Source organism: Telopea speciosissima, chromosome 10 (genome assembly GCF_018873765.1).
Source record: "Telopea speciosissima isolate NSW1024214 ecotype Mountain lineage chromosome 10, Tspe_v1, whole genome shotgun sequence".
Taxonomy (NCBI): domain Eukaryota; kingdom Viridiplantae; phylum Streptophyta; class Magnoliopsida; order Proteales; family Proteaceae; genus Telopea; species Telopea speciosissima.
This window is the reverse complement of record NC_057925.1, coordinates 5,642,096-5,713,611: the sequence shown is the minus strand read 5'-3', so window position 1 is coordinate 5,713,611 and position 71,516 is coordinate 5,642,096. Positions and strand designations below refer to the sequence as shown.

Genomic DNA, 71,516 nt, shown 5'->3' with positions numbered 1-71,516 from the left:
ACATTTAAATGTCTTGGTTTTTTGATAGGATTGTCGGAAATCAATAAACTTACATTAGGCGGTCACTTAAGCTATCAAAATTTTAGACTTTCACATTTTGGTTTGGTCTATCCATTGGGTCAAAACATCATTGTACAATTTCCAGTCATTCTTTGTTTCTTTCTTATCCTACCTCTCAAGTGTGGTGGCGGATCGAGATGAGCTGTTGGAGGGATCTGGCTCTCCTTCAGCCGTGGTGGGAGCTGGAGAGTCCAACGCTCAAAAATCACCCCAAAAACAAAGGAGGGTTGGTCATTTTGAAAAAAGGTTGTGCTACTCACTCATGGATCAAGGTATCCGTATCGTATCATCTACATCGTATCAATATTCATATCGGCAATGACTGACGTGGTCACCGATATCGATACCTAAAACCCTGATTCTATTCTATTGGAGGATGTAATTGATATATATATATATATATATATATATATATATATATATATATATATATATATATATATATATATATATATATAAAAAAAAAAAAAAAAAATTTGCTTTCTCATGTGATATGATCAGGTTACTTAACTAGATCTATATCCCTCCCTCCTAGGTGACACAATCACTTTCCTAAACATCATTATGACAACAACGTAAGATGTATTTTTGCTACTCATATCTTTGGATAAGGCTTTGGACTTTAGAGGGGTACTTAATATTCATTTTATTAGCTCTCCATCCTTTAAGATATGACAAAGCCGCAATTCGAACAGGAAAAATATCTAATAAATATTTAGATAAGACCATGACATTACCAATCCATTGGGTCGCCGGAGACGCTACTCATGGATGGTTTGACGTGGCCAATTTTTTTTTTTTTCTTTCTTTTTGACTTAAGAAAGAAACAACTCCCGACGAAGATAGCATTTTTTAAAGAAAAATTAGAGAAATTTGGTAATGGTTGCTAATTAATGATGTAATAGTATCATTATTTAATCAATGAATTACTTATTTATTTATTTATTTTTGATGTACCTATCTTAGAGATGCATATATACGGAACTATAACTATTAGAGAGGAGGAAAATAAAAGAGAAGAGAGGAGAGTAGAGGAGAGGGGGAGGTGAAGACAAGAGAGTCAAACCCATAACCTCATGGGACACTCCTTTCTCGAGTTCTATTATTTGGTAATTAAGTCTACGTTCTGTTGCTTTTTGTTTTATTTAAATTGCTTTATGTGTGTTTAGAGAAAATTGTTTATTATAGAAGACATGTTGTTGCTGTGCTTCGTAGGATAGTAACAACATAATAAAAATTCGTGGGGTTTAACATATGTTTTCGATATCCTTCATTGTCTTTCATTCCTTTTCTTTTTTTTTTCAGAATTTTTTGATATCTTTTTTTTTTCCCTATTTGATATTTAATTTTTCTGATGCTATATTCTTCCCGTTAGGGTTTTATTTTGTTAATTTCTTTTATACATTCTACTCGAAGGGTATCAACCAACTACATTAGTAGTTGTCTTCATGTGTTGCTTACTTTGGATGTCAATTGCTTGTGTGCTTTTGTTTACATTCTCACTACATAGAGCCCCAATGGAACTCTCGATTATATTGATATGGATTCCTTTGAATAAGAGTTTTTTCTGTTCTAAAAATTTGATTTTTTTTTTTTTGTTTTCAAGTGCAAATTATATTTTTTTCTCACATAGATATGGAAAAAGTTTCTTTAAACCATCATAAAGGCTATGCTGAAACATCGGGTTCTTCTCCAATGAGGAATCCGCCCAATGAATGTCCAACGAGACATCCGATGGTTGGGCTGGCTGGCACACGTTTGGGATGTGCGCCAGCCAGCCCAGCTATCGAATTCCTCATTAGGCAGTCCTAGGGAGGTGGGCTCATTGGAGAGGAGAGGGATCCCTATGGTAGCACCTACTCTAGCTATCTATCTTCTTCTCATCTGAAATGACCTCAATTCCTTCTTATGTTGACATCTATGTTTGACATCGGCTTATCTCACCTCATTGGTGCACTCCTCTATGTCGTTTGCTTAACTGAAAGGCAAGATCAAATATTAAAAGCACATCCAACCAATCTGTTTCTCTTGTTTCCTCATGGTTTGGAAATTATCAAAACTATTCAATACTATTATCTACATTTTATTTTTGTTTGACATCTTTAATTAATCTCAAAAAGCTACCGCAAGCTTGGCGTGATTAAACCATAAGATGGGTGAGCTCAAGATTTGACAATCCGAATCCACCTGATCCATGGGAATTAGTCGAACTGAACTAATCTAGATGCATCCGTTGGATTCAGGCCTTGGATCCAGGCCGAGTGTGATCCTGATTCCATCTTATTTCTACAATCCTATTAGAAATTGCTCATTATTCATATTTGATCTTTAATATTTACCATATTTTCTCCTTTTAGTCAGTAAAAATAACAGAAAATCAATGAAACTTACCTTTGATAAATGGAAATATACACATATAAATTGGGGCACCAACTCATGTCTTATTAATTAAATATTAATGTTCTTTTGTGAATCATAAACTTATATAATATTAAATTATTTTTTAGAAATCAAATTTTAAAATATCAATTTTTTCTATAAAAAAACAACAAAAGTGTTTAATACTTTTGCTGTATTTTTTGACTTCTTTATCCGTATTATTGAAATCAATTAAAAAATGACAAATGAAAGAGACCACTCTATACTTGAAAGATGTTATGGGACGACGAATTATATGCAAAAGGGCATTCTACTATATAGTCAACTTTGGTATATATTAATGAAAGAGATTTTTATATTGACACCCCTCAAGTTGTTAAATAATTTGAAACCTTACTTTTAGGCCCTTTTAGTATGATACATAATTTTTTTAATTAGGATCATGATAATGACACCTTTTATTAATTAATAACATAATGATATGTCACTCAAATTATTTTTAAAAACCTTTTTATATTCCTATCTTAAAGAACTTCTAGAAATAAGACAATGGACAATTAAAAGAATGTGTCAAGATCTAAATAAACCTATAAAGTGTCATTCAACACTCCCATAATGAAAAAACCAAAACTTTTAAAAATATATTAAAGAAAAGGGAAAATTACATTGCCACCCCCTGAGGGTTGTATAAAATACAACGCGACCCCCTGTGTTTCAAAATTATACAGCTACACCCCCTCAGTTTTGGTTATTTGTTACAGTCAGCCCCGTTCCGTTATATCAGTCCCATTATGTTGAACGGAGATGGTAATTCATGACCTAAAATGACTAATTTACCCATAATAGTCATTTGAGCTTCCCACACCCTTGCCCTGCCCGGTTACTCGAACTAAGGAGCTTCCCACCCCCTTCTGGTTCCCTGCAATTCTTCAGAAGATGGCGACCTTCTGAGGAAGTGTTCATCGCCATCCCATCCTTGCTACACGAACCAAGAAGTGTGACCACTGTAGTGACGATATCTACTGAATCCATCTCTGAGAACTGCTACGTTGGAAAGCCATCACCGAGATCTGCAGGCAGCGACGACAACCTGCGACGATAAGGAGGTAACTTCACATTTCCTTGGACATACATGGATTATGTCCTGATCGTCTCTAAGAAGCATCCCTACTGGAATCGAAGCAAGGGAGCTGACCATTTCATGCTTTCTTACCACGATTGGGTAAAGAAAAAATGAAAAATAAAATCCCACTCATCTTCTTCAACTTCAACTGCAAACAACAAACTGGAACCTTCGATTCTGATTCTTTTGATTTTTGTTTTCATGCATGTGAAGGGCCACGAAAAACATGGTATGTTTGTTGGCTTTACTTCAATTTGATTAAGGCTCTCAGCAATACAAACACCTTGGAATGATCAACCCTAGAAAGGATGCATTGTTTCCTGAAATCAATTTGAAGACTGGGGAGATTGAAAGTCTCATTGGAGGCAGCCATCATATATGCCCTTCCAGTTTGGGCATATTCCTTGCGGGCCATCTCCATGGGTGTATAAGGCTGGCACTGCTGCAGCAATGGAAAGAAAAAGATAAAGATGTGAGAGTCTTTAGGATTAATAGCAAATGACTGAGAGAAAGGAAAAAAAATCCGAGAGAACAAGCATAGAGGAAGAATAGATGAAGGAGAGAAATAGATGTATACCTGTACGATGGAGTTGCAGTTCACCGATGGAGTTGCAGGTCAGCGATGGAGGCAACTTCACATTTGGGGAAGAAAACAGTAAAAAGGGTTTGGTTTATAATTTTACATGAGGGCAAAGTTGGAATTTCCACTAAGTTTAAACAGGATGTTAGAGGAGGGCAAAGTTGGTATTTAAAATGTATAAGTTAACACCATCCACTTACCGTCAACTGAGGGGCTGTAGCTGTGTAATTTTGAAACACAGGGGGTCATGCTGTATTTTTATACAAACCTCAGGGGGTGGCAGTGTAATTTATCCTAAAGAAAATGCAAGAGAAGAAAGCGAGCCCAAGAAATAAATAAATGAAAGCGAAAAATGTCTCTGAGCCACTAGCATAACCTAAGTCCCCCCCCCCCCCACGGGGATTTTTTTATTTCATTTTTTTTCTTAAAAAAAATGAATAAAAACCTCTTTGTGAAGGGGTGTAAGAAATCCAATGGCTCAGAAAACTTTTGCTCTAAAATGAAAATGGGAAAAGACTGGGTTTGTTGCCAGGTGCCCAACATGTTAACTTTTTGAAAAGACTCTCTTGCCCTCCTGTGTCCAACCTTGTAATGCAAATTGGAGGCATATCCAACCCTCTCCCAATGAAAACATTAGATAGGAAGGTGGTCATGGCTCAACTTAACCATTCTATCGAGCTTAGTACTATGATCAACTTCGAATTGGCTTGATAGCTTGCTTAGCACCCAAATTTAAAACCTTGATAAAATTGAAACCAAACCGATTTCTATGTGACAATAAAACATTTAAAGAAAATGTGGCAAATGAACATTGGAAAAAAAAAATGATTACGATTGAAAAAAATGGAAGACATGGTAGCTAATAAGGTAGATCCTATGCTATCAATGTGGGAAAAAAAATCTAGGCGCAACACTAATGACATTCTTGAAAAAACTATCATTCACATAGGATCTACATATTTGGAGTAGGAGAGTGAGAAAATAATTACAAAAGGGCAAAAGATCACTGCCTAATCACATGGCCCCTACACCAGTGAGGGTGCCAATGAGAGCACGCTCAAGGGCATCATATGGATGAGATTTTTTATTTCATGGAGAAGAATGGTAATTTTGCATGATCATGTGTCTGAGTGTAAGATCCACGCGATCAAAGTTATTTTTTTTCCAAAAAAAATCTCTATGTGAGAGGGAAATTGCACTCTAGTAATGTGGTGAGGGCTTTTCCTATAAAAAGAAAACAAGGGAGAGAGCAATTACACCGTTAGTGTGGGAAAGAATCTACACACCACGTACACCTGTGTGGAAAATTATTGTATTCAAATCTTTGATGCGTAAAGTTTGTATCCATGCCACATTCTCGAACCAAAGAAAGAAAAATATTTAACCAAACCATCTCTCTCCAATTGACATGAGATTAAAGAAAAAACACTGCCAAAATTATTATGGTGCAAGAGAATAAAAAGTTATGATTTACAACACTTTTTATGCATACAGTTCTTATCCATGCCATATTCTCAAATCAAAAAAGAAAACTATTTGACCATAAAGTCTCCTCCCCCCCTCTCTCTATTTCCAAGAGATTAAACGAAAAACTGCTAAAAAATTATGGTGCCGAGGATAAAAAAAAAAGGGGAATGCTCTTTGTGCTGCAGAGCAGCCTGCGCCCAGGCACATGGACAGCCTGTGCAGGGGGCAGGATGGTCACTGCACCCACCCCCATGTGCCTAGACTGCACTACGGCACAGAGAACATCGTTCCCCCCAAAAAAATATGGTTTCCAAAACTGCCATCTCTTGCTTGACGGATTAGGACTAGACAAGGGAGAGGGAATAGGGAAGAAAAAGGAAAGAAAAGAATCAATTATTCAAAATTTTTTATGATCAGATAAGCACAATTTTAAGGAATGTACGATTATTCTTTGGGTGGAAGTTGGTTGTTACTAGTTAGCATCAACTGAGCCTTCTTATATAGTCGCTACTCAAGCATTGTACTTATTTGTGAAGTCGAAGAGCCAAGTCTCCATATTTTCATTTATAGAGAAAGGAATTTAAATAATAAAGATAGTGCTGCCAAGACATGGTGAGGTGTACAATGTCCGCCTTATTCCTACCCGAGCACCTTGCCCGAGTGGGGGTAAAGCGGGTATTGCACACCTCACCATGTCTTGGCAGCACAGTCCTGTCAGGCGTAGCTCGGCAGTAGAGGATCCAAATTGTTCACAAACCCTTCCTAGGGTTTTAGTATGTTCCAAAATATCCTCCCAATACCCTTTCCTGCCCTCTTCTGCCTCCCATTCACCATGGCCCATGGGTGGAGGAAACTCGGTCCTAAATAAATAAATGGTTCTTCCATTTCTCATCATCAATTCTCTAATTGTTTGGATATGAATTACTCGTCAAGAGATACCATCTAGACTTGCCGTCTCATCTCAAGAAACTTTTGCCATTCTTCTGTCATGGTAATGTATAGTGAAATTGATTTTATTCCAAGATGCCAACTAAATGCATCTTAGGAGATGAGAACAGATTCCTTTAGTAGTTTTCAATCGCTTGTTATCTTTATTTATGTATGCCTCCATGACAGTAGGAATACATAAATAAAGAATAAGCTGATTTGACTAAGAATTAATTGGGATCAGTTCTAACTAACTCTGATTTAGACATTGAGTCCAACAGAGTCAATATGTGTAAATCGGATTCAGAAACGTTAGAATCGACTCCTTAAATCTGAAAACCCAACGATCTAGTGAGAAAAACCCTAGAATTGATTAGATCAGATTGTCCAGAATTAAGATCGAGCATGGCTAATTTCGATCTGAATTGACCAATTCCAATTTTTGAAAAAGTGCCCACAATTGATTCCTAACCTCATTGAAAAGTTGAAAAGGATGAATATTTTTGTTGACTGTCTATATATTCCATTATTAATTCCATGGTGGTTTACTCATCTAACACTACTCGATCAACTCAAAGGTTCATCAATTGAGTAGACTCAGAGACCCTGAATGAATATATGATTCTTGAAAACTCAAAAGGAAAGGAATAGAAGCGATTTGGGTCTCCCACACTAAAAGTTGGGTTCTCTGGTGCATGGGAAGGCTTGTGATAAAAGCAAAGCATGACATATATGCCTCAACATACCCTGAATTCTGTGTTGTGTGGCTGTAGAAGAGTATATAGAGTATGGGAAAAAGGTTCTCTGAACTTCCAAGGCAGGATACGTGCGTGTGGGACCTTTGTTTCTATCTCTCTCCTCCTTAAATGAAATGGCATTGCTGCTCTCTAATATATGATACCATTTTAGCGCATCTCATTGGTGCACTCCTCTATCTATTTGCTCAGAGAATCCTCTCCTAAGAAGTATAGAGAAGAAGAATCTTTATGTCATAGTACGTGAATTCTTTAGAGTGTGTTCATTGCACTTAGGTAACAATGTGATGGTATTCTTACTTTGATTGTCACATCAGTATTGACTTGAGAGTATTATTACCTGAGAGTATTATGCTCTTGCAAATCCACTTTGTAAGGTGAATTATCTTGTTGTACAAGAATGTTGTTACTCTCAATGTTTGTAAGCTTCTAGTGTTGAATAGTATTACTTGTGGGCTAGAGCCTCGTGATTTTTATTTTCATATTGAAGGGTTTTCCATGTTAAAAAATTGGTGCTTTCTTTAATTTGTAAGTTGACTTGTTTTGACATATATGCATTATTTATTTTGTGCATATTTTGTTATTGTATTTTTCCATAAACTCACTGGTGGGAAAAAGTTTTTTTTCCCAACAATATTTTCATGGACCAACTTCAAAAAAGAATATGAAAGCTTTTTCTTTCTTTTTATCTACTCTCCAACCACTAGCTAGAATTTAAATAAATCTTTCACTCACTCGCCCACAATATAAGATTTTGGACTGTCTCGTTATTTCAAAATCAATACAATATGTCATCAGTTTGGGTTTGAAGCGTTTATATGAATCAAAACTTGTATCAAGGACAACGTTTTGATTCTTTTGAATGGGCTCTTCGTATTATGTTTCCATTTCTCAAGGGGAAATTCGTTGATCTATTGGGAGACATTTAGGCTGCGTTTGGTATGCATTCTGGGTTGATTTCGCATTCTCGAATGATAAAAATAGATGTTTTTATCATCCGAGAATATGAAAGTGACCTAGAATGCATTCCAATAATGTATACTAAGCACAAACTTAGTGAGAGGAAAAGGAATCAATAGAATTTAAAACATTTTCAAAATTTATACATAAAATTATATTGTTTAAGGAGAGAGGACCCCGGATTTTCAATAGACGACGGTGATGTAGATATCAATATGAGAGAGCGACGATTGAGAAGGCTAGGAGAAAGCAGGCAAGGAAGCAACGAGAAAACCAAAGATCCCGATAAATAGAAGTGATCATGTGGGATGAGCAGCTCAAGAATGGCTCCGACATAGAACAAAGGAACGAGTTTGCTTCCTACGTAATGATAACCTAATCAGAATCACTATTTCACTTCGGCCTTGACATCCACAATGTACTATTGAAGCCGTTGAAGCAGCTATTGGGCTAGTCTTTCATATGAGAAAGATCGTCAATTCATTACGGACCAAAAAAAAAAACCGATTCTATGCTGGAGTCATTACCAAATCAAAAAGAAAGTTTAAAAACATTACAGATATCATCATTATCACATTAATCATCAATTATAACTATAAATGTAAGAATGACTTATATTTATGGATCAACCTTACAAGTAAAGGAGAGTAAAAAAATTCCTACAATTACAACACAAATAAACTTGAATCATTTTATAGCCTATAAAAAAAATATATGTTAATGATTATTTAGGAGAAGATTATCTTATTGAGACAAAGAAAAATCCTGATAAAAATATTTTGGTTAAGAGATTCTCCATTTTTGTCTTACAAAAAGGCCAATACTGAGAGGCTTGATAATCCCAGGGGAAGTCGAATCCCCACCATCTCCTTGAAAGAGATGTCTAAATTAAACTGCTAGACGATGGGGGCATACCTGCCTGACTGCCGTCATACTCTGTTCATCTCATGGTATGAACAGTTTTTTAGAATTGTCAATATTCAATATAGTAGAATGGTATAACTAGATCCGAAGAATCTTTTCAGCGTTTATGATTCATTCCATTGACCATAGAATTTTTTTGATTCGTCATTCAAGAACCATTAACTATAGAATGGATAAAATGATGTTCTATATTTCTATTGCAAGACGAAAAGAAAAGGACAATAGACGATGGGTACGGGATTGTGATCTTTGGCTTGATCTAGGACCTAAAACTACGGAGGATCTTTTTAGATCCTCTAATCCCACGGATCCATACTTAAGTATAAGCATTTGAGTTGTTTAATCATGAATTTTATATTTAAGAGAATCTTATAAAACTAGATCTAGATCTAGATAAAGTATTATTTTATTTTTTGAGTGTGAATGCGTACCTATTGATATGTTTCATATTAGATATCAAGACCATTTTACCACAATTAAAGCAAGTGAAAAGATTAGGGGTGCAATTTGAGCCCCAAAAACTCGAGCTCGCTAAAAAAATCCGGGCTGGGCTCTCCCCCAAGATTTCAAGCTCGAGGTCGGGCTGATCCGGTCTTCGATATATAAAGTAGTATCGAAACTAATATAGTAGGATTAGGATAGGAAAAATGGGAAGCAATTTTCTGTTGGGGAGTGCAGCGTACGCTAGCCGAGCATGAACCTGGCCCAAATCCTAATGGGCCAACTCGGGCCCAGGACAAGACGAAGGTACAATAGACTGGGCCTGGGCCTTCAAAGACCCAAGCCCAACCCAGCCCAGTTCTAGCCCTGGAAAAGATGAATTAGGAAATGAAATCAAAAACATTTTCTATTCTACCCATTTGAGAATTCCTGTCTCCTGGTGATAGACGTGAGTGAAGCAAAAGTCCAAAGAAATAGGTGAAAGTAGGGAAGACAAAAGCTTAAAAATATATATAATTAAAATAGGTGATGTTTGTGAGGAGGGAAACAAGGGCACGTGAAGTTACATTTGTTCAATGGTTTTGTTTCCAAACACTCAATGAAACAAAGTCTGGGCCTGTGGATTTTAGTCTCAAAAAGGGTGAAATTGGGCTTTCCTTTCTTATCCTTCGGTTGGCTCAACTTTTCATGATAAGTTACAAAAATAAAAGGAAAGTGAAATCTTTTCCAAGAATTAAGTGGACCCTATCATTCGCTAAAACCATGATACCAGGTGATTCTCTTGACCTATGAGAAGCCTTTCATTTCCCTCTAACCAATGGTTATGTTTGCTTCTTTATAGGAAGGATCTACAATAGATTTTACAATATCTCCCTTGGATTCGTCACATATCTCAAATTCTCAGTGATGAAGCTGATGAGGACTCCATGGCTGGGAGAATTTAGCTCGTCTCCATGGAGCCCAGCACACCTATGGTGTTACCAGCTGTTGGGTTGTGCCGCAAACATTCCTAAATATGCGCGGAGATGTGTGCGGCACAGCTCAGCCGCTGGATGCCCCCTAGCGGCACCTTGGGAGCCACTGTAGAGTATAGAGTGTAGAGTGTAGGCCCATTATGCTTATGAACTCATGTCTTTGGCAGGAAAATTATCTCCTGCAATTCCCTGCCTGGTCCAATTCCCTAGTACCCTGTAATAAGAGGGGGTGGACCCCATCTAGGTAGAGTGTTTGGGCAAGGTTGGAATGATCATTGTGCCCCCCTTGTCAAGGGCACTAGGGGAATTGGACCGAGCAGGGAATTGCAAGGGATAAAGCTCCGTCTTAAGTATGGTTTGAGGAATCGACATTGGATCGGCCGAATTGGTGGATTCATATCGGTATTGGTACCGTTTGCTGAATCAGTGGATTCATATCGGTTTTGATACCGTTTGATTGGTCTCTCTCTCTCTCATTCATGGTTTGTAATCTAGGATTAGTATCGGCCTAAACCAATCCCGAATAATGACCAATCCTACCCGGTACTAGTGGATCGGTCAACTCGGTTGGATTGCCCGAATCTTGAGGTCAATCAGTTTCGGTCATTACGATTCTAAAATGGTTTGTAATCTCGGGATTGAATCAGTCTGGATAGTTTGATTTGCGAGGATTGGATCGATATCAGCCATGATTTTCCGATTTACTTTTAATTTTCAGGATTTTTTTTATTATTCTCTAACTGTACAAGAACTTATCCAGCAAAATCCTATTTTTTGTAATTTTTTAATCGATATAGACCGATTTTGATTGATCCGAACACCAAATAATATTGGATTGGTATCGGTCCTGATCGATCCAGAGACCGGTCCTGGTATTACAAACCATGCTCTCCATCATTTATCTAATGCTCTATGTTAAGAGTGCTTATGGAAGCTTTTGCTATTGGAGAGTACTATCTAATGTTTTATTTTTTCTCAGAAAAGTACACTCCAAGAGCAAAAACAATTCACGAAGCTAAAATGTCGTTAGACAAAGCTTCAGTAACAGAATCGTGAATGAGTTGGAAGAAAAACTATCAACTTCGTCTTTGCCGTCTTAGCTCAGCTAGTAGAGCGCATGTCTTTTAACCATGTGGTCGTGGGTTCGATTCCCACAGACGGCGTTTATTTACTTAAAAATTGTTTACGTTTATGATCAAATCGAACTGTAGTTCTACAGAAAAATGATTTAATTTTGGTTTTATAGGTTTTTTTTTTAGGCTCGATTTTGCTTTGCACCGCAAAATCGTGATTCTAAACCGAATGGAAACCAGTACTTCTTACTTGAATACTAAGTTACTATCCCATGCAACAATTGGATTAATAAATAACATAATAATTAATTTAATAAGTAATAATTATTGCATCATACTTGAAACATAAAATAAGTAAAATGTCTTGGGCTAACTATATATATTATATTTATTCAAGTACGAATTGAAAATGACGGATGATGTTAAAATAGATTAACAAAATCTTACTTGCTAATAGAAGAAATAGTTTATTTATCATGTGAGAGTGAAGAAGAAGAAAAATGGAAAAACAAAGATTAGTAAAGGAAAAGGAAGACCGGTGAAGATGGGAAGTTTTTTTGTTTTTTGCAATCACATAGATATGGAAAATATGATGGGAGAAGGAGATCGGAAGAGGATGGGGAAACACAAGAATATAGAGGCTTTGAAAATGAGGTTGTCTTCATTACTATTTCCCAAAATCGACACTACACAAACTGCATAAACTGGTTATGAATAGGAAAACGAAAATCGAATAGAAATCGGTAAAATTGGATTGTATGCAAACCATTCTGATTTTGGCTGATTTCAGTCTAGTTCGGTTTTAATTTCATCGTATCAAAACATAAATCGCACCGCAACCGAACTGAATAACCAAAACCGCAGTGATTAACACCCTTAGCGTCTATAGCATCCCATGCTACCAATTGTGTGTCTTGAGAGATCCTCCAACACAATAGCATTGTGAATCTCTTCCCTAAACTTTCAGTGAAAAAACATTAGTTCTTAGGCGGATTCGGATAGTTTTTGGATAGTGATTTTTTGAATACAATTTCTCCTAAATGGATATCAACACGGATAGAATATGAATTTTTCAACTATTCATTGACATCTTTATCGCTTTATTGTTAAGGGATAGGGTTGAGACTTAAGAGTTCAGCAACTACCCTTTCTTCTGTCCTTCTTAGTCTTTGATTTTCTTACGTTTTTTACTTTTGATTTAATTATATATTTATTTTAATAGATATGTGATTTCATGTATCAAAGTGTATAAGACAATATATATAAACCAATAGAAAATCTAGAAAAAAAAATCACATTATCTTAACTTATAAAATTATAAAAATAAGAAACAAATTAAGGTAACTTAATCAGATAAACGGATACAAAGATATATTTCAGACATTTTATTATTGTCGGATTGCTAAACAAATCGGATAATAATCGATCGGATAGGGGGATTATCATATTCGTAGCCGATTAGTTTTCGGATGAATTCGGATTCTTCTAAATGAATACAAATGCAGATCGATTATGGATTTTCGAATATCCATTGAAATCCTTACCTTTGACCAATGTACATCATATCTTAAATATTCACATTTTAAATCATTTTCTAGATATTCATCAAGAAAATAAAACATGCAATTCTTTAAGTTAAACACAATGATAACAAGAGGGGGGGAATGATCAAGTTATTTATAAAACAAGCCAACAATAAACAGGACCCAGTCCAAATGCCACAAATTTTATAATATATCCAATATATCCAAATACCAAAGGTTCTATGTCAAACGATACACAAATACATACTACAATAAATGGATTGTTAGATGAGAAAGAACTTGATAAACACAATACAAATTCTTAAATTGCTAGACAAATCCCTTGTAATTATAATTTTGGATCACCATCATGAATGATAAATCAATCTAAAATCAAAGTAGAAGACAGAGCAAAGAAAACACATAATCAATAACAAATGTATAACTTTTCTAAAACCTAATTGGTTCAAAAGAAACTGCATTTTACCCATGAATCATACCATAATCCTAATTCCAAAAACAATGTAATGAAAAAAACTAGCAACTCTATAAAAATTCAATTGAAAATCTCTCCCCATAATTATTTCGTGAATCGTTAATTTTGCCATAAATAAAAATTACCATCGATAAATCCTTAAGTACCTACATTAAGAATCAAATAAATTAATCGTTCGATCGCGGAATAACAAACGAGTAAGGCGTCAATTGGACCGGTTTGGGCTACTGGTCCAGTTCTTTAACAGTTCCGGGCCCAAGGGGTTGCATAAGAACTGGACCAATAAACTAATTGATTCATAACCTGGATCCAGTGCCATTAACTAATTAGTAGGTTGGTTCTGGTTCCTAATCGGTTCAAAGCAGTCCAAATTTTGAACATAAAAAATCCTTAACACATGTTATATATATTCAATAATATTATAGGAAAAAAGAACGCTAACCAAGTCATTTGGTTAGTATGGTCCTACGCCTAGACACAAACCAATGCTTATGTGAGCAAAAAGACCATTTAGCCCCAGTGAAATAAAAAATCACATCCAAACCAATGCCTCTGTACGCACTATCATTGGCTACCATGTTGTTGCAAGAGACTACACGATTGGTTAACGTTCTTTTGCCCAATATTATAATAAGACATTAATTTCAATCATATGACATATGCAACCTACCATCATTTATTTTTTTCTCAAATTATGGAACTACTCCATAATAACTCTTATTTTATATTCAATTAGTAATTACGAACATCGCAATCCTCATAAAATAGAATTATTTTAAAGCATATTCTTAAATTAGAATTCTCAAATAGACCTTAAAATTAACAACTGGATCTTTCATAAAATAGTGTATAAGATAAGAGGTACCCGTCAAAATTGAAAAAAAAAAAAAGGTTTGACCTTAGCTCTAATGACTTTAAATCTTAAATTATATAATATATAAGATTAGGATGTGTATTTGTTTTCGGTACTATTTAGTCTATTGGTTTTAGAACCATTGGGAGGTCAATAACTTATCAGTAGACCCATTGTGAAACCAATAACTTATCAATAGATCCAATAACTTATTAGGATATAAATTTATTCCAGGTTCTATTTAATATATTATGTGGTATCAGAGCTTAAAGTCTTAAAAATAAAAAAAATTGTATAAATATGCATAATAAACTAAATACATATTTTTTTTCTTATTATTTGAGTTTTCAAGCTCTGATACCACATATTATAATCTTAAATTGCTAGATGACAAATATGCATATTTTTTTAGGGTCATCGGTCTTGGACGAATAGTTGGGACCACTGATCGTAGTGGTGTTTGAGATGTTAGTCTCGAGTTCGAAACCCCTCCTCCTATATCGCCTGCAACAAGTCAGGTCTTTTCTAGAATAAGTGTTGGTCCTTTGTGGGTCCCTCCTGATCCCTACATAGATTTATCCCCTGTGGGTTCTTTTTGGATCACACTTAATTGGCTAAATTCTAACACAAAAAAATATCATATTTTTATTTTTAATCTTTGAGCATTTAAGATTTTGAAACAACATGTTAGATTCTAAATCACGTTATAGAAAATAGATTAAGAAAAAAAAAATATGAATAAATAGTTTGAAGGCTCAAAGATTAAGATACACAAATATACATTTAGTTTTATTATGCATATTATATTTGTCAATTATCAAATTATTAGAAGAATTTGTTGGATATCATTAAAACCTCGTCACTATTTCTCATTGAAAATCAAAATAGAATATATGATCGTAATTGATAAACAAATATATTAAGAATCTAAATAACAATTATGATCATGTGTTTTTTTAGGTCCCGTTTGTTTAGCGGAATAATTTATAAGGGATGAGAAAGTTGTGGTAAAATACTGATGTGGCATTGTAACAATCTCATCGCAGACTAATTATTTGCAAGGGGGTGAAATAATTGAGATAATAGAGGGAACATATAATCATTACCATTGTCTATTGACATGACATTACAAATCCATTAACTTTTTCACCCCTTGGCAAACATATAATCATTACCATTGTCTATTGACATAGCATTGCAAATCCATTAACTTTTCCACCTCTTGGCATTGCAACTTTCCCATGGAATGCTACAGTAATCCATCAATTTTTTATTTTTTTAAACACATGGGACCTACCAGTCAGTAATCCCACAACTCTCCCATCCTATAAACTCCTCCAAACAAACGGGGCCTTAAGATTCTCAATGGAAAGAAGGACAAGTGATTTCAATGATACCCGACAAGTTCTTTTAAGTCATGTTTGTTTGATGCAGAAGTAAAAAGATAAAAAATGGTGGAAAACTTGTCCTTGTTTCTTACAAACTACCACAAATATGACTGATTGATTAAATGAGCTGAGAAACTTTCAGATAACCTCATTAAATGCATTTATTCTAGTCTGATGAGGTGGCACTCTTCTTTTTTTTCATTCCACATATTTTCAAAGTCCCTACTAATTGGCACTATTCATGGAAAAGTTAATTTTGAGTCTATTTCGCTCCTTCTCTCATTTCCTTTATCTCCGATGGAATTCTACCTATGTCCATTTTCTCTCCCCCACAAAATCTTACCCCACTAGAAAATATATATTCTATTATTTTATTTTATTTTCTTTTTTTGTCAACCCAACCCACTACATGTGAGATCCACCCTCTCAAGTTTTTCACTCATTTGTATCCATCAAACAAACGAATTGATGACAATTATGCAAATAAATAGAATGCATATTTGTATTATTCCAAACTCATCATTCAATTCTTATATATTAGTTTCTTAATATTTGAGCCTTTAAGCTTTGATACCACATGTTAGATTGTAGATTACAATATCAAAAATATTAAAAAAAAAATAAAAAATGTATACAAAACAAACTAAATGCATAATAAAACGCATGATAACAACAGCTGCCTAGCACAGTTGGTGAGCTTTAGTGCGCTTCATGTCCATACTCGCCAGAAGGTCTCGAGTTTGGTTCTTTTGACTGTTACCTTTTTTCTCCCCTTAAAAAAAATATTAAAATAAAAAAAATAATAATAAAGCACATGATCAATTATAGGATCAGAGTTGAAATCTAACATTTGGTACCAGAGTTTGAAGACTTAAATAGTAATAAACAAAAAAATATGTTCCATTAGGGTGGATTTGTAAGCACAAATATGTATTTAGTTTGTTATTCATATTTGTCATTAGTTCCATTAGAGTGTCAAAACTGGGCCTAAATCGATTAACCTATAGAAACTAGCAGAGCCGAAACCGATATGACCTACCGGATAATGTTTCAGACTAGGGTAGTGTAACAACCCCGAAACCATATAAAAAACCAAAGTACCAGATATTGAACTGAAACCCATTAAAAATCTAGACTAAAATTGAATAAAACTGATATCAACCTATCTAAATAGCTTCATGTTATTTTTCTATTGGGATTTTGGTTCATTGAATTCCTTTAAAACTTACGGGTCTTACTTGTTGTTCTATTGGAGAAGTAAATTTTTCATCACAATTATATGTGGTTTGATAGTCCATGTTACTTAGTATCTTTTACAATACCCTAGTATTAAGTGTTCAGTTGATGATTTTCTTTGATAACTATACCTACATCTACTATTAAAAATTAGGAAAAATTTTTTTTTGTCCGGAAGTGTGGCCCTTGCGCCAATGTAGGAGCCAATGGGAGCGCATGAGAAAGCATTAATAGGAATGAGATTTTTGCTTTTCATGAGGGTCGGATGATCATTTCGCTCTCTCATGTGTCTGGGCACAGGAGCTACTCTTCGACATAGTCCTTTTTCCTTATATTAATTTGTAGACATAAAGAATTAAAGATGAAAAATCATAGAACTGTGACTATACATGATGTTTCTTGAAAATTTATTGTTGCTATTTTTATTTAACTAAATTTCGGGCATAGTCATTTTTCCTTAAATATTAATTTGTAGACATAAAGAATTAAAGATGAAAAACTATAGAACTGTGATTATAAAGGATGTTTCTTGAAAATTTATTATTGCTATTTTTATTTAACTAAATTTCTACTCAGCAAATGGATAACAAAGACTGAACTTTTGGCTTACATTGAATTAATGTTTATGACATATAGCTTACTGATTATATATATGACTACTTACCAACATACAAATGGCTAAATCTTATGTAAAATAATTTAAATTTGTGATACATGATATGCAAAAAAAAAAAAAAAATCTCTAAGTTTTTCTTTAATGGTGTACACAAATGTATATACAATTAAATGTGGACAAGAGAAATGATAAATAAATTGATACTGAACTGAAACAAGTGTTTCTTATTGGATCATGTTTGGGGCTCACTCATTCTCACACCATAACTAATCCCAACTGACCAATTGACGCCTGCAAATTTCATTATTGATAAGTTAATCGCCAAAATCACATAGTCTTTGGAAGAATTTGTCGAGTATCATTGAAACATAATCATTATTTTCAATTGAAAATCCAAATAAACACATAATTGGGATTGAAAAATAAATATTATATTGAGAATACAAATAACAATCTCGATCATGTGTTTTATTTGAATTCTTAATGGAAAAAAAATGACTAGAGGTTTCAACGAATCTTGACAAATTCTTCTAAGGATTTAGTGATTTTTGTAATTCATTTGTTAGCAAGGAAACGAATGACAAATATGTAAAAAAATAAATGCATATTTGTATTATTCCAAGCCCATCATTTAATTTGTATATTTTTCGTTTCTTAATCCGTGAGCTTTCAAGCTCTGATACCACATGTTAGTTTCAAACTTTTATTTGACTATTTTCTATATTAATAGTAGTAAATATAATTGATTTATATTTTTTTGTGAGATGCATGTTGGTGAGCAAGAGAGTGTATATAATATAAATTATATATACAATCACAATCTGTCAAGAGAATGAATAATGATATGAATAAAAAAATCAAATCCGATCATAGTTGTCACTGCGGCATGGCGGCCTTGTAAGGGTATTTATGTAATATTCCTTCATATGTTCTAATATAATCTTACTTGTATTAATGCCCAGGCTGTGAAGGGCAATCTACTAATTAGCCCATTTGACCTAAACCTTAGTTTTCTATAAATACTAGCTGGAGGCAGTAGTCTGGGTATTCCAAACTAGATACTCAGGGTATAATGCTTTAAGCAACCTTGTGCTTAAATCCTAACCCTAACAATTTTAAAGCATTAGATTATTTTTCTAGTAGATCGGCTTCGGTGTTCGTCAGTTTTTTGAATCAACATTCGGCTTTTGATTTTGCTGATCAATTCTGTGATCGGCTTCGGCTTTGATTCATAAGCTTTTCTTGCGATCGACTTTGTGAAGAGAGAATGTTCATCATAAGTTTTTTATTTGATCGAAAGAAAAAAGGAAGTGTTTTCAAGTTTTGATTTGATCCAAAGACAGGTTTGCAGAACACTGTGTCTAAAGCTCTTATTTAACTCCTTTTGATTTGATTAGTTTTGTTTTGAAAACAAAAAAACAAAAGCAAAAGCAAAAGCAAAAGAAAAAAACAGAGAACTTGATTGCTTTTTCCCATTTTCCTTTTTTTTAAAAAAATTGGTTCATTATTTGATTTGAGAAGAAGACAAAATCAAAACTCTTATCAAATTTTGAAAAGCTTTTGTACTTTAGTTTGATTTGACAGAAAGCTTTAATAAAAAAGAAAAGAAAAAGAAAAAGTAAAAGAAGAACATCTGCACGGATTTTCTCCTTTTGGTTTTGGCTGTACGTAATCGAATCGGATCGACACCAGCGCCGACATCATCGTGCCAGCGTCGACATCATCGCACCAGCTTGCATCGTCGGATTATCGTGATCATTTTCTTCGCTGCTCAAATCCAGTGTTTTTCATATCAGGTGTGATTGTTCCTTGGAGCTTTTATTTTTATTTGAATTTCTTATTGGACTTATAAACAAATCACATCATAATGGATAAACATGTTGTTCTAATTGAGATGATCAAATTGGAAAGCTTTAGTGGCTTTGAGTTCAGTTCTTGGAAAAGGAAGACTCAGTTTGGACTGAAGTACCTCAATATTTTCTACACTGTGGTAAATATCTTTTCTGATTGCACGGACCTAACTGAAGCCCAATGGATTAGTGATGAGGACTTTTGCTAAGACTACCTATTGAATTGCCTGTCAGATAGACTGACAGAGACCTATAGTAAATATGAGACTGCAAAAGAGATTTGGGAAAACCTTGAAGCCCAATTCAAAAAAGAGGAGGACCTATCAAAGACCCATTTGGTTGATAAGTTCATGGATTTCAAGTTTCAATAAGAAAAGGAAATCACTCCCTAAGTTACAGACCTTGAGAACTTTCGAAAAAAACTGAACCGAGAAAATATCCCTGTTGTTGATGCATTATTGGTGGGTGCAATTATTTTTAAGTTATCCTCTACCTGGCATTCCTTTAAAACTGAGATGTATAGAAAGAAAACACAAGTGGGGCTAGATGATCTCAAACGGTTCATTAGAATCAAAGATGAGAACAGAGCCAGGAATAACTTGGAGATAGTGAAACAACAACAGACATCTGCCAATTTTGTTTCACAACCCAAGAAATATCCTAGGCAGTCCAAGCCACCTAAGAAAGAACCCCAACAGTTGGAGGCCAAAAAAACTAACTTTAAAAAGAAGGGCAAGTGTCGCAACTGTGGAAAGTGGGACCACTATGCATCTGAGTGTAGGAGTCCTAAGAAAGGAAACACTGACACACCACAAAAGGAAGTTCACATGTTGGTGGACAAGACTGAGCCTATTAATTTTGTTGCCATGGTTGGCAAGGGTAAAGGGTTGGCCAGTACATCTTCAGATTGGTGGTTAAACTCTGGGGCGACTTGTCATGTTTGCAATAACAAGGACACGCTTTAACTGATCGTTTTCAAGTAGCGGTAGACTCCTTGTTGCAAATGGAGACGTCGTGAAAGTGATACAACAAGGGACAACAAATGATTATTTCATCAGGTAAATTACTTATTTTGAAAAATGTTAAAGTCTTTCCTAGTTATGAAAAAAATTTAATTTCAATTGGAATTTTGCTTAATGCTGACATGTCTGTTATTTTTAATAGTGGTAGAGTAACACTGCTTGCTAACTCTTTTTATTTTGGATGTGCTTATAATTTAAATGGTATGTTTAGGCTGAGTTTAGCTAATGTAAGGAGTAGAGAGGTCATTTTATGTGAGGAGTCAAGAGATAGAGAGGAAGGATGTTAATGTACCTTCCACAACATACACCAGTGATTAAAAACTAGCAACAAAATAGATTGTTTGCAGCATTAAACAATCCAACACATGGAGAGCTATGTTGTGCCACAGAATTTAGTTCCACATCGATTGTGCTTAAGCTATGGAATGTCCATATTAGTGGCGACCAACCTTCACATGATATGACGCGTTTTAAAGTCATGCTGCGAACCTTAGCCAAAGCGAACAGTATCACAACATGTGGAGCCCTCCATGGACTGTAGCACTTCATTGGTATCAAAGCTAGGGTGTGAAGGAATGTTGTTGGTATAATTCCACAGTAGAAGCATTGATGTTGTACCACGGAATTTAGTCCTACATCGGCTGTGCTTAAGCCATGGAATGTTCATATAAGTGGTGGCCAACTTTCACATGATATGACGCGTTTTAAAACCATGCGGTGAACCTTAGCCAAAACGGATAGTATCATGGCATGTGGGGCCCGCCGTGGACTGTGTGGTACTTCAAGCTAGGTATGCAATATGCATCACTCAATGAAGAAAATCTAGCCTCTAACAGTAGAACCCATTAACCGATATTAAAAAAAAAGACAACGTTGGATGAGTTTCGACCCATTAGACTCTGCACAGTGGCATATAAAATTATTTCTAAACTTTTAGTTGAACAATTAAGGGGTTTTTAAATAGGATTGTACCACATTTTCAATCTGCCTTCATTAAAGGAAGGCAAATTAGTGACAACATGATCGTTGCTCACAAAATTGTTCATCATATATGACATTGCAATAAGAAGCATGGATGGCTTGCTATTAAACTGGATATGTCCAAGGCTTATGATAGGCTAGAGTGAAGTTTTATCAGAGCCATATTTGAATTTTTAGGCTTTTCTCTCCTTTGGTGTGACCTTATCAGTTTTCTAATTTATTTAGTAACTTATTCCATCAAGTTGAAAGGAGGAGTTTTTTATTTCTTTGAACCCTCCAAAGGTATTCAACAGGGATGTTCTTTGAGTCCGTATATTTTTATTTTAGTCATGGAAGGACTCTTCTGCCTTTAAGAGGTTTATAGGGACCTCAAATTATTTAAAGGTATCAAAATTGCTATGAATACCCCCGAGGTTACCCATCTATGCTTTGCAGATGATACATTTATCTTTTGTCATGCAAACCTTGAGGATATTAATACTATACAAGCAATCTTGAGTTTTTTTTAGGCTCTTTCGGGGCTATGCATCAACAATACTAAAAGTGCAGTGTTTTTTAGTAAAAACAATCCTTCTAATATGAGAGTGGGAATTTCTAGAATTCTTGATATGCATGAAATATCTTCAGCTTCATCCTATCTTGGGCTTCTCTCTAAATAAAGCAAAGAAAAAATATTTGATGCCCTTAATCCTTAAGGTTTAGTATAAACTCACAACTTGGAAATATTCATTGCTCTCCCAGGCTGGTAGGTCTATTTTAATTAAGTCAGTGTTGGATTCTATGTATACATATTTAATGTTATGATTTCTTATAACTAAAAGTATTTGCTCTTCCCTCAATGTTATCAGTACTAAGTTTTGGAGAGCAGAAGCCAAAGAAGGTAAAAAAACTTGCTCTAATTCCTTGGGCCCAAATGTGTAAACCCAAGACCCGCGGTGGATTAGGATTCTGGCTGAATCATCTTTCTAACAAGGCTTGAAAGCTAAATAGTTTCCTACTAATAGTCTTCCACATACAGATTTCAAATTTTTGCTTGGGAAACTGTTGAATGGAGGTTTTTCTACTAAGGATCATTTAAAGCATTTTCTTAGTATTGATGAGACCGGTGTGCTATGCTCGGATGAGAAAGAAACGGAATGACATTTTTTTTATCTTGCCCTTTCTCTGAAAGTATCTTGGGCAGCAGGATTATTAGGATTAAGAACAGAGTATCTCCATGATAGGGATATTTGTGACCTTTTTTGCACACCTTGTTGATAACCAGGGCATACCCAATCCCAAACAATCCCTCTTCATGTCTTTTTTCATTATTACTTGTTATTTCATTTGAAACACTAGAACCGTTGCCTCTTTTCTCACACTCATTCGGATCCACATGGTTATGCGTGCTATTGATAAATGGATTGCAGTTATTATTTATAACAAAACTATTATTGCTGTGCGTATGGATTATGGTTATGCAGAGTGTAAACAAGAGGCCGGAGCTCAGGGAATGCTCTTGGGACTGTAAAAATCATGGTCATTAGGATTCAAAAGGCTAGGCATTTGGACTGATTGCGAGGAATTAGCAATATGGGTAAAACCAAAGCTCTACCCAGTGGTCATGAGAGGTTTTTACTTTTTTGTTGGATATTAGCTCTGTAATTAAGTTTTTTTAAGATCATCTGTATTGTCAAGAAACATAGATCCCTTATTGATCCAGCCCATAGGCTAGCAGTAGTGCCAAATCTACTAAGACTTCATCTGATCTTTTGGATACTGTTTATCCTTTTCTGGTTTAATGAAATTATTTTATTATTAAAAAAAAGAAAAAGAAAATCTAGGATCTAACCCTTGACATTTCTAGTTATCAAGCAAATATATCTTCAGCAATAAAAGATTTCAAATTATCAATACAAGGCTCTGATGTAGATTGAAGATGCTCATAGTTTAGCTGTCTGGAAGCTTCATATAAAGCAATTCCAACACTCACAGAGAGGTTCAGACATCTAACATAAGTTTCAACCATAGGAATTCGAATGGTTCCACCACCAAAAGTTTCATTCTTGCAGTCGAGCAAAACTTCAGGAGCCAGACCAGAAGTCTCAGAACCAAATACCAGCCAATCACCACGTTTGTATGAGAAATCCTGTGTCGCCAAGCAAAAATAGAAGGTTGAGGTTGAGTGTAAGATTCTGTTTTGTTGATGCTAATGGTTAGGAATCTTAGAACTTTCATACAACGATCAGGACAAACTACTGATACAGTTTTCCATCGTAATCACAATTTACAAAACAAAATAGTTCACATAGTTTTCCTTTTCTGCTACTTTTGACTTCAGTTTTTATTTTTCTTTTGAGACTTTTTGAACCAAATATTGGAATATTGTTATGAGGGTCCTTATTTCATTAATATAATGAATAAAAGGGTGTACCCAATGCACGAGGCTCTCGCCACTGTGGGGTCTGGGGAGGGTCATAATGTACGCAGCCTTACCCCTGCTTTCGCAGAGAGGCTGTTTCCAGACTCAAAACCCGTGACCACTTGGTCACAATGGAGCAACCTTACCATTGCACCAAGGTCCGCCCTCTTCATTAATATAATGAATAAAAGCAGAAATAAATTAAAAAAAAAAACAGACGACCAGAATAGATTGTTAGGATCGATAGGATCAGCAAAACCTTGAGCTATGGCCTATCAAATAGATCTGCCACCAAACACAATGAGTGAACCACACCTAGAGATATTAACAGAGGTGGAGTAAATGGTATATCATAGTTTCATAACTAACTGTTCGACCAGCAGCTCAAAGACCTCCTGTGGCTGGTATTCAAAGTCTTACTTATAGTGGGATTCTATATCAAAAGACTCTCTAGGAATCAAAACCTGCTCATTTGGCCTCGCTAGGAACCAACCTTTCACAAAATTCAATAAGTGGAGGAAGACTTTTGACTGCAACAGAGACAAGATATCAGTTTGTGACCAGAATTCTGTAGCTTAGAGCATTGCTCCAATTAAGAGACGAAGAATTCAATCATTGAATTAGGAGTTCATCAGTGCATATTCTAGTGTGATGCTAACCCCATATGATCACTGTCCTTGGCAGCAACAACATCAAAAGTCAAAACCATGGACCAAGAATTGACTGGACTTCTTTCTTTTTTACTAAATCTTGAAACTTATTTGTTATTCTATCTCTTATTCATAATTCTAAATTTAACTATTTCTAGTTTCTACCCTCTCGCATGTTATTGTTATACATCATAAATGCTTGGTCTCTATTCCCTTTTCAATACTATAAATCCTATTGAGAGTTCCCTAAAGATCTTGGTTCGAACTCTCTGAACTTTACCAGAAAACCATCAGAATTTTCTTGATTTTGCTTTGAAAATCCTTAACTCCTTTTTTTTTTTTTAAATTAGGTTTCAACCATAAAACTCTAGCAATGATTAGAAGATATTCAAGGATTTAATTCGATTCTTATTTTTAGGGACTACTCTGTAGTAGGTTCAATATTACTTCTATGATCTTAAAGATGTCTTCCCATAGTATTCATGATCAGTATAGTTATATAAAAGAATACTTTAGTAGATTTAAGTAAAAAAACAAAAAGATTCCCAACAAAGCATTATTAAAATACTCAGAAGCAATGGGGTTAGTAAAGGCATAGAATACTTACAGAATGTATTGTTGTCCCTCTCTTAGTAAATGCTAGCAATCGCTTTTCCCCATCCTGCAGTAAGAGAGGGAAATTGCCATGTTGCACAGAGAAATTAGAGCTGTCTAGACACACACATACACTAGAGAGAGAGAGAGAGATGAAAAACCTGTTGCCTGAAATAATCTTTGAATTCTGCCCACGAGCCATGAACTTTTACAACTACATATCTGATTTAGTTGGCTAGTTACTGCAAACATGTGACTAAGTTGAAAATAATTGAAATATGTGAAAATATGGTCAAACCATTTACATCAAATAGAGGATACAGTTTTTCTGATAATATGAGAATAATAAAAATTATATTCCTTTAACTGAGAATCCTTAATGCAATACCAAGCATAAAAGGGCATACCCAGCGCATGAGGCTCCTGCCAATCCGGGGTCTGGGGAGGGTCATAATGTACGTAGCCTTAACACCCCGATTCGCGGAGAGTCTGTTTCCCAACTCGAACCCGCAACCACTAGATCGCAATGGAGCAACCTTACAGTTGCTGAGGTCCGCTTTGTACCTCAGGCAATACCAAGCATACAACATACAACAACAAACAACAACGCAGCCTTATCCAACTAAATGGGGTCGGCTACATGGATCCTTGCGCTCCAATCAGCTCTATTTGAGATCATCCTTGCCCTCCAATACCAAGCATGAGGTACAAAAAAATTAACCTGTGAATCCTAGATCAGTTTTGCAGCTTTCCTTTATTATGATTCTTATTCTTGAAAGACAAAGATAGGAGAAATATAAATGACATTAAAAAAAACCACCAATAGAGTACATTTCAAGGATACGGCCAATAGTCCAATCCAGCACGCTTGAGTTTTGTATCATCCACATGAAATCCTAATGGCTGGAATAGAGCTTATGTTACCAATTCATCAAAATATTCAAAAGCTAATGAGTAAGTCAAATATTGCAAAAGAAGATGAGAACCACATTGATCCTGCAGGTCCCAACAGACTGAACTGAGACCTCCAAGGGTTACAGCTCATACTCACCCCTACAAGGTGCAATCCAACAGCTGACGCTGCACATGTTCTAGCAATGCATCCGGTGTTTCCAGGAATCTGCCAAGAACAAGAGAAGTTTCAGTACTATCCACAACATATTAGATGCCTGTAGCCCATTGAAATCACATGGCACGGGATTTACGGATACTTATAAACAGTTGAAACACCACCTGAACTACAGTTTTTGAAATTGCAAGCATGAAAAACAATGCAAAAGCTCACATCACTGGATCAAAGTCATTACTCTGATGCATCTAGATAAACATGTATTGATTAACCCATGGAAGCTACAGAAACAGCATAAGAAATTAAGCTTCCACCAGTTGGTCACAACCAACATGAGACCACTGGAACCTCAAAACTCCAATAGAAGAAATACACAGATTTTAAACTAGTTTAATAAATTGTTATCCAGTATAGCAGTTCTTTTTCCCAATAAATCAGTAGAGACAACTCAAACTCTGGTCACTTAGTTTGATGCACCAAGCTTCTGAGTTCTGACCCAAACTCACAGGGAATGAATACCAAACAGTATTACAAGCACAGTTCAATAAATCAACCCCATGAAACTTCTTATATGTAGATCTTTTACTGAAACATGTAGATCCTTAAATTTGAATCACGAGAACATGATAATTATGTGAGTAACTTATGACTTGTAGATAAATCACAAAGTAAAACACACGAGTTAATATCTAGGAAACACAATCCATTTCTTGATCAAGAAGTTGATCATGTTTACATTTATATTGAGCAACTTGCTTGTCTGGGTATCTGCTCACTCACATTTGCATGCAGCAGTCCCCAAAACCACCACCCCCACCCCCCCCCCCAAAAAAAATATTTTATCCCCCTTCTCCAGAATGCATTTACAACTATCAGATGACTCCATCTTCCAATATCTCATTAAACAATGAAGCTGCTACTCATCAAATCCAACACTAGGGAGAAAGCCTCACATTACTTACAAAAGAAATTGTAAAGATGTAAGAATAAACTACAATTTGTCATAACAGCATGCTACCATTATTGTAACACCAAATATATATCATATTAGCTGTAGATGTAGCCAAGGTTCAAGGTTTGGGTTTCAAGACTTGTTTCAACTAGACTCGAAATCGAGATATTTTGCGAAACTACGAAGTTTCGGTCAAAACCTAGAAAGTTTCAGTTGCTAGTTTCGATTGATAGTTTTGAGGCCCAAATGGCCAAGTTAGTTCCCAAAACTTATAGGAAACCCTATTTTATGCCGTTTAAACATAGCGGAACCCTTACATTGTGTTTGGTTGCGTAAATCTGTGGGTGTTACATCCACAGATGTATGAATCTCACTTAAATTTCCTGTTTGGTTGGAAAAATCAATTTGCATCCGGAGGTACACGAAATCTTGAAATGCATCGTTTTACTGTAAAAATTGGAATCTTGAGATTCCACCTCAATAGGTGAAATCCAAATAGATGCACAACTTAAGGGGCAGGGTATAAAAGGTCATGTATCTGAAGATGCATAAATTATCGAGGAAAAAATCGATTGTTCTTGAGACCTAAAAATCTAACGTTCGAAGATCTCTGCAAGCAAGACCTGAAGAGCAATCGTTTGAAGATCTGTAAGCAAGACCTGAGCAGGTACTTCCTTCCTCTCTCTCTCTCTCTATCTCTCTGTGTCCATCTCTCTGTGTCTGTCTGTCTCTCTCACTCTCTCTAGGAAGATCTTCTTCAATGGAAGACCATCGTTGGAGCTCAAACCCTGCGTTTCAACTCCTCTGCAAACCCTTCTCAAGCTCTTGGGGCATATTTTCAAGTCATCTGCAACTCAAAGCCCAGGCAAATCTCTGCTACTCAATCGACTTGTTGAACTCTCTGCTACTCAATCGACTTGCTGAACTCTCCAGGTATTGCTTCGAAACCTTGGTCCTCAAAATTTTTAGGGTTCAACGATAAGCAGAAGGTTGGGAGTTTTGTTGCCATTATTGGCTCGAAATCTGTACAAAAAATCCATTTTCCCCTTCATTCTTCTCTCATGGTTGAACCCTAGATTTCACAAATCTCACAAATTTCATCTATTCTTAATGATTTTCTGAATTTTATGTTGAGTATTTTGTGGTTTTGCTGATTGTAATGTTTTTCGGTAGTTAATGTTGAATTTTATGTTGGGGATTATACATGCTCATTGTAATGGTTTTCGATACCTCATGCTTGGGGGTCATTAGATGAAACTCAGAGATAAAATTCAGAGAACTCTCATGAATTTTTTTTTATTCAATTTATTTATTCTTAATCTCAACATGTTAATGCCAGCATCCTTGGTTTTATATAGATTCCATGTGCTGCTACCATCTTCTTCCTAGTGTCTTGCTATATCTACCGTAAAATGGATTTAAAGTATCAATTTGTATCTAAAATTGTATTTGACTCTTGATTAAAGCCAGAGGTTGGATCTGGATTCTCTTAATCCTAAGAAATCCAATATTGATCCCCAAATGAAGCCACTTGAATCCTGAGGAATAAAATGAAAGTATCTTCATTTTCCTCTACTAAAAATTAATGTAAAATACCTGAACCCTGATAAAGTTTAGATGCATCTATAGACTTGGCACCTAGTTGTCATGGCGCCGGCGCGCCATGGCATCGCGTTGGGAGAGGGATGAGCTACGCCATGGTGGATGTCAATATATCGTATGGCGCCTACACATATGTTGGCATATCGATAAAGAAAGACTATTGCTATCAAGCTAAGTTAGCCTATCATTTGATTTTTACTATTGCTTTCAATTATTTGATAGGTTAATCTATATTTTCAATTTTCATACTTTCATATACACTAATGGATATTAGTTACACTTTCATGAATTAAACCATAGTGGCATAGTATATTAGTAGTAGTGTAGTACACTTTCATGTTGATTTTTGATGTTATAGGACATATATTATAGCATACTAAATGACATTAAAAATACAGAAAATAAAAAATTAAACATGGTCGACATGCTCGCCATGGCGGGCGACATGTCGATATATCGACGTGACACCCTTCCACCGACTTGGATCGCCGTGACGCCGTGACAACTATGCTTGGCACTTCTTGAAGCTTGAAGGGATGTTACAGTGCTGGGCATGCCTACGCAGGGTGTGGGTATGTAACAGAGAGGAAGGGCTAAGGATGGGTAGGTAGGTATAGGCATATAGTTGCTGGACAGCTGAAGAGTGCCCCCTTTGATTTGGCTAAGTTAAATGTGGGAGGGTGGATGAGATTGAGAAGAAAAAGAAAGAATTTTCATTGAAGAAATAAACAGAGCTGTATAAACTATACACCAACCCCTGTTTCTATTACACACATTCTGAAACCAAAACCTTATACATCCTTGTACATTGATGCTGTATGGTTGAGTGAGAGACTTGATTCAAAATCATAGATTTTCATTTGATTTCACAGGAACACAGAGGCTCCACAGCAACTCCTAGGTATTCAGCTTCTCTTCTTCTTCCTTTCCTCTTCTTTTCTTCTGAAGTTCTTGCTGAATCTAATAGTATCTTTCTCTAACACAGAAATCCCTTGGGAATCATAAGATTCAGCAAGTCCAGATTGTAGTTCCTTTCAAATAACAGTGGTGCAACACCTCAAGAACCCAGTTAGTAGGGTAGTCCCTTCAATCAAACAAGAAAATGATTCAATTTCCTATTCTACTCTTTAATATCTAACCATCTAATCAAATAAGAAACTCTTTTACCTTCCTTTCTTCTTCTTCTTCAATTCTCCTTTGCTTCTCTTCAATTGAGATCTCCAGCCCTCTAGTATACCATCTCCAGCTCCAATTATTCTTCAATTTTCACTGATTCAGCATTCCAATTCACAGATTTTCATTTATTTCTATATGAACACAGCAGCAACACCATTCTTCTTCTCTCCTAAGTTCCTAAATTCATTTTTGTTTTGCTGAATACACTGACCCACCTTCAAATTTAATTTAGCCCTTTATAGCATCCCACTTAAACTCTACTTAATCAAAAGCTAACCCAATCTCATACTTTAATTAAACCTTATTAACCCATGTAAGCACCCAACATTATTTATAATATTAATTAGCTGTAAATTAGATTCACCATGGTCAAATTGTAAGTTCCAAACTCTATTTGATGGGTCTTTAGCTCAAGTTGGTAGAGCACTTGGAGCATAATCATGTTCCAAGGGACAGTGGTTCAAATCCACTAAGACCCTTTTATTCAACCGTTCAAAACATAGTCAGTTAAGGTAATTTTAGAATGACAACTCTTAGCCTTTTTGTTTGAGGTCTTATATCCAGTTAAAGTAATTTTAGAATGGTTTAGTTCGTGTTATTGATATTGACTAGTTAAAAATACTCAATTTGTTAAATACTTATATTCTAATTGTGAGAATATTTTATTATTATTAAATAATAAAATAATTAGTATAATTAATTTTATTTCATATTGCATTTTATCATATTTTGGGTAGATTCCGGTTTCAGAATCAGGGTAACCAAACAGTTATTCTGTCAGATTCGTTCATCCACAGATACTCTGATCTATGGATGTTACATCTGAGTCAATGCAGACATCCAGAAATTTACGCAACTAAACGCAATGTTAGATTGTAAAAAAACACATAAAAAATAGTAGTTTGGCTTTGGAACCTAGATTGGTAGCGTACTCAGTACACTGTACAATGTTGTATACACAAAATTTAGTACTAGAACATACATAATTTAATTAAAACAATTAAAATATGCTTTAGAAATGAATAAACATAAAATTGGAAATCATTTTATAATTATCAAATGTTATTCATGGTTCATTCCAAGAAATGGGAGTGATTTTGCCACAAATCACAAAAACTGAGGTTTCTAGGAAGTTTCTTTCCAAAGGAACGATCTTTTTTATTTTACTGAGGGAGCCAACAAACAATTAGAAAAAAGTTTAAATTCTAAAAAAGAGTGTTCTTATTTGAACCGCCTCGTGAACTTCAACCAATTATGCGCTTCAATATAATTACCTGGAGTAAGCGCTATAGCTTGTTTCCAATACTGAGCAGCTTAGGAGGCAACAGAGATTCGACTTCCCCTGGGGGTAGGGTACTACGAAAGGAAGTTGATCATAGATTATCAATAAACCTAGAATTGATTCTTCCTGGGTTGATGCCCAAGCGGTTAATGGGGACGGACTGTAAATTTGTGGGCAATATGTTTACAATTCCCTCTTTGGAGTTTAACCTAGTAAAACGATAGTAAAACTTGAAACATAGTTGAAATTTCATCGAAACTGTGAAATTTCGATTGAAACCATGCATTTTATACAAATGGTTTGACCGAAAAAATACCGAAATCCGTAACATGGTCAATATTTCACCAAAACTGTGAAATTTCGGTCGAGACATTGCAAGTCTTCAGTATCACATGTTGGTTTGTTTCGAAATCCCGTGAAACCGAAATATTTCGGTTGGTTTTGCAAAATTTCCTCAAAACCTTGGCGTTCTCAACACCTTGGGTCACAGAGTCTCCTTGACAACTATGCTTTTGAACCTTATTTGAGGGGAGTTGGGAGGAACCAAGAACGGAAGAACCCAATGACAACAATGAGAAAGATTTTTATCTTTTAACTGGAATGCAGAGATATACACATACAGCTTCAGTCGCATTCTTCACTATAATAGCTTCAGCTACTGCATTCAATTCTTGTTACTAAACTAGTCAGTTTAATAGCTTCAGCTACTCATTGGCGTCCAATATTCGGGACTAAACTAGCAGCGTCAATGGGTAACACCTAGATTTCATCAAACAGAAAACCTCAAAACAAAAGCGGTGGGATTTGGGGGGTGGGGAGTGGGGTGAACATATTCAATTCCTAAACAATGACCAAAAATCTTGCTTGAAAAATGTCAAATATAAATAAAAGCCAGTTAGGAAGAGATACCTGAGGAGAAACTAATACCACTTGGAGAAGTCTATCCCGCGATACTTCGCCGACTGCCTGGCCAGAGCTCTCAGGCAGAGAGCTCACACCATTTCTTACTGCCACTTCATGAAAGAAAAATGGCTATGTGTCAGGTAAACAACAAACATCACAAATTGAAGAAACGAAAATTCTTCAAAACGAATTGATTTTAGCAGAGACTCATCCGAATTTGTACATGAACAGCGGTGACGTGTGAGCCGTGGAGAAGAGGAGAGCGAGATGTAACGCTTTTTCCTGACTTCTGCAAATAATAAGGGGTAGATAAAATAAGCTCTAGAGCGGAAATGGAATGGCGATACAAAATTTAGGGTTCTCAGACCACTTGAATCCATTCTCTCTCTTTCTGTTGCAGTCTTGCAGACACAACAAGAAGAGTCTTTGACAAAGGGAAGCCAATATTTTCTGTCTCGGCCCAATCACTGGACACCGATTCACGGTCGCCTGTTGGTCAGGTAATATAAAGTATAGATCCGGCTCCTCTGTAGCGCAGCATTAGAACTCGCCGCGTGGATGAACTCCCATTTGGCAGGCACAGATTGAGCTGGAAATTCTGAGCATGGTGCACATGCGATGGACAGGAAGATTTCTTATTTTTAAAATCCGGATTTTCAGCTCAATCCACACCGTCTGAATGGGACGAGCTCTAGTGCAACGTTACAAGATCTATAGGGCAGGGGAGTTCGATTCAATATCGCCTAAGAAGCAACCATGTAGGGTCAAGGGAAAATTATCGCCCCCAGTACTACTGTGTGTGCTGTGCACATCGTGCGGTGCAGCATCGCCCATATGTGCACGGTGGGGCCAAGGTCCTGTCTATGGTGTGGGAAGTCAAAATCTGATCCCCAATTTGAATTGGAATCGGCTGGTTCTGACTTCCGAGCCAATTATGAATTCCAATGTGTGGGCAATGCAAACTATTATCCATATAGATTCCACATGAATCAAAACATGAGAGAATGTATATGGTTCCCATATCTCATTATGTGAGAGGACGTATGTTAGAATCTTCACTGGAGCATCGTGCGCCTTTTTCCCCCAAAAAACATACTTGCTTGCAAATGCGAAGGTAATAGTTGAAATTTATCAACATTAACGTAACCCAGGAAATACACATACCCAAGCCCTACAAAAAGCTATGATTTTTTGGTTGGAAGTTGCATTCTTTATTAATTTTGTTTAGGCAAAAAGAACGCTGTTTAATCATTCTCCTGTACTCACATAGAAGAGGAGGGGAAATGACCATCTCACCCCTAGTTGGATACCCCTATACACCCCCTCATTGGCCCGTGTTAGTGCAAAATCCACGTCACTAGTCAACGAACCCTTACCCTTTTGTTAGGTGAAAAATTGTCTGAGTTAACCAAGGAGGATGGCTTGCATGGTGCGCTTATTTTTCCCAAAAAAACATATAACATGCAAAATGCAAAGTTTTGGGTTGGAATTTCTCAACATTAACCTAACCCATGAAATGAACATACCAGCCTAAGCCTTTAAAAAAGGGCGGGCTATGGTTTTTTTTGTCCCACATTGCATTCTTTATTAAAATACTAATTTTGTACAAGAAAAACGAGTGTTTTCTGATCGCCTTCCCTTGTACCGACACACAAGGGAGGCGAAATGATCACCCCACTCCTCCTGTTGGATGCCCCTGTGTGCCCCCTATTGGATCCCATGCTGGTGCAGAAGCCATACGATAAATCATTCCCTTTTTGTTTAGGTAAAATGTTACCTGGGCTGACCAAGGAAGGTACACTAGTTCCATCTCTCTTTATCTCTCTCATCCTCACAGGAAAGACTTCTCTACTACCAAAGTCCCATTTACGAAGCCAATGCATTGCCCGTCATTGTGACACTCCCCTGTGCCGTTGTGCAAGCACCCTCTCCCTCTTTTTGGACACCTTTAAAATTGCAAAGAGATAAGTCCTACCTTTTAAGGGTGTCAACCGGTTGATTTTGGTCGGGACTAATCGATCCTCACCAATTTAAGGTCTCGCACTGTTACCACATCATTTAGCTAATCTTACCTCATACGTTAGGAATGGAAATGTTTATATTCGGTTACTGGTTCATAGTCGGGCTAATCAGACTATTATCGGTCTTTAGATGGGCCGATTGGCTAGTTGGATTAAAAACGGACCATAAACATGCCATAAAAACATCGATCAAGTTTATAAAAAGCTAATCAGGTTATAAACAGGCTTTAAACAGTCGGTCCCAGTTGGGCATCCTACAACCAAGAACCATGAATGCTTGAATAATAATCGGTTTAGGCCCAGCACCAGACCGTTTACAACCTCTACTCCTTGTCTTCCCAAAGACATTGCACAGGTGATTCCTTGAAGGATGCCTTTGGTTTCTGATTCTTATGCTGATCCTGTATCACCAAAATCCATATATGCAGAAATGATATGATTGTCAGCAAGAATGATGGATGTCCATGCTCCTTGTTTGGATATGGGGTCGAGGCTTCCATTAGAAATGATGATTAATTTTCCTGTAGATGGTAATCTGATGTAAAAATCCAAAGGTGGGTTTATTGTGGTTGGAAGGGTTATTTCATCTTTGTTAAATAACAGCTTTAGGTTACATTCCCATCTTCTTATTTGGTTGAGGACCTTGGTTGGATTTGGTTTGAGGTTCTGGAAAATGAGATGATTACTGATCCCCATTTTTCAATCCTCCACCCCCCCCCCCCCCTCAACCTCCCCGAATCCGGATCAGCTACCCACATGGGGACAAGTGGGGACAGACCTGACCCCTTCATGGGGCGTGGATCCCACACCCTATGGGCGGTTCCCACACCCCCATGAAGGGTTCAGATCTGTCCCCACCCGTCCCCATGTGGGTAACAGATTTGAACTCAACCTCCCCTCCCCAAATAAAGAGTTGTAATGTTTTCAAAATTTTAAGGTGGACAATAAAGTTGTTCCATTGTGACCCAATGGTCCCCAAATTGACCCTCCCCACTCAGTACCCCTTTTTAATGTTTCCAAGATTTTGAAAGCTTTTATGTAGATTAATTACTGAAAGTCTGATAAAAAATAAACCTTTTGGCTCTACTGGTTGCAAGAAAAATTAGGGAGGAAAAGTGAAATTTTTTAAATTCAAAAGAGAAACTTTTGTAATCATTGCTCAACAAGTCAACATGATTACAAAATACTGTTTTTTAAGTTTGAATATTTTGCTTCAAAGGTGAGTCCACCTGGTCCCGGTGCCAAAAGAAATTAAAGAAAAAAAATTCATCACAGAACCAGTAAAAACCGCACACTCAAGAAGCCAAGCTAAGAAGAAGGATTCAGTGATATTCAAAACAGAAAAACCTCAAGAAACCACGACTATTAACAAAATCATCCAACCATTTCCTCTTATAGCCAGATTTCACTTCTAAGTGGAACAGAAGAATCTCACACGTTTCAGCATTCAATTACATCCAATCCGATCAAGACTCTCAGAAACAGCTTTCATCCTAGGCCTTAAATCCTGGTCGAATTCTGTACAGTTGAGTGCTACATGAAATACTGCAAGGACTTCTTTCTTCGCCTGAACTTCCTGTAGAAGCGCCTGGTCTACAATCTCAGACAAGGGCCGTTCTTCCCGAAACACCTTTCTCACGTAATACTCCAATCCCTTGCCATCATTTTCTGGCCCAGCATCTGGTAGTTGGCCAGTTAAGATCTCTAAAAGCATCATGCCGAAGGAGTACACATCACACTTCTGTGTCAACTTGAAGCCAGGGACTCTTGCCTCTGGTGCCATGTAACTGGCAGAATTGCCCATTGAACTTTTCAACCCGAGCCCGATGATTTGTGTTGAGCCTTGCTTCTTAGATGTTATGTCAGTAGATTTATAACTGCCTGAGACAAGACGAGTGAGGCCAAAGCCGGAGACATATGGCTGGAGATCATTGTTGAGAAGGATCTTCGACGATTTTATGTTCCCATGAACATATTTCCTAGGGCTGCACTCATGAATACACATAAGACCCCTTGCAGCCCCTTGTGCAATTTTCAACCGTGCAGTCCATGATAAAGGCGGTGACAAATTTGAAGGCCCGCCTACAAAATCCAACCAGAAAAGAACCTTAGCAGAAAAATTATCCTACATGGGTATTTAGGAAAGAAACACCTTAACAAACACATCTAGTTTTGCCATGTGGATGAGTTATGTGGTAAATCTGATTGTTGGATATATAGGGAATGGCCTGAATAGGTTACGTGTCAAATTTCAGCCTCAATTTCAACCATTTTGCCTCCTATCTGATGCCATGCTTTCCCTTTAACTGCAATTTCAATTACACTTACAGCTGTGTTCGTTTTGTCAAAAAATATTTTACAGGATTCATTGAAGGCCTATACAAACCTGTATAAGGATTTTTTTTTTGGTAAGAACCTGTACAAGGATTAGAAAGGGGGGGAATGTGTTGCTGTCTTGCTGATACACAATACAAAAGTTGTAAAACAACACCTATTTCGAAATTCAAGATGCTGTTTTACTAAAGTAGTGATGGTGTCTTTATCGTTGTTACTCTCAGCTCCCATGGAGGACTCCACCCCCATCATATGGCTGGGATTCGTTCCCTCACCCAACCATGTTAAATGTTTTTATCTGTCATGTCCAACCAAGAAAATTCCAAATAGCGGAAAAATATAAATATTAACATTTTTCCCTAAAATGTTTTGCAGTAAAACAACCACAGCATAGCAGAGCTCACACACTGTTACAAAACCAAAGGCATAGCCACAGTAATTTTAGATTCAGCCTTGTAGTTACCCAGAAAGGAAAAAAATAGAAAATGAAGAACTCTGGCAAGGGTGTAAAGACACACCCCTACCTCCAAATCATGTCAGTAAATGCTAGAGTGGGAGATGAAGAAAACCTCATAATCCAGAGTCCCTGAACATATTTCCCTCTGCAGTAGTGCCCCATTAAAGAAATCACAAAACAACATTGTTTACAAGTTCCAACTAATAAGTAACATGGCTAATGTATTAAAAGAAACAGAGCAAGTAAACGCCAACAGAGGATCAGACATTACTAAATCAATACTCAATACAATGAAGACAATAAGAAAACAATGAAAGAGTGGTAGAGTATCAGAGCACTCAAATTCATATACAATGGATACTCACTCACAACCAACCCAGTCAAGGAAAACAATAAGAAAACTCTGTAAGAGTTGCAGGGTTTCAGAGCATTGGATCCATTTTCAGAGCACTAGATCAGGTTCACTCATATTCATATACAATGGATACCCACTAACAACCAAGCCAATAAATGAAAACAATAAGAAAATTCTGAAAGAGTTGCAGAGTTTAGATACCCACTAATAAATGAAAGAGTTGCAGAGCACTGGATCAGGAGCACTCACATTCATATACAATGGGTACCCACTAACAACCAACCCAATAAATGAAAACAATAAGAAAACTCTAAAAGAGTTGCAGAGTTTCAGAGCACTGGGAGCAGGGGCACACACATTCATATACAATGGATACCTACCCAGGGCATTATTGTCAATTTAATATTTCAGACTGGGTATTATCCATTCAACCACCAAATTAAGACCATTAAAATGCAAAGATAAAGAGCAGAGTAGAGTTTACCGTGCAACGCGAAGTACAAACTACCATTGGGGATAAAATCAGATATCAGAAGCTTCTCATCAAACGCATAATAGTAAGCTCTCAGCCGCACGATGTTTGGGTGGCGGACCCTCCCGATTGCTTCCACTTCCGTTTCAAAATCTTTCAGCCTTAAAACCCCACCGGTTTCACTCAGTCGCCGGACCGCCACCACGGCCGCTGCAGAACCACCGGATCCTCTTCCCACCACCACTTTGTACACAATCCCACTCCGGCTTTTCCCTGCCACGTACGCGGATGCCCTCAACAAATCCTCTAATTCCAACCCAAACCCCTCCTCCACTACTACGAACTTTCCCTTTTGCCCTTCATCCTCGCCTTCCATATCCGAAAAATCTTTTCCCATTTTACCCTCGTCCGACACCCATTTTTTCCGATACAGCCACATCGAAACCGAAACGGCTCCAACAATGAAAGAAACCCCTGAGATTATCGGAACAACTGCTGAGCTAGCTCTAGGTTTCGAGCTTGGTTGTTGGGGAATTGCTCCATTAGGGAAATCAGGGTTTGAATTTCTAGGGTTCATTGGGTTTATAGTGAGAGTAGGGTTTCCAGCTTCTGGGCAAGCAGTTCGTAACGGGAATCCACAGAGACTAGGGTTCCCAATGAAAGATGTGGGGCCTTGATTCAATAGAGAACCCACCTGAGGAATTTTACCGGACAGATTGTTGTGCCGGAGATCTAAGTTCACGGCGACAGGGAAACTTCCGTACGACGCAGGAACCTTGCCGGAAAACATGTTGTAGGAGAGATTTAGAGTTCCGGAGAGCTCTTGAAGGTCACTGAGACAATCTGGGAGAGATCCGTTCAAGAGATTGTAGGAGAGGTCCAAATGAATCAGGTGTTTGAGTGATTTGATCTGTCCTGGGATATGACCTGTGAGGAAATTGTGAGAGAGATCGAGAGAGACGAGAGAGGTGGCATTAAAGAGACGAGAGGGGATTGGTTTGGTGAAGTTGTTGTGAGAGAGGGAGAGGAGACGAAGAGAGACGAGCGCACCGAGTTCTGAAGGTATGTAGCCATTGAAACCCTTATTGGGTAGGTAGATTTCGGTGACTCGGCCGCTAGTGCAAGTGATTCCATCCCAGTGACATGGGTTTGAGTCATCTTCCGACCAAGTGTGAAGAACACGAGTTGGGTCTGTAGAGATAGCTGCTTTGAGCGCTAGGAGGGAAAGACCATCGGAGTTCAAAGAGAAAACGAGGGAAGAGAATAAGAGGGTAAGCAGAGTAAAGTAACCCAGCAGATAAAACTCCATTTGCGTCTCTTCTCTTTCCGGTATTGTTCGCTTGGCTTGTTCTCTAATCTTCTTTGTTTACTACGTATTTGCCATTTTTGCAACCAGGAGTTGCAGAAGGCGAGTTATCGAAGAAAGAGAAAGAGAGAAAGGGTTGAAGAAGAAAGTGAAGCTTCTGTGTTTACTACGTATTTGGCATTTTTACAACGAGGAGTTGCAGAAGGCGAGGAATCGAAGAAAGAGAAAGAGAGAAAAGGTTGAAGAAGAAAGTTAAGCTTTGGGGACCTGAGCTGTAGACAATGGTGGACTCTTTTCGAGGTGGACTCCGCAATTTGAAAAATAAGACAACAATACCCTCGAATTTTTTTAAGTTTAATATTAAAAATATGGGCATTAGATGCCAGTGATGAAGTGTGGAAAAGCATCTCAATGATGAGTTTGTTTACCGAAATACCCTGTAAATGCTATTAGTACACGGCTCCAGGCCTCCAGCTCATTGATTAGAGGGGCAAATTCAGGAAACATACTGAATAGGTCTTCGTATTCTAATATTCTGAATAGGGGTATTATTGTAATTCGGTCATTTGAAATTTAATTTTGTCTGATTTCTATTTTCCCTAGAAAAGCCTGCGCTTGCTGAAGATGAAAAAATAGATATACTATCGTCGCAGGCGCAGCGCAGGTCACTTTTTCCACTTTTCAGTTTCCACTAAGGAGGACACATGCGGCAATTTATTGAAAGTTAGGGTTATAATCTGGTAAATAACCAACAAGTATCCACTAGAAAGGGAGCTGGGTATTAATTATTTAATTTGCGTCAACGGTGAATTCAAAAATTTGAGAGCTGCAAAAGCATTTAGAAAAGCACTTTACAAGAGGAAAGCCTTGCTGTGTGTGAAGTGTCGCTCTCAACAGTTTCTCACTATTCTTTTTCTTTGTCCTCACTCTTTGATCGTGGCTTTTCGAATGCTTGTGGCTTCGAAACTGTCGTTCATTTTTTCCACGCCTTGTCCCAGTGCACTGCAGGATCTGGGAACATGGTTTGAGCTATCGGTATCATATCGCCTGATACAGGTGATACATAACAATTTTACTAGATCCATAACAATATTACTAGTGGCTAATCCTGATATCGTGCCGACACCGTATTGGTAACACGATACATATAAGGGGTAAAACAATCAAAAAATTTATTTTTTTAATGGAACTCAAGGAGAAATTTGTCCGATAAATGTCAATACAATATCTATATTTTATTGAATTTACATGTGATTGATACCCGATCTAATACCATGCACTAATACCATGTCTGCGATGATCATATTGTACGCAGCCTTACCCCATTCCATGAAGAGACTGTTTCCTATCTCAAACCCACAACCACTAAGTCGAAATGGAGCAACCTTACCATTGCACCAAAGTTTATCAACATATTTTCTATGATAAACTCTTTATCAAAGGAAAAATAATAAATTTCTTTGATAATGGAGAGAGAATAGGACACTCGAGACAGTCATAGAAATTGCACCCTTAATGGTGTGGTGTTTCTTTACATTTCAAACACAAAGACAAACCAGACTTAAAAACACCATTATTAAATTTGACATTCATCACCATGGGGTGAAGCCATGGCACTACTTAAAAGAGTTCTCAATAATCTACATGATTTAGGTTTCACCATTATGGAGTATATCGAGTCGCCCAAGATGCCAAGAGTATGTTATGACTACTGGGGTACTGCTGCTTTTGATGCAGATGTGAAAGAAACAGGTGTATTTGGGTGGTCCCTCACTATCAAGCTCAATACATCTGGCCTTGCATAATGCCCAACTACATCGAAATCAAACTTTGCCCTTGCTATTTCTCCAGGATCTGTAGATCATTTCAACGTCAAAATTAGTCTTACAAAGATAAGAAGTAAAAAAAAAAATACTGGGTTACTCAAGCAACTACTGAATGCAGGACTGGCAAATTGGTATAAACTGTTCATCGCTCGTGCAAAACTCTCATCTGTTCCAAAGCAAGCAGGACTGCAGGTGACAGGTTCACAGAAACCAGATAGGAAAGCCATGACAAATAATCATCTGATTCCATCAATTGCATTCCCATCGTTTGGTGAAAACATGCATGATTAAATTTGACTAGCTAACGAGGCATATCAACCTAGGAGCCTCCTATAAGGGACCTCAAGGATAGTAGTTAAACTCCACAGACGGTGTCCAATGTGAAATGCAAGGTGGGGGAGAGTTTTTCCAGTTGTCTCATGTCCTGACTCAAGCACCCTTGTCCATGCGGCAGCCAAACTCACTAGGGTTATTAATAATCAATCTGAAAGAAAAGCTCAAAGATGAGGAAATTTAGCCAAAAGAGAAACATAATGGAAACTGTCTTTCCAGAAGAAAAGGTTAAGGTAGGAAACCATAACTCTTTGAGGACAAGCACACACAGCAAACCCATAATCCCAGCATGCCCGACTCTCAAACAGGCTGCATGGCAGTCCAGCAGAGAGTTTTAACGGGTGAAAATTGACTTAATCTTAAAACCCCAATGACACAAATTTTATTTCGAGTTTACTTCACCTTCTCAAACAAATGATATGCCAGTCATTCTGACAATTTCAGTGTTGCTTTGAATCAAATCAATGCCAATTCATAGATGAATGCTAAAAGAGGCCAGCATACCTAATATGGTTCTAAGAAACCAATGAAGAGGGTTTAGAAATCAATACCTAGATCAGCTGAGATGAGAGCCTCTCCTTCATAATTGGGTCCTGCTAAGACTTGCCCTGATGGTGAAATAATGACACTGCCTCCAGCACATACAATGGAATCAGGTGAGAAATCTTCATCTGTACCTGCAAACACATATTCTGGTGGAGGCGGATAATCATTCCTTCTGCAAAACTGGTTTGCAGATAGAACAAAGCATCCTCCCTCAAGCGCAATATGGGTCATGGATGCCTGCCATACATCCCTGGCATCTGCTGTAGGTGCGCAATATATCTCAATGCCTAAGACAGAAAAAAAAAAATATGGTGAGATTGAGCATCAGAAAGTAACTAAAGAAAGTGATCAGCAGTCAGTTCCAGCAAGCAGAAATGTGGGTCATCAAGCAGATAATTATGATCCTCAGAGATACAGATCCTTTAATCTCAAATTGGTTTTTGAGTTTTAAGTCTCTTATTCAACCACACGTCTTACCAATAACTGTTGGTCCTTTAATTACAAAAACTAGCACAGGAGAACAATACTAATGTCACAGAATCCATGTTTCCATGACAAATAACTTATGCCCTGTGCACATGTGAAGGATCATGGACCTCAATATTAAATAACCTGAGCATCTAATTATCTGGGTTTTTGTTTGGGTCATTTACTATATCTGTTTTGAATGTCTAAAGGAATGTATATAGTTAGATCTTTTTAATCAGCAACAAAAAAAGATGGATCTTCTGTAGCTTCCAAGAGCAACAAATTTGGCCTATAAGATCCCCCAAAGGGAAAACAAAATGGCGAGTTCCCACCACCATGCATGTGTACCATTGTGTATAGCATATGCAGGCAAGAAGATGTGTCTGATGTACAATTAGCCAGTTTAGCCACAAAGTCAACTCAATCGACAAATTAAGATATTAAAAAACAACTTTAAGGAAGAATGGATGAGGTCATGCCCCCACCACCCCCATCCCCCCAAAAAAAATGTACTAAAAAAAGGGTATTTCTTATAAAAGAAATATGTATGCAAGGGAAATTCAATCTATTAAAACAGTATATGTTGTTTACCTTTACCATACATTGCAGTTCTCAATAGTGGCATTCGGTTCTCCCAGCAAATGAGGGCGCCTATCTTTCCAATCGGAGTCTCAAATACAGGAATTGTTGATCCATCTCCAAAACCCCATATTACACGTTCCATTGATGTTGGCATAAGTTTCCGGTGTTTCCCAAGGTACTGCCCATGAGAATTGAAAAAAAGAACTGTGCAGTACAGTGTGTATCCGTCTCTCTCTATTACACCCATCACTAAATAAACTTTATGTTTTCCAGCAATTGCTGCCAATCGATCAACTTCAGGTCCTGTTTGTACAATATAACATAAGGGTATATTTTATGTAAGGTCGAGGTAAGTTAATTAATGTAGCAAACACATTACAATATATGCATTTTCATCAGATGTAGGCCTCATAATCTCTACAGACATGTTTGGAAGGTATGATTACAGGCAGCACACCTAAAGCAAGAGATCTTCAGCCAAATCTAAAGCATATACTACCATAGAATGTTGTAGAAGAACGCACCAGACTTTTAAAAGACCAATACAACCTTTCCTTTTATTTTAATGAATGACCAAATTAATGCTGACCTGATTCTGAAATAATCAAATTATGGCATAAGCCAATTTATACCCCAATTCTAGTTTTTACCAGATATATAATATCTGGCATCAAAATACTCAATTTATATAAAAAGAAGGAAAATAACATCTACTCATGAATAAGGACTTCCACTGAAGTGATTTTGATCACATGATTAACAACTGATTTCTGATTTGGCAAAGAAATCATCAAAACTCATGTCTTTTAGAGAGTCGGGGAAATATGATAGCCAATTAATACTTTTTGACACATCTAGAAATTTTCAACTCAAAAGAGGTATCAAAAGAATTCATCAAGTCCTAAACTTTGATAAGTAACAACTTTGAGAAGTTTTAGAAAGAAGATTCTACACAGTTAGACGAGTCACAGAAATAAGGCCAAAGTACACCTGTTTAGTAAAAGAACCTTCAATCAGTGTAAACAGCTCCTTTCTCGTCCCATGCTAATTTCCCCTGCTTCTTTACTGCCGTTCTGATAAGTAATCACACTGCTTGACTTACAAACACATTCCATTGAATTTTTCATTTTCCGAACTCCCCAATAGTTGAAATTCAAAACTGGTCCCTCCACACCCAACAGTAACCTTGAGTGTTGTTAGAGAGGGTGTATCTCGGTTGGGGGTGGGTACATGGGTGTCCATGGACCTCCATACCATGGGATTGTGTGCTTGGCTACATAGTTTAGATTAGGTTCTTATTGATTCTTATTCCCATTGTTAGTAGTTTTCAGTTTCCTATTGTAATTAGACTTTTGGATTAGCTAGGTAAGATTTCTATTCCCATTGTAACTCTAATTTAGATTTAATATAAAGGAACACTACTGGTACGATAGACCTAACAGAATTTATCTCCAGCCTTCTCTTCTTCTCCCTCAATCTCTTTCTTTCTTCTCTCCTCTCTCTCTCTCTCTCTACTTGCAAGTATTGGTTCCAGGTTCTGGATTTGTCACATGTATCAGAGCTATAACCAGGAGCTGTTTTGAGAGTAATTCAGACTCTAGTTTATGGTGAAACCCTAGTTCATAAAAGAAGAACTAGGGGGTTCCGTATGGGTTTCGATGACAATTGATGTATGTGTATCATACCTGAACCGATTGCATCCTGTTGAAATGTTGAATGCTATCGTTGATACTATTGCTGATCAAGATTTAGTCGAATCGATTGCTCCTCTTGTTTGTTCTTTGGTTTGGTTCACCCTCCCATTGCTCTAGCCATAAGCTGTGGCAGCTCTAGCTTGCAACCATAGGGGCCCGTCCTGCAAGGCCAGAGTGGGCTCAACGGTCAGCCCCATTTGAATTATGTTAGGGGTTCTTTTCGCTTTTGCCAGATCTACAAAGAGATACTATGAGTCTGTCTTAGTTTCCATTGCTGCGGCCATCTGGTTCACCGCTACTACCAATGTCTCATGCTTTCATTACTGTTACAGATGTAAGTATTATATCGGACCACGAAGACCCCGATCATGCTACTAGTTTTCATTCACATCATCACATTGTTGATAAATCTCCGCGTGCTCTGCCATAAGAACTTGGAGTTCATATCATGGTGAAGGTAAGATAACAATGTGATTCTTGCTCAAAAAAACAGACCGAATACGTTCGAGTTATTGGCTCGTCCGACCCGGTAGCATTCATGAGTTACTCGTTCAACTGTCCCTAGGAGACATGGTCGAGAAGTGCCATGCATGGTTGGCCCCCGTCCTTTCTTTCTCTCGGTCCCACCCAGCTGAAAAACTACAGTGCGCCAGTGCTCACTTGGGTAGAGTAAAGCTGATCATAGACCACCATTGCTTGCTTGGTTCGGACAACAGCCGGGTGAAATGCATCCTATGCATTGTTTATCCATGTGTAATGCTACACGTGAGGGAGAGATTGGAGTTTCTTATCTTCTCAAGTCATTAGTTGAAGATTATTTGTTTGTCTCATCTGCTAATTAGTTTAAGATTATTATCATTTATTTGTTCGTGTCATCTGATCGTGTCCTCAACAACAATTTTATCTATGAAGATGGTATTCAGCAATAATACAATTTATCCTTATGCTGAGTTATTTGGTCACTAGCAACCTAATGCTGCTACTTGGTCTCCAGCAACCTGATGTTGTTATTCGCAATAACCAATATTGTATTTTTATCATTGGTCCACAGAACCTATACTGTACTTTTATCGGTGCTTCACAATGACTTATATTGTACTTTTACTTGGTTCGTAGCTACCTATGCTGCAATTTTGTCCATGACCTCTATTTGAGGCTCATAAGTGCATAGATATTTGTAATTTTATCTGTCTTCTTTGTGAAGCTCACCACCTATTTTCCTTGGGAAGAGCTTATGGTGTTGTCGTTGCTAATATGATATTTTGGATTGTAGATTGGTGTTCTCCACCGAATATTTTGTTTGTTGCTGATGGTTATGTTGGATTTATTCGACATGATGATTTTTATCTACTGATGATGCTGATGATTGGTGTGCTTGAGTTGATATTGCTACTAGAATGAAGTTCTCTAGGCTCACTGGCATCTATGACTGCTATGTGTTCAAGACTGATGCTGAGTTAATATCCATTCTTGTTGTTCCAAGCGAGAGCCTTTGACAAGTATACTCCAACTTGAGGGGGAGTGTTAGGGAGGGTGTATCTCGGTTGGGCCCATGGACCTCCTAATGTAGTCCTAGAATAGGAGATAATCCTACTAGGAGCCAGATATAAGCAAGGCCTGGTCAAGCCTGCTGTTTGGGGCTGATTAGGGGCTGTTTTAGGGCAAAATTAGGGTTTAGGATGGGAATTTGGGAATGGGGTTTATAGGGTATTAATGGGCAGGTCTAGGGGGTCAATATGGTATAAAAAGGTTAGGGTTTGGATGAGTTTTGAAATTCTGCAATTCTGGACAGAATTGAGTTGCAGGTTTTGGGCTTTAATGGAGTTAGGGTTTATGGGATTCAAACAAAAAATAAAGGGGATCAATTGGGGGAAAGGATTAGAGGATTAGAAGAAGAATTTTGGCCAAACTTACTGGAGATTCCACCGCAGCAAGCTTCACAGTTGTGAAGGATAAAGCCACCTTCGAATTTGAAGAAGATCCTCCCAGCCGTCACGGCGTAAGGAGTCAACCGGATTCCACTAGTCCCTTTCCACCTTGATAGAACCACAAGGATGCACACTCACAAGGAGCATAGGAATAGCAACAATGGCAGCCAACAAGCAAAAACTTTTTTCATTAATCAAATTCGTGTACAATGCTGGCCTCCCTTACAAACTTATATAGAAGACTCAAAAATAGACTTAGACACTAAAAAGGAATGGCCTAATACTATCCCTAACCTATTAGGTAATTTAAATTAAATAGGAAACTAAAATACTAAAGGAAATAGACTCAAAACATAGCTGGACTTATAGAGTCCTAATCCAGCCCAACTTACATCACATGACCACTTAAATTGTCACATGACTACTCAACCAAGTCACATGATCACTTAAATTGAACCAATTGGATGCAACCAATTTAAACCGGTTCAATTAGAAAACATAAAAATAAACTAAGTATTGGGCTAATCCCGTATGCAACCCATGTACCCCTAGTTTAGGCTCATTAAAGTGGCATAATACATAGAAAACCCTTGGGAACAAAGGCCCAACATGTATATAACCCAACCTTAGGCCTATTTATAAAGAAATAAACCAATATCTATGATGAACCTGCATCACCTCCATACCTTAGGATCGTGTGCTTGGCTAAGTAGTTTAGCTTAGATTTTATTGTTTCTTATTCCTGTTGTAATTAGACTTTAGGATTAGCTATGTAATAGTTCTGTTCTCATTACTATCTACAACCTTCTCTTCTTCTCCCTCAATCTCTTTCTTTTTTCTCTCCTCTCTCTACTTGCAGGAACTAGTTCCAGGTTCTGGGAATGTCACAACTATCAAAACTTCAATCTTCAACCAAACCTTCATTATTTAGCCATATCATACTGTGTATAATTTTCACATACAATGATCCTCACCAACATCTTATTTTCGCATGTTTAAAATTGCACTTCATCTCAGGTTTTTTAATTTCATTTTTTATTAGAAGACAAATGAGCTAAGAGAAATAACGTACAACAACAGCAAGAACAAAGGCCAAGGACCAACATCTAAAATACAACAACAACACAATGGCAAAAGCCCAAACACCAGAGAATTCTAGATAATGGGATAAGGCCAAATACAAGGACTGTCTACTCATCCTTTCTAGGCAACTCATTAGCAATTGAGTTGGCAATCCTCAATTCCCGAGAAAAAGAAAAGAGATCTCACCCTTAAGGGACCCAACCTTCCTGATAAGGTTAAGATATCTCCAAGGACTCCCTACATTATGGTATGCATCTATCATTGATGCATCAATGTATAATTAAGATGCAAATACAGTTTTTATCGGACACATTTCGTTCATTTCTTGCCACCCAATAATTTTACAGACAATTAACCTCTTTATTACCAGTTCAAAATATTTAGATAAATCCTTTTGCTCTAATCTGCATTCTGCATGCAAATAACTTCTATACTAGAATACAGTTAAAAGTATTTGGCTACTTTGTATTCGATTCCATGGATGGCCTCTCTGACTTCGATCTCAATTTTAACTAAGGTGATCTCTAACTAGCAATCGGTCCTAAAAGGCTTCAAATAATGCTCCAGATTATATTGCACACAGATCTATAAAAAGCAGAAATTTCACCTGGCACGTCTATGGCTGCTGCGTGATATTTCCGAAACTCCTCTTTACTCTTGGCCGAACGAGCATTAATAGTGACACCAAAGGTTGAACCACGAGGATAACCACCAATAAAAGCTTCCGGAAACACAATCAACTGCGACCCCAATGCAGATGCATCAGCAATCAGTCTCTCTGCCTTATCTGCTTATAGAACAAGGAACGTAAACTTTAAATGTCAACAGAAAACGAGCCATCTACTAGGATTCATGGTTTCTCTCTCCACTGGGTTATTAATAATGAAAAGAAACAAAAACGAAATTGTCAGCCACTGCTGGAGCATTCAACCTGGTGGGCAAGTAAGGAAAAAACTCAAATTCTTAACCTTTCCCGTGAAATTGTGTAATAAATCAGAATTCACTGTTTCTCCTAACTGGATCATTGATAATGAAAAAGAGACGTAGATGACATTGTCTGTCAATGTTGGGGCAATCCAAAGACGGTGGGCAAATAGCAAATGCAACATAAGCTCTGAGCCTCAATCCTGTTGAGGAAATCATTAACCCACTAAAGTCCATGGTTTCCCCCCACCGGGTTGACAAGTTTCTGCCACTGATAGGGGAAGGGTAATAGGGGGGGGGGGGTGTTGGAATCAAAGTCGATGTGGTGGCAAAAGTAGCACTGAAGTACCTATAGTGGCAGGGGTATCATAGAAGATGGTCGAAGCTTGAATGACGGTGGCACGAACAGTGGGAACCGCGGGTTCCGCGCCCATATCGACCTCGGTGATGACGGCTCCATCGGGGATAGTAGTTGGAACTAAAGCCATTCGCTTTTAAGTTTCAACGGTTCCTCTTTTGCTGTCGGAGATTGTGTTGAGAGAGGGATTGTGATTAGTTACCGTATTTCTTCTTGAGACGCTCTCTAACGAAATCGTTTCGAGCTTTGATGCGTGCCTGCTGAGGCGCGATATTGACGAAAGAGAGATAAGCGCCGAGAGCGAACAAAGAAGCCCCAGCTGTGAAGCAGCCGACGGTCAGCGCCAATGATTTGGGTGTAGAGGGGGAGCACCAGACCATCAGACGATGATGCGTAAACAGATTTTCTTAAAGTGATCCTCTAGCAGTTATCAGTGATCAAGCTCAGCTCGTCCGCAATGGACTAGGGCTTTTCTACTTTTAGAATCTTAGGGGTATGGATCTCCAAATCCAGATAGAGACAGCGATTCGGATTATAGAAATGTTTAAGATAAGAGATAAAAGGGAAAACTACAAGAAAACACTATCCATCCTCCTTTTTTACATTTTTACCCCTGACTTCGCCTACCTCCACCAACGTACTCTCAGTCACTCTCCAATTGGGATTTGGAAGTGGAACAGCAATTCGGAGCTCTCTCGATCATAAATCCATCATGAATGCCTAGACGTTTTCGTCTCGAAACTCATGAAGAAAGTAGAAGAATTCCAATCACCAGAAATTGTCTGCTCAGTTTCCTATTGTTTTGGTATGGATTTGTTGCAATTTGGATCCTCTACACAAGCAGGCACAATGACCGCCCTACCCACTGACTGTGTGGGGTAGGGCGGTCATTGTTAAAGAAAGTAAGGGACAGGGATTTGGTTTGATAGCTTTCTCAATTGAGTAAAGCCCAAGAATATTATTCATATTTATAGAAGACTATACAGAGAAGACTATACAGAGAAGATTACATTACAAAGGAATAATCAAACAACTACACACTGTTAATGAGGCTGATCCTCTGTATGATGTTCCTTCTGTGATGAGGTGTAGGGCTGAGCTGGAGGTCCCTTTATTTCTGTGACAGAATGTAATACTAAGTTGGAGGTTCCTTTATTCCCCCTCAAATTGAGCATGGATGGTGAAGACAGGCCTAGTTTGGAACACAAACTTCTGAAGATGGCATGAGGAAGTGGCTTTGTAAACAGGTCAGCAAGCTGATGCTGAGAGGAGACAAACTTAGTAATGAGGGACCCTAGGGCTACTTTCTCACAAACAAAGTGGTAATCCAGATCGATATGCTTGGTTCTAGCGTGAAAAACGGGATTAACAGTGAGATAAAGGGAACTGATGTTATCACAAAAGAGAACCGGAGGTTGAAGTTGTAGGATACCAATGTCACGGAGTACAAAGGAGAGCCAGGTAAGTTCAGCAATAGCGGAGGCCATAGCCTGGTATTCGGCCTCAAGCTAGAACAAGAGATGGTGGGTTATTTCTTTGCGGTCTAGGAAATGCAATTGGACCATAAAAAGGTATAGAAACCCGAAGTAGAGCGTCGGGTAAGGGGACAGCCAGCCCAATCAGAGTCCAAAAAGGCATACAGAGTGAGAGAGCTGTTTTGGAGAATTTGGAGACCATGATCAAGAGTTCCATGAATGTAACGAAGGATCCTCTTGACCATGTGAAAGTGAGCTTGTGTAGGCTGGTGCATATGTTGGCAAACTGAATTAACCGAGTAAGAAAGGTCAGGACGAGTGAGAGTAAGGTATTGGAGAGAGCCAACAATGGCACAAAAGAGAGAAACGTCGGTAAAGGGGTTGTCATCATCTGCAGCGGGTGGGGTCTTGGTGGCAAGAGGAGTGGAGACCGGTTTAATATTGGTCATGTGACATTGCTGGAGGAGGTCAGTAGCATATTTGGATTGCGAAAGAAAGAGACCTTGAGAAGTGTGATGCACAGCTATGCCTAAGAAGAAGTGGAGCTGGCCCAAATCAGTCATGGAAAAGGTAGAGGAGAGCTGAGAAATAAGGTAAGAAAATAAAGTTGTCACTACTGGTGAGGACAACATCGTCCACATATAGAAGGAGGATAAGGGTCTGACCACAGTGATGATAAACAAATAGAGAAGAATCAAAAGGGCTGTAGACAAACCCGAAGGCCAGCAAAAAAATTACTGAACCGGCCATACCATGCGTGAGGCGCCTGTTTGAGGTCGTAGAGGGCCTTCGTGAGGAGGCAAACATGGTCAGGACGAGAGGCATCTATGAAGTCGGGGGGTTGATGCATATAAACAAGAGTGGAAAGGCGCCTGTGAAGAAATACATTTTTTTACGTCGAGCTGGCGAAGAGGCCACTGCTTGATTGTGGTAAGAGTGAGCACAAGTCTAATAGAGCTAGGCTTGATAACAGGACTGTAGATCTCCAAAAAATCAATACCCGGTTGTTGATGGAACGACGAGGCGGGCCTTGAGCCTTTCAAGGGAGCCATCAGTGCATAGCTTGGTTTTAAACACCCAGCGCCAGCCCACAATATTCTGATCAGGGGAAGTAGGCACCAAATCCCAAGTGTGGTTGTGATGCAGAGCCCGCATTTTATCTTCCATGGCTGACTTCCAACCATTGTGTTGAAGAGCAGATTTGATGGACTTCGATTCAGTGGGAATAGAGGAAGAGAGGAGAGCATATTTGGGATTTGGTTTAGAAATTCCACGTTTACTGCGAGTGATGAGGCCAAGAGAAGGCTGAGCTGGGTCGGGTTAGAAAGATGGGCCAGAGGTGGGTGGTAGGGAAGATGTATTGGCTAAGGCTGGCGGTGAAGGAGGCTCAAGTAGAGTAGGCACGGCTGGGCTTGTCTCATGCTGAATAGGAGGGGAAGAAACCCCAACCGAGGGGACCACAGTGACTGCATTTGGCTCTTGTGGATGGACCATGACCGGGGGAACCACGTGGTGTGTCTCTTGCTGATGGAGAGTCGAAGAGAACACCACTGAGGGGACCACTTGATTTGGCTCTTGCTGATAAAGAGTGGAAGGGACCACTACTAGGGGGACCACTTGGCTGGTCTCTTGCTGAGGGAGTAACACTACCGGGGAGTCCACCGGGGCTGCACCTGGCCCTTGGTAAGTTGGAGAGTCATTTGAACCAATGGGATCTGTCGGTTGGAATCTTGTAGAGACAACCATTCAGAGAACATGCTAATATCTCCTGAAAAGGGAGGAGCAAATTGATGAGTAGTACCAACATTCTTCAAAGGAAAAAAGGATTCATTGAAGATGACATGTCGTGAGATATAGACACGACCAGTGGGCTGATGGAGACACTGATACCCTTTGTGATAGTCACTATATCCCAAGAAAAGGTTGGTTGAAGTTTGTCAGATGCAGTGTTACGAATAAAAGGAAAGCATTGTGAACCAAAAACTCAAAGCATGGAGTAATCTAGAGCTCTATCAATTAAGGCATGTCATGGAGAGTCCATACGGAGAACCTTAGATGGCAACCAGTTGATCAAGAACACTACAGTGGCAAATGCTTCAACCCAGAAACGATGGGGAATCGGTGCATGGAACATCATAGCCAATACCAATTCTACAATGTGACGGTGTTTCCGTTCGGTGACATTATTCAGTTCTAGTGTGCCTGGGCAAGAGAGATGATGGAGAAGTCCATGATATTGGAGGTGGACCTTAGTCTGATCAATGAATGGATTCTCCACCCCCATCTGATTGAAAATTTTTTATCCCCCGCCAGAGTTGCTTCTCAACCATGAAAAATTACAAAGTGATGAAAAAAGTCTGATTTTCTTTTAATGGGATAGATCCAGCTATATCTGGAGAAATCATCCACAAATAGAATATAGTAATGAAAATTTTGGACATAGGTAATTGGAGTTGGACCCCAGAGATCACAATGAATTCTTTGTGAAGGTTCTATACTATGAGTGAAAGAGGATACAAAAGGCAACTTTGAACTTTTACAAATTTGGCAGCTAGAACAAACACTTGATTTCAACTTCTTATTCAAAACAGAAATTGCTCCTGTAGAACTTAAGAAACTAGTAACACGTTGTTGTGGACGGTCCAACCTTTGATGCCAAGTATCAACGTCTGCAAAATGAAGCCGATTAGAGAAGAGAGCTGTAAAATGAGACTCAGACCCATCAAGAACATAAAGACCATCATCTTACTTACTCCCCAATGCCAGTACCCTCTTGGTCGTCCGATCCTTGATCACAAAACCAGTGTCAAATGTGACGGTGCAAGGAGAATTAGAAGTAAGCTTAGAAACTGAGAGCAGATTTCTTGTAATTGAAGGAACAACTAGAACATTTTCAATGGAAGAGAAGTGGGCTCATCACCAAGATTAGTTGCACCAGTATGAGTGATAGGAAGTAGATTCCCATTCCCAACCATCACCTTATCACTACCAATGTAAGGCATGAAGTCACAAAGGTTACCAGTAGTACTGGTAATGTGAGAGTTGGCGCCAATGTCTGGGAACCACTGCGCATCTTGAGTGTCTGAGCACTGGAGGGCAGCAAGAGCCTGAGGGATCTCTTCAGACTGGTAGCCATGATTGAAACGCTCAAAGCATTTTAGTGCACCATGACCTGGTTTACAACAAATCTGGTAGAAAATGGGGCGACCAGAACCTCGATTACGATCACAATGTTGATCCTGGGTTCGTGAAGTGCCTCCAGACTGTGACTTGCAATCATCATTTCTGGGATGGTGAGGCTGCAATCCTTTGTTTGCAGTCTAAGTGAAACCTTTGCCTCTAGAAGTGAAATGACTTCCACTTTGGGGCTGTTGAGAACCACGAGAGTTGGGTGTTTGGGCACTATAGAATGCCAGATGAGGATTGCTTTCAACAATAGGAATCGGTTGGTTACCTTTGTTATGGAGCTCGTGGCTTTGCAGAAGAGGTATAACTTCAGAGTAGGAGGGCATAGGTGGTTTGAGCATCATGGTGGCGAAGGCTTCATATCCAGGGCCAAGGTTTGTGAGCAGAGAGAAGACCTTACGTTGGTCAGGGACCGGCTTCCCGATGGCATTCAACTGGTCACAGATAGCTTTGAATTGAGATAGATAAGCAGTAAGAGAGGAAGTGTTCTCTCGCTTGAGGAACTAAAGCTGAGAGCGGAGTTCAATTCTCAAGCCTCAAGTGTTTGAGAGAAGGCCGCTACGAGTGTTTCCCACAAGTTCTGAGAAGTCTTCATTCCAACGGCGTGGCCAAAAACTTCCTCAGATAATGTTACCATAATCCAGGCTTTCACAAGACAGTTTGTACGAACCTATGACATGTAGTCTGGGTTCTGAACTTGTTTGCCATTAGCAGAGGTGACCTCCTATGCATGAGTCTTGATTTCACCAGAGATAAATCCATAGAGGTCTTGGCTTTCAAGGAATGAGACAAACTGTGTCTCCTAGAGAAGGGAGTTCGTTGGGGTGAACTTCAGAGAGACAAAGTTGGTAACATTCAAGGAAGAAGGAAAAGGAAAGCTCAAACTCATGATAACTGCGTGAGAAGTATCTCCCTTGGACAGCTCTGATACCATAAAGAAAGTAAAGAGCAGGGATTTGGTTTGATAGTTTTCTCAATTGAGTAAAGCCCAAGAATACTATTCATATTTATAGAAGACTGTACAGAGAGATTACATTACAAAGGAATAATTAATCAAACGGGTATAGCTACACACTATAATTGAGGCTGATCCTTTGTATGATGTTTCTTCTGTGATGAGGTGTAGGGTGGAGGTCCCTTTATTTCTGTGACAGAATGTACTGTTGAGTTAGAGATTCCTTTAATTGTGCCCCTACCTGTGTGAGGAAGCACGCCGGTACGACGGGCAGGTGGCAGTAGATCAATAGAGACAGAGTTCCGTGTTCTCTTTTACTATTCTTGTCCCTCATTGGTTGTTGTTGGAATTTTTATCCTCTCAAGTGCACCACACTTGAGCATCCGACGGTGGCCATGAAACTGAGGGGATAAACTTTGAAGATCCTCTTGTCTTCTACAAATTAAAATTGACGAAATAGTGCCAAATATTTAGGATAGATACAGGATAAGTTTTGCCCTTTCTCAAGGATCTCAAAATGGAACAAAAATCGATAACTAAATGTTTACGATCAAATGAAATGAAACTGGAAAGAAATGGTACAATTTTGATTTCATAAGTTCACTTCTTGATTCGATTCGATTCAAAATTGGGAAAATTGTTGGTGCTAATCGAATAAAAACCGTTTATAAAGAATCGATTGAAATGGATATGTACCGATAAAATTTAAAAACTAATGAGCCATTTTCTATAATCTACAGGTTCATCAACACTCATAAAACAATATAACTTCCTTCACATAAGAAGGATACATAAAATATGATCCTAATGTAAATAGTAAACACACCAGAGCAATCATCTATTCATAAACAAATAGTGAACAATAGTCAAATATTTGCAAAAGAATATTTTCAGACTTCTTCGGATTCAACAAATGAACACTATATTGCAGTCTCATGGACTCCCCCTCCCCTTGATTTATAAAGATTAATGTTGATGGGGCTTGCAGTGGTTCTCCTGGTTTGGTAGGCAAGTGCAGCGAAGGTTCATTCATCAATAGTAGTAGTACTAGCTAATTCAAAAGCTGAAATGGATCTGTTGGAGAGATTTTTAGAGATTCTGAAGGAAGATTTATCTCAACTCTTGCTGATTTTGTTGGTCTATTTTATACATATGTGACAGAAGCTCTCGCCATATGTAAAGCCTTGGTTATTGCTGCTTCTAGAAGATATAGAAAGATCATGGTGGAAAGTGACAATCAAATGGTGATTAATCCACTTAATCAGGCTCTTCTCGATCCTCCTTGGCGGATTTCTCATATAATTCCTGATTGTTTTAATCTTCTTGATCACTTTCATTTTGATAGAGCCTCTTTTGGTTGTAATCAACATAATTTTGTTATTTGGGACTCCTCTCCTCTCCTCCCCCTTTCATATCTCAACTTTTATCTTTTGATGTATCTGAGGAATCCCATCGTCATTTTGTATCTTCTCATTCTATTAATTAAGGTTCAAAATTTATCAAACAAAAATCTATTCATAAACAAACAAAAGCCAGCCACAAAGCAAAATGCCAAATACCATATATAAAATGATCACATCACCACCGATAAGAATTATTATCCAAAATCCTTGATTTTTTCATGGAATGTGACGCCACCTCACAAGTCACACCTGTGATATATCAATACATGAAATAAAATAAATAGAATTTAAGGATACAAAAGTGAATCCGAATTTGTACCAGCACTATAAATCACATGTACATCGATTGTAAATTAGATAACAAAAACTTAATAGAATCTAATAAAATCAAACCAAATAATCAAAACCGGACCAATTGACACCCTTGCTTTCTCTTTTGAGGTTGGGGCAAGATGAAGCCCGAGGGAGGCAAGTGAGGTTCGGCAATCCTTTTCTCTACAATGTGCTGCCCTCCCCATCTGCAAGCCTGCCCCACAACCCCACCCCACCCCCCATCTGCAACCTTGCCCCACTCCCCTTTCCTCCCTTCCCAATCCCCTCTGCATCCCCGCCTCACTCCTCTCTCTCCTCAATACTTATTCTATAATACTTTCTTTCTCCTCCTTCCCCTCTCCCAAAAAAACCAAAAGAAACCAGCTGTGAGGATTTTGGATCTGTGTATTCTCCACTTGACAATGGCTGAAATTACAATACTAGGAACACGACACAAAATTGTCATACGGTTAGTTCCATGAGTCTAGGAGTTTCAATTTCAGGCCCGACTGAGCCCGCCTAGGGAAATCCAAAACCGACCCAGCCCGTTTGTTAAACGTGTCGTCGGGCTTATACCCGGACTGGATACTATTACAATCAGATGTGACTGAAGAAGAATAAATGAAACAAAAATTATAAAAAAAATCTACTAATACAATCAGATGTGACTGGAAGAAGAATAAATGAAACAAAAATTATAAAAAAAATCTACTAATACAATCAGATGTGACTGAAGAAGATTATACAAATCCTTACATATATCCCTCACCATGAGGGGCCGGGGGGGATCTTATACATTCTGCTATAGTCTTGATCTACCACTCTTCTTTCCAGGAATCTGTAAAGCATCATAATGGCCAAAACCATGATAGAGGACTCTAATTGGATCCTCTTTACCATATTCTTGGCCATACTCAGCAATGGCAATCAAGCCACCAGCATCTTCATCATACATGTAGACATTGATTGGCATCCTGCAGTTAACACATCTATCAGGTGTCATGACATCCATATATCCCTAAGTTTCTTATTATGAAGATGCTTTAGGGTACAGGTTGTGAATGTAGAATGCACTCAAGTTAGCTTTGTAACAATACTTCTATTTTGAGTTTTTTCAAAAACCAGGGGATGATCTGAGTTTCGTTTGAAAACCAGGAGGTGACGTGTAATTTACCCAATAAAAAAAAAAATTAGTTAGGTATCAGTTACATGCTTTTATCATACAGCATCTTAATTATAATTGTTTAGATTTGCATTCTTAAGAATTTCTTTGGATTTGTTGAGGTCATTCTCCCCCCACCTCGAAAAGAGAGAGAAGGTCGTATGTACAGCATACACATTGATATCTATGTTACACAGGTCCAAATATAGGGACAACCAAGTAATAAATTAACTAGGTAATCGGTCCTGGCCCTATTGTGACAGGTCTGGTATAAGCTTTGACAGGGAGCAAAGGCAGGTTTAGAAAATGTAACCAAGTTTGATTTTCTTTACTCCAACCTTTTGGTGATTATACCTATAATACCTAGAGTGTTATGAGATCCTGGGTTCTTTAAAGATAGTACCACTTTGCACACCTTTGTTTCTAATTTGAAGTGTAGAATGTACAATGCATATTTATGATTTAAATGCTTGCAATGGAATCCCCACCCCACAATAGGATGAGTTGGGTTTGTAAGGGACCAGCTTTGCATTTTAAAACACACAACATTTATAAATTGTCAATATGCAAACTACTAACAGGTATGGGCAGGTTTGGGTTCTTAGTAGTAGGATAAGTTCAAAATGTAATATAAAATCTGAAACAGACCCACATTTCACCTTCCCTAAATGATTGAAAAAAAAAACAAGTAGCAGATTTACCGGAGAACATGTGATGCCATGAACAACTCAGGTTCACCTCCCCATACAGATGGCTTCCTGATTTGTGAAACATATGTGTCGAAATCACCTTCAACGAACCTGTAAAAAAATATTTGTTTGATCAAATAAATACCCATCCAAGGATAAATTTAAAAAAGTGAGTCAATTTCAAGCTCCTTCGCATAAGATGAACATCAGATTTCAAAGCCACCAATCTCCAGGGTTTTCAAGGCTGGCCAAGCAGATAGCTAGACTCCAGAGCAATCAAATAATCATATGAGCAAACCAGTCTGCTAGGGAAGAAAAACTGTGACCTTGGTAACTAGAAAAGATGGGATTTAGCAAACTAACCATTCCGTCTCTTCTCGTCTATTGACAAACTCATCTGCAACCTGTAAAAGGTAAAAGTGACAACATTAGCTCAAGCAGTTGTAAAAATACTTGCATAATTGAAAATTTTCTTAAGTTATCCACAAGAGCAAACTAAAAATAAGGATCTCTCTAGTTACAAATTCCTATAATATTCACAGAATTATCAACTTGTCGTATTGGTAAGGGCCTATATTGAGTAAAACCAGTTTCAACTTGAGTCAATGCCCACAATTTAAACAGTATAACCCTGTTCTTTCCCCAAATTTTAAGTAAATGAGTAAGTGCTTTTATTGTTGATTGGTAGCCATGGCTCAACACTCCTGTACATCTATTCACTGATCTCACCAGAAAATGGTATACCTGATGTCAAGATTTGGCAAGGCAATTCCTAAGCATGCATAAGCAACCAGCCACTCCAAAAGAGGCTAAACAACACAGGCTTAGTGATGTCAATAACACACTTGCCTAGGAACCTAAGCATTTACCCACGTGACAATTACCTATTGTGCATATGCTTTAGATTGATTACTTCTAACTGTAAAGTGAAAAAAAAAATTCTAATTTATCCAGGCACCTTGGTCGCCTAGGCGGGCGCCTTGTATGCCTAGTTGGCGTCGCCTTGCTTTTGGATCCTCTCCACTGCCTTGGGTCACCCAGATGCCGTGACAACTATGATGTTATATGCTCCTTCACTAGTTGTATTTACTGTTGTAATGCACACTGTATGTGTCATACACGTGGTATAAAAACACATGCCCTACCAGTGAGCTAAGACAGCTGAATAGACGACACGCACAACATGTTAAGGTACTAGGCAGCCCACCCCTATTGCAGAGGGTCACTCACATAGGCTTCCTGACAACATTGGCTCAATGGTTAAACAACCAATCTTGGATTAAAAAATTCTACATTTGAGTTGCTGATTTCATCAGAAAAGGCTCAACCAGTGGCAACACAAAACATTCAAAAGATACAATCTTTCTTGGATAAAATTTTCATTGTTAAGTGATGATAGGTCGTGAGTTTAAAACCCTTTTGTGCCTGAGCTATAATGGAGGCAACACCCAATATTTAAGCAAATGCTTACTTGTCTGAGTTTGTAAGGTCTATATTGAGGTACTGTTGGGCAAAAAAGGCCTTCGGTCAGTACATATCTAACTGATCTAAGTCTCTCCTTCCCCTTCCTTTGTTAATATAACACATTTAAGTTTTGAGTCCACAACAATTAAATACAGCTAACCCAGAAACAACATGAAACAATTTGCAATGCCACCTTCCTATGTAAAAACTGTGTGGTGATGACACTTGGCACCATGACCTTTAAGCACATCCTCATATGGTGATCCACTAACTACCCACTTAGTTCTCATAAAAAGAACATCTCTATAAAAATTGATTCAATTCAGCTCATCATTAGAAGAGCGGACATAGAAAACATACTCTGGCTCGCAATTCATCTGCTAGTTCTCTTTGGAGACTCTCACTAGGAGATGGTTTACCAGATCTTAGACAAGCACCATGCGCCACTGAGCGGAACAAACATCTCCCATCTCCAGGTATGCCTGCATCAAACAAGAGATAAATCAACTGCTGATAAAGTCAAGATAAGAAGATATTACTCACCTGTGATGGAGTAGTCAGTGTAAACTTTCTTTCCATGTGCACTGGTCATGGAAGACTCACAATCCACTTCTGATAAAAGCCAAGATAAGAAGACATTACTAACCTGTGATGGAGTAGTCAGTGTAAACTTTCTTTCCATGTGAACTGGTCATGGAAGACTCACAATACGCATTATCCTTCTTCCTTTTGGCCACTTCAGCATATACTGGATTGAAACTTGCAAAGCAAACCAACAAGCCAAAAATCAGCCCTGCAAAGGCACCTCCTCGCAACAAAGATGTGGGTCTAAAATACCACCTGCCTTTGGTATACATTTCTTGTTTTGCCACCAAAAGTCTTAAACTAATGTTTTGACACGGTGATGAAGGGTATGTCAACTGTTGCCCTATAGAATTTTCTGAGCTTTTGACAGTTACTGGATGCCAGTTTCTACTCCATTTGGAAAATGCAGAACCAGCTGAAAGACAGTTGCACCTTCGTGTGTGGGAACAAAAGTTCCCAGAGATGGTCAAATCAGCATATCTAAGTTGGGAGTGACCAGCATGGAAATGAAAACAGCATGTACTTGATTGTGAGTGAGACATCATAGCACAAACTTGAGAAGTCATTTGCTTTCTAGCATGCCCACTAAGGTGGGCTTTATTACTCGTGCATGTAATGATGGGCGATAAACTTAACATGTTGACATAGCAAGGAGGTATAAGCGCAGCTCTTCACAACTGATCACATCAAGTACACAACTAATCAACAAGTATACCATAAACTCATGTCCCACACATATAATCATAAAAACTTTCTAGCTACTCATACTCTAAAATACATACCCATGCACGAATTGCCATTATCCATGTACATATTATTATTAATAAATCATTGAAACTTAAATATGCTTCTGTTTGTCTAAATTTTCTTTTTTTTTTGTCCGGGTACAAGTTCATCTTCATTTACTCTTCCCATGATAACTCACATACACGAATACATAAAATACAGATTCTCTTTTATTTCTCCCTTCAATAATTACTTTTTTTATTTTTTTTGGATTGATAAACATTTAATTACTAGTTCAATCAGCTTTGGGCATGATTATCAGATACAGACAAAAGAAAAAGTTTCTCTTTCAATTCTCCCTTCAATAATTACTAGTTCAATCAGCTCTGGGTATGATTATCATATACAGGCATGAAAACGATCAAACAAACGCACCTTCTTCTCTGCTGGCAATCACCCATTTAAAATCCGGGAGAAGAGGTATAACTCTTTAGATGGTTTTGATCATTGGGTCCTCCGCAAGCATCTTATCATTTAACGATATGAAAAAAGGGCAAGAGAAAAAAAAATTCAAAATGGATGAATGTTCCAAATATCACATGCAGATGCAGTGCATAATTCAGCAAGTTACTATTTTTACATTTCTGAGATTCCAAAAGCAGTGAACCAAAAAGGAACTTTAATAGTAACACAAACTTTGAAATGGAATACATTCAATGGGGACCAAAAAAAAGGAATTGAACAGAAAAGTTGGGGAGAAAGAACAGAACCTGTTCTACAAATAATAGAGAAACAATCTGGGGTTGAGATAGAGAGAGAGAAGTCCAATAATGGGACAAACAAGCTAAAAAGAACTACCTGGTAGCTAGATAAAGCATAAAATTTAGAAGTCTACCACGGTAAGTATGAGATTCCAAGAGAGAAATAGAAGGCTTTGAAGGAAAGAATACCTGCTATATATCCTTCAGTGGTCAAACAACTATAAAATCAAGTGAATGGAGAAAAATTAGATTTCCGGTTGGATTCTTAAACAATTCTCTGCGTGTGTGCTATTCTGCTTCAATTTGTGCAGGTAAAGAGAAGCAATTTCCGATTCAGGTGTTCTTTGAGCAAGAATTCATGTCCGAAGATGGACGCTTCTAGATGCTTGTTGGTTTAGGATAAAACAAAAACTGGTCCATTTTGCACATCGGGCTAGTTAGGCCGGGCCGAAATCAGACCAGACCACTAATGCAACATGTCAACAACGGTAGGCAGGCTTGTTCAAGTTTACAGTAAAATAATAAATTTGAGGAAAGCTTTCCGCTTGGCCAACCAGAGGGTTGTGGACACCTCATTGTGTCACCATGGCAGCGAGTTAGGTAATGATAGACAAAGTTTTACGAGATGTTGTGAGACCACTTCTTCTTAATTGCAATTAGAATTTTTTGTTTAACCAGCAAGGATAGTTGAACTCATGACCTCTTAATTGTGGATTCTGGATCCTGTTTTCATGTGGGAATGATGGAACAGATCCATGGCTGTGGGTCTTATGTGGGTCCCACAGCCCATGGAGGGTGTGGATCTATCCCCATCCATCCCCGGATCCAAACTCTTAATTGTGAGATGTTGGTCCTTGTCAATTCAGCTAGCCCCTAAGGTTCCAACGGTATGGGATTTGGTATTCGGTATGATACATTGTACATTACCCTATTGAATATCGATCAATATAGGTATTTCATATTGATTCCGTATTGTATCTATTTGGTACAGGTATATGGTATGGTCTGGTTTATTTTTACCGTTTTGTCCATACTGATACCGTACCGAATACCAACTAGATACATATATCTCATACCAATACCATATCGAATTTATTCGGTACCATATAAGATATATGGTATGTGGTATCAGTTGACACCCTTACCCAAATGGATAGTATAAAATTCTGTTTCAAGCAAATGATTGGCTAACGGTTGGCCAAGAAAACCAATCAATAAAAAAACGGCACAATTGTGGTGAAGATTGTAAATTGTTGCAAAAGTTGTTGTAAGAAGCACAAAGTGCGTCCCAAGGTATCTGTACCTCTCAAACCTTTACATCACCGGGCTGCATTTGGTTCGGATTGTTCAGAGGTGTCTAAGTCTGGCCTGAGTCCCAAAACCCCAACCAAGATGTCAAGCTCCTCTACTTCTTCTGCTTCGGGTTCGGGCCATGCAAGAGCACTGCATCCAAGCTAAAGTCTAAAGGGAAAAGGCCTACTTCCTCCAAGAAACCCAAACCCAAACGAAAAAGGCAGGAAAACCCCTTTGAGTTTCTGGGATCTGAAGACCAAGCTGAATTGGACATACTCCAAAATTTCTCATCTGACATAATCAAGCTGATTGATTCACCTACAGAGTTGTCTTCCAAGCTTTGTTCTTGGCTCTGTGAGTTACAATCTGACAAGGAGTTTCATCTAAAAGCCCAAAAGAAAAGATCTATCCAGGTATCTGAAGCTATTGATGAGCACCAGGTAGTTGCAAGCCGTCCCTGTGGAGATCCAAACAAACCATCCACGTCGGTATTATCTCTCAACCCTATTAGAGCTCTTTTCTCTTTTATGTGTGTTTTTACTGCGCTCTTATTCCATTGCTGTTTTTTTCTCTCTTGGTCAAATCGCACATCTTTGTAAATTATGATTATATGTAGTTGGAATGTTCGAGGTCTTCGGACCAAAGCTACTTGCCATGGTTTAAAGCATGTTTTTAACAAATGTAAACCTGATTTGCTATTTCTCTGCGAAACCAAACTGTGTTTACCTGATGTTTCAGTCCTTCCACGATCTTTAAGAAATCTTTCTACCCTTGGCTTCCTGGGTAGCTCTGGCTCAAAGGGACTTAGTGGGGGTCTGTGGCTTTTGGGGAAGCCTGGTTTAATGGTTACTCAGACTGTGTCAATGGATAGAATCCTTGCTGCTTTCTTTACAGACCATGCCCTCAACACCCGGTGGTGCTTGGTTTGCATCTATAGTCCTCCCCAACCCCAATCTCGGCTCTCGTTTTGCTCCGCTTTGCATGGTTTTTTATCTTCTCTTTCTTGTCCATTTCTGCTCATGGGAGATTTTAATGAAATTTTGTCAGGCGATGATAAATTTGGTGGTACCCCTTTTACCACTCCTTCCCCCTCGGCCTCTGCCCTTTTGTCCCTCCTGTCTAACTTGGAGTTGGAGGAGTTACGCCCTACCTCGGGGTGGTACACCTGGCGAAATAAACGCAAACCACCGAATTGTGTTTTCGAACATCTTGACAGATGTTTTATGTCCAGGCAATGGTCTTCCTTTTGGTCTATGGCTACTCTACAACTCCATCCTGCCTTAGGCTCTGACCATAATCCCTTGATGTTGAATACCACCCCCCTATACCATCTTTTAAAAAACTTTTCCATTTTCAACAGGCTTGGACCACTCATCCTGATTTCAAACGTTTTGTTAACTCTGAATGGGGGAAGTGCCCATCTTCGGATCTGATGGAGAAACTCAATGGTATATCTTTTAAATTGAAAAACTGGAATTCATGTGTCTTTGGTCGGCTGGATTCACTCAAAACTGAGTTAACCACAACCATTAATTCACTGGAAGCATCTCCCCCTTCTTCGGAGATTCTCTCCCTCCTTCGGGATACCTACTCCTCTCTTGAAAAGTTACTTAGAGCCGAAGAGGTTTTTTGGTGTCAAAAGTCCAAACAACTTTATATCCTGGAAGGGGATCGAAATACTAAATTTTTCCATGCCACTGCCAAACAAAATCTCCGCATTAATCGGATTATTGCCCTTAAAAATTTCGAGGGTGACCTTATTTCCAACCCCCCCCCCCCGAGTTGGCCCACATGTTTGCCTCTCATTTTCAATCTGTCATGACCACTTGCCATCCACTTGATCCATCTTTTGTGGAATGTCTATTTTCCCCACTGCCGCCATCTTTGTCTCTCCACTCCCTCACTTCCGTCCCGAACTTGACTGAGGTTAAGGCCGCCGTTTTCAATATTGGAGCTTTTAAATCACCTGGTTTTGATGGCTTATCCGCTGGCTTTTACCATTTTTGCTAGGAATCCATTTCTCCTGATGTTTTGCACTTTGTTCAACAGTTTTTTCAGAATGGCTTTATTCCTTGTGGTGTCAATCACACACTTCTAGCCTTGATTCCAAAAAATCATGCGGCTAATAAGGTTGAAGATTACAGACCTATTAGTCTGTGTAATGTTTCCTATAAGATCCTCACTAAAATACTTGCCAACAGGCTCAAACCTCTTTTGCATTGTTTCATTTCCCCGACCCAATCGGCGTTTGTTAAAGGTCGTCAAATTTCTGATAACATCATTATTACACATGAAATTTTTCAATATTTAAAAAAGAAAAAAAAAAAAAAGAAAAACCGATTTTATGGCCTTGAAATTGGATATGTCCAAGGCATATGACCGGGTAGAGTGGAGTTTTCTCCTTCATCTTTTCAAATACCTAGGATTTCTTGACCAGTGGACCAGTCTAATCTCAACTTTACTTCGCTGTTCGTTTTCCATTAAACTCCAGGGTAGCTCCTTTGATTTTTTCACACCATCTAGGGGTCTTCGACAAGGTTGCCCCCTAAGCCCTTATCTGTTCATCCTCATCATGGAATGTTTTTCTCATCTTCTACACACCTATCGAGATCTTAACCTTTTCAAGGGTATCAAAATCTCTCGGCATGCACCAGAAATTACACACCTCTTCTTTGCTGACGACACACTCTTGTTTTGTCATGCCACTTTGGATGATGTTCACACTATCAAAGCCATCCTAACCCTTTTTGAATCACTATCTAGCCAACAACTTAATCCTTCTAAGAGTAGCATTTTCTTTAGTTCAAATACTTCCCCACAAATGAGGACTGATATCTGTCGACTTCTTGAGATTGGAGACATGAACCCTGATTCCAGGTATCTCGGCACCACTCTATTCCCTCATCGCTCCAAGGTCCGCACCCTTGCTCCAATTCTTGATCGAGTAACTCAGAAACTGTCGGCCTGGAATGGCAAGCTGCTGTCCCAAGCAGGCAGATTAACTCTCATTAAATATGTCCTCCATTCTATTCCCACATACCAAATGTCTACCTTCCTTTTCCCAAAATCCGTCTGTGCTCGACTGGATTCTATTAGCTCCACCTTTTGGACTGGCAAACCGGTGGGCTGTAAGGCACATTCTCTACTCTCTTGGACCTCCATTTGCCGACCCAAGAGGAGTTGGGGATTGGGCATGCGTTCACATTGGGACCATAATAGGGCACTTATTTTAAAACTGAATTGGAGATTGGTCTCTCTCTGGGCCAAGGTTCTCAAGGCAAAATATTTCCCACACTCCTTCCTTAATCCACAATCTAAACTTGGACGGGGTACTTGGACCTGGAATAGCACTCTACATGTCCTTCCTGTTTTCAGACAAATGATTCGATGGCATGTTGGTGATGGCTCTGCCATACACCTGTGGAATGATCCATGGCTCCCTTCATCATCTTTCACCACCCTTAACCAAATTATGCAGCCCAATCCTATGTACCATTATGTTTCAGACTTCATCATCCAACGGTCCTGGAACATCCCTCTCATCACTGCTATTTTCCCTTCTGCTATTTGTAATGATATTTTACAAATCCCAATATCTTCACACCCCCATCCGAATCATCTCTTTTCCCATTGGTCTAAATCGGGGAGGGTTTCCATTAGAAGATTTTCTACTTGGTTGGCACAGCCCACTCAAACTCTTTCTCACCCCTTATGGAACACAATTTGGAAACTTAGGACACCACCCAAGTTTAAACTTTTCCTCTGGTGGGTACTTTGTGATGGTATACCTACCAAAACCAGGCTGGGGTGGAAATCACTTCAATGCTTTCTTTGCCCTCTTTGTAGGGAGGAGCCTGAATCACCCTGGCATCTGTTCCTATCCTGCCCCATCTCTAAAAGAATTTGGGCAGTAGGCCCTCTGGGTATCCGAACTGAATTTATCACAGGTATTTCCTTATTTCAAGGAATTGATACTTTCCTCACTAAGGCTGGGGGAAGTAAGGATCTCCAACTCACAACCTTAAGCATTATTAGCATCACTCTTTATTTCATTTGGATTCACCGGAATCAAGCCCAATTCACTAACACACCTACCAATCCCATTCACTAACACACCTACCAATCCCATTCACATAATGCATAATATTTCATGCTGAATAGCAGATCTTCGGCTTCTTGAATCTGTTGGACCTTATGTAACACCTGCAGACCTCGCCCCAATTGTGGTGGGTTCCCCCATTTCACAATCCCCTATTGCTCGACCTCTTTCCTTTTATATTGATTCGGTTGACAAAGACACCTGTTTTATTCTATCGGATGGGAGCTTTTGTCATTCATCCTCCTTTGGTGGATGGGGTTATTTGGTTATTTTTAACAATACACTTGTGGCATCGGCAATGGACTGTGGCTTTGTAGGCTCAGCACAAGAAGCAGAGCTGCGAGGAGTCAAAGCAGGGGTCGAAAGGGCACTTTCATTGGACTGTCGACAAGTAAACATTTGGACGGACTCTCAACAGGTTAAGGAGTGGCTTACAGATCAAGACCTGTTCCCAAGGCCTGGGAATTGTTTTCTCTTTTGTTTGATATTTCCCAATCCCTCTCTTCCCTTGGGACTATAATTATTCAGAAACATAGTAGGTTAGTGCTTAAGCCAGTAGATAATTTGGCTCGCCATGCTAGGATTACACACTCTACCTCTGACTATATGGTTTCTCTTGTAAACATAATGTTTAATTAAGTAGTTTTAACTTGTTCATCAAAAAAAAAAAAAAAAACACAATTTCTAGTGCTCAATGAAGCTCCCCGTCTCTTACAAGGACTCGTATAGCTCAACTTACGTACTACTCTCTCTAAAGTCCTTAAAAATTTGCTTTAGATTACTTGTTATAAAATTACAACAAAATAACTAACTTAACAAAACTATTTTTTGTTTCAAGTAGGAACTAGAAACAGAAATCAATCATGGCTAGAACAACTATGCTTCCTCCTTCGGCTTCTCCTCCTTCTCTATCCTATGATCCTAATGGAAATTTTCTACTTATTTATGTATATATTTTCATGTTTTTTGTGGCCTGTGTGTTACTGCTAATCATATTCATCTATCAAGTCATGATGAAGGGAGAAGAGATCAGACCAGTGATGGCTTCCAAAAACATACCCAGAAGGCAAGAAGAAGAAGACCAACAACTTAGGGTTTCTATACCTTTATTAAGTACATTCCCACAAGCAATAGAAAATGATGATGTCGATAACCCTACAAGGATGAGAAAATTTTGTGTTATCTGTCTGGAATGCTTACAAAAAGGCGATTGCTGTTGGGTTCTTCCTCCATGTAACCATGAGTTTCATGTAGTTTGTATCAAGCAATGGCTTATGGAGAGAAAGACATGCCCTATCTGTAGAACACATGCTTTAGGAGTGTTATCTCTACATAACTAGCTAGCAATCCTTTTGATGCTCTTAGTTTACCCTAGAAAGAGGATCGGAATATTTGTTTGGATATTTCTTATTGTGGCTGGCCACTTTCATTAATTGTGTTTTCTTCTCATATATAGATGTTATTGTTGGGAGTTTAGTTCCACATCGGCTACTAATTAGTGTATGTACCCTTACATACTTAGGTGTCTCTCCAAGTCTCCACCTCTCCACCTAATAGTTTGAACTTCTGGGATAAAAACTTTACGGGTTTTCACCATACAACCCCCGCCCCCTCTTATACACATGGGAGTCTCTTCACCTATACGTTGTCAACAAATAGGATATGTGTTAGGCAAGTAACCCATCGGAAATAAAAAAAAAATTATGGTTGCCCCAATCTTAATTCTTGGGCTTCCAAGAAGCAAAAGACAGTGGCCCGCTTTTCTACTGAGGTCGAATACAAGGCCCTTGAGCTCACATGGCTCTGCTATTATTTAGGGAGCTGGTCGGGCATTCACCTTACAAAGGCTCTCATATTATGGTATGTGCCATTTACTTGTCTGTCAATCTCGTGTTTAATGCGACTTCTACTTTATTTTTTTATTTTTTTGTGAAATTGATGCTTAGTTTACTCTAGAGAGGAATATATTTCCTGATTTTTCTTTATTGTGGCCACTTTCAGTATTTGTGTTTTCTTCTCATATATAAATGCTATTTCTTGGGAGTTTAGTCCCACATCGGCTACTAATTAGTTTATATACCCATGGGTTTTCACCATACAAGTATACAATCCCCCTTGTACACAGGATCTTTATTCCCTTTAGTTCCCTGCTCGGCCTAATTCCCTAGTCACCCTAACAAGGGGGTGCAATGACCACCCTACCCCTGCCCGAACACTCTACCTGGGTGGGATCCCCCCCCCCCTTATTAGAGGGATTGGAGAGCTGGGCCAGGCAAAGAACTGGAGGAGATAATTTTTCTTATACACATGGGAGTCTCTTCACCTATATGTTGTTAACAAATAGGATATGTGTCAGGCAAGGACCCCACCGAAAAATAAATTTGTAGAAAAATTGGTTGAAAAAGGCAACATTCCTATGAAAGAGGAAATTTCAATCTTTCCTTACACTCTATCTATGTTTACTATGCTTCTTTAAAAAAAAAAAAAAAAAAAATTGCGCACCTGTTTCTATAATTCTAAACATATATCACACTTTTTCCCCTATCTTTATCCGGATAGTACGTTATAGTCATGACTCGGATCTAATTGAACTGAACTCGCGCAGCAAAAAGCCCTCATTGTTGATGAGTTAGAGTGTTGACTCGGATCTAATTTTCAGGATGATGATCTTTTTTTTTTTAGGTAACAATTTCCAGATAATTGATTAAGTTGAGCCATTTATCCAAGCCAGCTGGCCACAACTACGTCAAAAATTAAATTATCCATTCTAGCCCTGATTCCAAATTGTTAAAAAGGGAAAACCAAGGGTAGAAAAAAGTGATTACAAAATCTGTTACAAATAGATTAATCCATTAAGTATAAATTATGGGAATAGTTGTTTTTGATAGGTAGATCAATAAATTAAGGAGAGGATTCCCTAAAAGCCAGCGTTCCCCAACCTCAACGCGAGGGCTAACGGGAGCGCAATCAGAAGTATCGACAGCGGTGGGATTTCCTCTTTTATAGTAACATGTCTAAGGGTAAAGAAGTGTTCGCCTACTTTGACAGACAATCAGACATAGCATTGCAAGCAAATAGTACTACAGAGAACTTACTTGTTCAGGTTACTTGCTTCTCGAGCTTTAGGTATGGGAAGAAAGACCACTTCTTCTTAATTGCAATTAGAGTTTTTTTTAATCCGCAAGGGATGTGTGGATGATGGAACAGTTCCACCACGGCTGTGGGTCCTATGTGGGTCCCACAGCCCATGGAGGGTGTCACGTGGGGACGAGATCCAAACATTTAATTGTGAGATGTTGGTCCTTGCCAATTCAGCTAGCCCCTAAAGTTGCAACGTATGGTATCCGGTATTTGGTATGGTACATTGTATATTACCCTATTGAATATCGATCAGTACAGGTATATGGTATGATATGATTCATTTTTACCTTTTTGTCCATATTGATATTGTATCGAATACTGACTCCGTATAGATACCTCATACCAATACCATATCGAATATGCAGTATGAGTTGACACCCTTACGGCTAAATGGATAGTATAAGATTCTGTTTCAAAGCACATGATTGGCTAAAGGTTGGCCAAAAGAAAACCGATCAGTTAAAATAAACGGATACCTTAACGGCACAATTTTTCTACTGCTCAATCAACAAGCTCTCCCTCTCCTACTCTCCTACAAGGACTCTCGTATACCTCAACTTACGTACTACTCTAAAGAAAGTCCTTCAAATTTGCTTTTTATAGTTTCAAGAAAGAACGAGAAACAGAAATCAATGATGGCTACTATGCTTCCCCCTTCGGTTTCTCCTCCCCCTCTACCTTATGATCCTGATGAAAATTTACTACCTGGCCATGGTATTTTATATATTTTCATGTTTTTTGTGGCTTTGGTGTTTATGGTAATCATGTTCATCTATCAAGATAGGAAGGGAGAAGAAGAGATTATATCCACGCTTCAGCAAGAAGCAGTTGAGGAGGAGTCAGAGCAACATGAACTGAATAGATTGCGTAGAAGATACATGGAACTCTTCATTAATAACAGATCATCAGAGAGGGACTCCACAAACATATCCCCCAGGCAAGAAGAAGAAGAAGAAGACCAACAACCTACGGCGGCAATGAGAAAAATTTGTGTTATCTGTCTGGAGTGCTTACAAGAAGGCGATCACTGTTGGGTTCTCCCCCCATGTAACCATGAGTTTCATGCAGTTTGTATCAAGCAATGGCTTATGGAGAGATGGATATGCCCTATCTGTAGATCACATGCTTTGGGAGCTCTATCTCTATATTACTAGCAAGTCATGTGGTACTATTTGCATTCTTGCATAATGTACCTTACATACTATTTCATCAATCCTTTTGATGCTCTTAGTTTCTTGAGAGAGGGAATTCTTCTTTTTTTGGGTTTATTCCTTATTTTGGCTATTTTCATTAATAGTGTTTTCTTCTCTGGGAATTTAGT

General features: G+C 38.3%; 5 protein-coding genes and 1 non-coding gene across 11 annotated transcripts; 1 reads left to right on the top strand and 5 right to left on the bottom strand.

Moving 5' to 3' along the window:
• The first annotated feature begins 11,680 nt into the window (after nucleotides 1-11,680).
• TRNAK-UUU lies at nucleotides 11,681-11,753 on the top strand. Its single transcript has one exon. It is a non-coding gene; the product is annotated as a tRNA-Lys (tRNA).
• An 11,723-nt stretch (nucleotides 11,754-23,476) lies between these two features.
• Nucleotides 23,477-32,747, bottom strand: LOC122641391 (putative tRNA (cytidine(34)-2'-O)-methyltransferase). The gene is made up of 7 exons (XM_043834601.1): nucleotides 32,481-32,747; nucleotides 32,264-32,367; nucleotides 26,325-26,393; nucleotides 26,118-26,176; nucleotides 25,435-25,495; nucleotides 25,287-25,340; nucleotides 23,477-23,756 (listed from the first exon to the last, which is right to left on the bottom strand). Exons 1-7 carry the CDS (start codon nucleotides 32,635-32,637, stop codon nucleotides 23,478-23,480), a joined length of 783 nt encoding a protein of 260 aa, XP_043690536.1. The 5' UTR covers nucleotides 32,638-32,747; the 3' UTR covers nucleotide 23,477.
• Nucleotides 32,748-35,583: 2,836 nt separating this feature from the next.
• On the bottom strand, nucleotides 35,584-39,262 carry LOC122644146 (receptor protein kinase-like protein ZAR1). The gene is made up of 2 exons (XM_043837762.1): nucleotides 37,909-39,262; nucleotides 35,584-36,360 (listed from the first exon to the last, which is right to left on the bottom strand). The coding sequence occupies exons 1-2, from the start codon at nucleotides 39,203-39,205 to the stop codon at nucleotides 35,726-35,728; spliced, it is 1,932 nt and encodes a 643-aa protein (XP_043693697.1). The 5' UTR covers nucleotides 39,206-39,262; the 3' UTR covers nucleotides 35,584-35,725.
• A 1,374-nt stretch (nucleotides 39,263-40,636) lies between these two features.
• On the bottom strand, nucleotides 40,637-57,788 carry LOC122642463 (bifunctional nitrilase/nitrile hydratase NIT4B-like). 2 transcript variants are annotated; one of them, XM_043835950.1, is made up of 6 exons: nucleotides 57,776-57,788; nucleotides 48,936-49,105; nucleotides 48,270-48,449; nucleotides 42,967-43,260; nucleotides 41,913-42,194; nucleotides 40,637-41,056 (listed from the first exon to the last, which is right to left on the bottom strand). In XM_043835950.1, exons 2-6 carry the CDS (start codon nucleotides 49,072-49,074, stop codon nucleotides 40,911-40,913), a joined length of 1,041 nt encoding a protein of 346 aa, XP_043691885.1. In that variant the 5' UTR covers nucleotides 49,075-49,105; nucleotides 57,776-57,788; the 3' UTR covers nucleotides 40,637-40,910. The 2 variants fall into 2 exon arrangements, with proteins under 2 accessions (XP_043691885.1, XP_043691884.1); XM_043835949.1 differs by lacking the exon at nucleotides 57,776-57,788 and having other exon boundaries at nucleotides 48,936-49,213.
• On the bottom strand, nucleotides 49,114-49,387 carry LOC122642465. Its single transcript, XM_043835956.1, has one exon. It carries the CDS (start codon nucleotides 49,322-49,324, stop codon nucleotides 49,139-49,141), a length of 186 nt encoding a protein of 61 aa, XP_043691891.1. The 5' UTR covers nucleotides 49,325-49,387; the 3' UTR covers nucleotides 49,114-49,138.
• LOC122642464 (OVARIAN TUMOR DOMAIN-containing deubiquitinating enzyme 4-like) lies at nucleotides 57,000-70,359 on the bottom strand. Of its 5 annotated transcripts, XM_043835952.1 has the most exons (8): nucleotides 70,335-70,359; nucleotides 62,033-62,037; nucleotides 61,852-61,936; nucleotides 60,237-60,852; nucleotides 59,951-60,072; nucleotides 58,490-58,530; nucleotides 58,139-58,237; nucleotides 57,007-57,249 (listed from the first exon to the last, which is right to left on the bottom strand). In XM_043835952.1, exons 4-8 carry the CDS (start codon nucleotides 60,811-60,813, stop codon nucleotides 57,078-57,080), a joined length of 1,011 nt encoding a protein of 336 aa, XP_043691887.1. In that variant the 5' UTR covers nucleotides 60,814-60,852; nucleotides 61,852-61,936; nucleotides 62,033-62,037; nucleotides 70,335-70,359; the 3' UTR covers nucleotides 57,007-57,077. The 5 variants fall into 5 exon arrangements, with proteins under 5 accessions (XP_043691890.1, XP_043691887.1, XP_043691886.1 ...); XM_043835953.1 differs by lacking the exons at nucleotides 62,033-62,037; nucleotides 70,335-70,359 and having other exon boundaries at nucleotides 57,009-57,249; nucleotides 60,237-60,579; nucleotides 60,628-60,852; nucleotides 61,852-62,026; XM_043835954.1 differs by lacking the exons at nucleotides 62,033-62,037; nucleotides 70,335-70,359 and having other exon boundaries at nucleotides 57,012-57,249; nucleotides 60,237-60,640; nucleotides 60,716-60,852; nucleotides 61,852-62,026.
• Between the last annotated feature and the right edge of the window lie 1,157 nt (nucleotides 70,360-71,516).

Coding starts and splice junctions, on each gene's coding strand:
- LOC122641391 (XM_043834601.1), bottom strand. CDS start 32,637: ATGGATTCAAGTGGTCTGAGAACCCTAAATTTTGTATCGCCATTCCAT. Junction 26,177..26,324: donor TTGGATTGCACCTTGTAGGG/GTGAGTATGAGC, acceptor GCTCTATTCCAG/CCATTAGGATTTCATGTGGA. Junction 25,496..26,117: donor GCTGGATTGGACTATTGGCC/GTATCCTTGAAA, acceptor CAACTAAATCAG/ATATGTAGTTGTAAAAGTTC.
- LOC122644146 (XM_043837762.1), bottom strand. CDS start 39,205: ATGGAGTTTTATCTGCTGGGTTACTTTACTCTGCTTACCCTCTTATTC. Junction 36,361..37,908: donor TTTGTACTTCGCGTTGCACG/GTAAACTCTACT, acceptor TGGATTTTGTAG/GCGGGCCTTCAAATTTGTCA.
- LOC122642463 (XM_043835950.1), bottom strand. CDS start 49,074: ATGGCTTTAGTTCCAACTACTATCCCCGATGGAGCCGTCATCACCGAG. Junction 43,261..48,269: donor AGCAGCCATAGACGTGCCAG/GTGAAATTTCTG, acceptor TTGTACAAACAG/GACCTGAAGTTGATCGATTG. Junction 42,195..42,966: donor AACTGCAATGTATGGTAAAG/GTAAACAACATA, acceptor TTTCTGTCTTAG/GCATTGAGATATATTGCGCA.
- LOC122642465 (XM_043835956.1), bottom strand. CDS start 49,324: ATGGTCTGGTGCTCCCCCTCTACACCCAAATCATTGGCGCTGACCGTC.
- LOC122642464 (XM_043835952.1), bottom strand. CDS start 60,813: ATGTTAAGTTTATCGCCCATCATTACATGCACGAGTAATAAAGCCCAC. Junction 60,073..60,236: donor CACTGACTACTCCATCACAG/GTTAGTAATGTC, acceptor TGTTTGATGCAG/GCATACCTGGAGATGGGAGA. Junction 57,250..58,138: donor ATGGCATCACATGTTCTCCG/GTAAATCTGCTA, acceptor TGTTAACTGCAG/GATGCCAATCAATGTCTACA.